General features: G+C 37.5%; 1 protein-coding gene across 1 annotated transcript; it reads right to left on the bottom strand.

Moving 5' to 3' along the window:
* Positions 1–35,825: 35,825 nt before the first annotated feature.
* On the bottom strand, positions 35,826–64,546 carry LOC145676587 (uncharacterized; the record flags this gene model as incomplete). The annotated part of the gene is made up of 3 exons (XM_081747421.1): positions 35,826–36,230; positions 56,253–56,392; positions 64,475–64,546. Coding segments are annotated over 3 exons (617 nt in total), but the record flags the coding sequence as incomplete, so codon positions are not given.
* Between the last annotated feature and the right edge of the window lie 7,543 nt (positions 64,547–72,089).

Raw genomic sequence — 72,089 nt, 5'->3', positions numbered from 1 at the left:
AAATTTACAAAGAAGGCTTCTTCTGAATTTTCATTACCTTTCACAAAATATTTCTTACCGTAAAAAGATCGAAATTAAAATACTATTGATGTGGTCACATACAGAATAAAATTAAATTTTTACAATTATTACTGGAAATTAATACTGTCACCCATTTCGAACAATTTAAAAACACATAGTTTTTAATATATTGAAATTTCATTTCTTATCGATAGTATGAAACGCTGTAAATAGTCGTAACATTCCATAACTGTTCTCCTAGTGAATCTGTATACAACTAAAGGTAGTTTTGTCAAGTTTACCAAAAAGTCCAAAATAACACTCTTGAAAACAGCTCTTATTTGAAAAAGGATACATAATGATCGTTTTTAGTTGTTGCAATGGTCTTCTAAGAAGATTAATAACAACAAAGGCTTCTTTTCTTATATATATATACAGGGCCGGTCCAGGATCGTCTGAGGGGGAGTGCACCAACATCCATAGGGGCCGACTTGAAAAAAATATTGGGGGGGGGGGCAAACAATGAATAAATGTATCATTATATTCAGTCGTTTTATATCAACTGCTTGATGAAGGCCCCTTCTCCCCTCCCCCCACGGACCTCTTTCCGCTGCATCCGCTCCGCTGGGAAATTCACGACCTAAGTCAAATTTGTCTCAAGGCATTAAAACAAATTCAAGTTCAAAATTTGGGAACTTCACTGGAAGTTTACACAGCACATTGATCTTCACTTTTCATATCAGTGCTGCCATAGTGTTGGTTGAAGCTTCAGTGCTCTATTAAACACAGTTTTGAAAATGATGTTTTCTATCGAATAAGAAGACTGTTCTTAATATTGAATTAAAGGCACGACAAAGTTTACGACAGAAATTCTTGCTCCTCTTTGTTAATTTTTCCTCGACTTTATTATATTGGGGGAAAGGGCGAGGACCCTACCTTTAAATATTGAAGGGGCCAAAAGTGTTCTGCCCCCCAAAGTCGGCGCCTATGCCAATATTTACCAAAATAACCAATCACACTGAAACTCTTCAAAGTGACAGGCGACAATATTCTTTACCCCAGAGAACTGATCCATAGAACGTGGGAGGGGGGAGTATTTTAAAGAGGGTCTCAAGTCTTATGCAGGAAAAAATGTTCTCTCCTCGTGGTTTCTGTTTTCTTCCCTACTTGAGAAATGTTATATTATTTTGCTTGGTGAATACTTTCCCTTCAACCTTTAGAAAATCGACTTAAACTCTTTTTTTTTTTTTTTTCAAAGCTCTGTCCAAACGGAAACACGATAGAAGAAAGTTTCGGAAAGTGTTGCTATTTTCACTGGTAGCTTCTCATTTTAGATACGGTATATTTAAAACGAAGGGGGGTTGCACGTGCACTTTTGCACCCCCCTAAATCAGGCCCTGTATATATATATATATATAATGATTAATAAGATGAGTGTAGGGGGCGCCGAATTCTACTTCGCCCCGGGCGCCGAAATCTCTAGCTACGGCTCTGCCTACTACTACACGGAAAACTAAAACATCCCACGTGGGTAACCGCCTGAAATGACGTCATCAATATGGCGGCCACGCAACTACGACTACTTATACTTATGCGGTAATATTTCATCACAGAACTGAGATACAAATTTCGTTCTAGTGCCAAATTAAAGATAAGGCATTGTATAAGTGATTTCAGTTAATATCGTTCTTACGTGTTGCCACCATTTTTAAATATGGCGGTTATTATCTTAAAAATTAAATTTCTCCGTTTCATTTTATTTGTTTTAAAGTAGATTACTATGAAACTATCAGATATACGGAAAAACACTTCGAAGTAAACGTGATAGATTGGAGTCTCACCTTTCTAAAGATACCAATATTATTTCCGTATCTTAATAATTAAGCGGACTACTTCATTTTCTGTAGCGCAAGGTGTTGAATTTTTAGCATTTACGTTACGCTGAACATGTGAGAATACTTAAACAAAAACAAACTATTTGCTGAGCAAAACAATATATTCACACAAAAACCTACATACGTGTTACAGTTTCGCCAACTAACATTTTGGCTTCATCAGACACTATGAGATACATGAGAAACGTGCAGTCTTACATACACACAAGAGCTGAGATATCTTGCTTCTGATTGGCTCCTGGCAGCAGTCAATCCCTTCAAGTATTCTAATTTGTATTCCCCTATACCGAGGCTTCCAATCTGTTGTAAATTCCACACACACATAAAAAGGACAATCTTAGCAAAACTAATCTAAACTAACAAATAAATGACATAAATAACTAAATAATTATATAAATATATATAAATACACATAAATAAATAAATATATGAATAAACAGATAAACATACAATTACGCATACGCTTAATAAGACGACAGACACATACAGTATATACACATATACTATACAACCACATCTATTTATAAATATACCATTACATATATACATATACACACATACGTATATAGAGATAACTAATATGGACTAATAAATACATAAACACGTGTGAGACAATCAATATATATACAACAATCATAATAGATATGTGTATTAAAATCTTATACTTTAAGCTTTTTTAACAACCTATTCCACTGTTGGTCGATGATCAGTCCTGAGTTCCAGTTCATAGCTTTATTACTCTCCATTTCTATAAACCGTGCCTCCTTCCATTTCCTAACTATGCTTCTTTCTTCCTGGCCTAGAATTTTTACTTCATTCCAATTAACTGAATGTCCCGTGTCCCTTACGTGTTTGTAGACCGCATTTTTGTTCCTTTCTAGCCTAACGTCATCCTTATGTTGTCTTATACGCTCTCTTAGTCTCTTTCCAGTTTCCCCAATATAACACATATCACACTCACTACACTGAATTTTATAAATCACTCCTTTTTTCTCCATCATTACCCCTTGTTGTTCTTCTGTCTTCTTCCTTCTTTTTTCCCTTATTACTTCCAGAAGCCTCTTGCTCCCTTTTCTTAAGTCGATATGACCCCCATCTTCTTAAGCATTCTTTTAATGATTTCTGTTTCTTCTCCCAAACTTTCTATCCCTCACCACATTTTTCTTCTTTCTTCTATTCCTCCTTCACTTTGCTCTCCTTCTCGGCTTCTTTCTTCTTTTTCTTCGTTTTTCTTCTCCCATCTCCTTCTGTATTTTAGCCTCTTTCTATCGTATTCATTATTCACCAGCTGCTTATGGAATGACTGTATATTCTGTTCCGCATTGTCTCTTTCACTGGTTATTTGCTTTATTCTATTCTCCATGTTAATGATGAAATTCCTCTTGGTCGAGTCATCTACATCACTTCATCACTTCTTGGAAAGGTAAACCGACGTCGATTCATTCATTCATTCATTCATGTATCTCATAGTGTTTGGAGAAGCCAAAATGTTAGTTGGCGAAACTGTGACACGTATGTAGTTTTTTATGTAAATATATTGTTTTGCTCAGCAAATAGTTTGTTTTTGTTTAAGTATATACAAAGCAAAGCTTCTACTTATGGAAAATATTACAGATGTGAGAATATTTTTACAATGTTTTCCAAACGTTTTTCCGCCTTTCAAACTTTTAACAGATTTTCTTTAAACTGCTGAGACTTCTGAGAGAATCGTCAAAAATAGCACATGAGCAACCACCTGAAATGACGTCATCAATATGTCGACCATGCGAATACATTCATTTATGCTTATACGAAATATCTCATCACAGAACTGAGATATGAACGTCGTTATCGTCCCAAGTTAAAGGTACATGACTCAAATTATTTCTGTTAATTTCGTTTTTATGTGTTACTGCCAATTTTAAATATGTCGGATATTATCTTTAGCACTTAGATTACGCTAAACATATGCAAATATTTTTAAAGACGAAAAACTTTTGGAATGCTAATTGGCATTTCAATAATTCACAAATGTTGAAAGACAATATGCAATCTATTGTTGTCGGTTCACTTTGTACACGCGCCGTCCAAACCCCACCGTGGCCGGTCCCAACCAGTGCTAGGATTTAGGATTTAGATTTCTGGGCTTTGGGCATCTTAGATCATTTAGCCCTTCACGATTTGAGGGATGACGTCCATCGCCGAGCACACTATCCGGGGAAAAGGGAAGGAAGAAAGGATTGGGGAAGGAAGGAAGCGGCCTAGGACCTATAAGTTAGGTACCACCCCAGCATTTGCATAGTATAAATTAGGAAAACCCAGGTAAACCTCATTCAGGGTAGCTGGCTTGAAAAGCGTGTTACAGTTTTCGACCGAGTGCCCCCACCGGGAATCGAACCCGGGACCAGAAGCACCGAAGGCGAGATCATTAGTGATTACGCTACACGGCGCCACCCAACTCGTGCTGAGAGAGGGGGAATGACCCCTTCATTACACACCTGTTACCGCATGCCTTGTGGTGGGCTGGATGCTTTGAGGGGGAGATAGGTTTGAGTGGGCTTGGAATCATGTTACTATCTCGAATGTTCAGCACCCCGAGCAGCTCTTCCTCATAGACTGTTCCAACAAGCTCGTCTATAACCTACCGGAGGAGGTGAGGCTTGTCTATCCTCCGAAATGACCAACTAACTCGTGCCATTAGATTCGAGAGAGTACGTGTAACCTCATCACGTTCTCAGTGAGGTAGGTAGCTTCTGCTGCCTCCCCTAACGGCAGAGATGAAGTTTTCGGCTGTCCTCCGAAATGGGCAACTAAGCCGTGCCCTCGAGTCCAGGAGATAAGGCTACGTGGTACTCCAGCACGTATGAAAGAGTGAGTAGTTGGTTTGCCCAGGGGGACGGGTCCAATGCCCTACCGGAAGTATGGTGTAGGTACTGCCCTCAAAGAGCGTTTCGCACGTGCTCTGGAGTCCGGGATGGGATACCTAGTATCCTAACGGACATTTGTATCTTAGGGGCGCTGAGGAACTGGGACTGTTCATCCCAGGTTTTGTTGACCTTACTAAGTGCAGGGTCTACGACCCTACCAGGGTAGCCGCCGCTCCCGAATGGCCATTGGCTTTAAAGGTAGATAGTTTACGTCAGCCGTTGGGTCTGAAGCTCTACTGTAATTAGAGGAAATTTCGTATTGCTTGAACGACCCTACCGAGGGAGGATGTGGTGGTCCCTCCCAGTGGTGGCCTACACGTACCATTGGGTCCAGAATGTAGTTTTTTTACGACGTGTACATGGTACCTAGACATGTAAAAGATAGGTAGCCACGTATTACTTGGGTTACCCTACCAGGGAAAACACGGCTTCCAAAGGACAATGTCTGTATTGAACACACGGTCTACATCAGTCATTGATCCTGGTAATGTACAGTGTACCTCTGCCGTAATTAGAGGTAGCCCTGTATTGCTTGGACGATCCTACCGGGAGGGGAGTGTCAGATTCCTGCCTGCAGGGGGATTGAACTTCGACTGGGGAAAAGTGCCTATCCCAGATATCTGGGTAATGGTTTCTGATCCCAACGAAAGGGAGGCAACTTTGTAGGATGTGGTGGCACCAAATTCAAATGGTGACTTAACAGATAGACATTTCCATTAATTTTGGAATATGGTACTAGTGCCGTGTTGAACTTTTTGATAATTTGGAAGTCGCTACTTTTCTTCAAATAACATATCTAATTTAAAAGTTTTATTTCCATCGTATCCCTAATGCGAGAAAGCAGAGGAAAGTATTTGTCACAAATAGGTTCAATTCTTGCTTTCAATTCACTCACATTTGAAATTTCTTCCAGTTTTACGGGCACTAAAAAATTTAAAGCGTACCATTGAATGAATCTTTGCTAAAGCAGTCCTGAATATCGCCATTAACAAAATTTAGTACAGGAATGTACATAGATTTTTCCCAATAAGACGTATTATTATCTTCTTCATTATGAGAAACATTGGGGATAGTTTGGCCGGTTGACTTGTTTCTCAGTCAATCGTGGAATGTGAAGAGGGATATCCAGGATTTCCATGATTTTTAAAATCTTTTTGCATGTTCAAAGATAATAGAGAAAAACTGTTAACAGTTGTCTCTCTTCTCCTCCAGAACTTCAATTGCATGTGCTATTTTCTCCTGTGTCGCGTACACATCTATTTTTCTTCCTGTAAGTATTTACTGAGCACAACAGTAGTGTTCAGGATATCACTTAAACTGACAATTGTAATTATACATTCACAGTTAGCAATCGAACGTAATAAACAGTTTGCCTTAGCTGTTTAGAAGCATTGTCTTGCCAACGGGACACACATGGAAGAGATTCGATTATCTTCGGTAAATCCTCCTGGAATTTCTAAATAGAATCGTGCCTCTTGATCTAACGTCGATCGGGTTTCACAATAACTTCGTAGTGAGTATCCTAGCACATTTTGAAAGACATAATTGCGTTTTGAAGACATGCGGAAGAAGGCTACAACTTCTTGAACACAACCAACAACGTTCCTTACACTCTGAACCTTGCTGTATTTTAAGATAGAGAGATTCAGTACATGAGTTTTACATACACCAAGGCAGCAATTAACTGCTTTCTTTCCATATATGAAGCCGCGCCTCGCATATCAGCTATGTTTACACTACAACCGTCACATCCAATTCCTACACAATTGTTCATGTTAAGTCCCAGATTTTTTCATGAGTTCTAAAAGTATGTCTCAAAATTTCACCCGTTATAATAGGTTCACTTTTCACTTCAGAGTTCGGGTAATTAGTTTTCTGAATATCAAGGAAACCAACAAAGTAGTTTCCTATAGATACATCATGAACATAAAGAAATGACAGACTCAGTTGCGAAATGTGGCGTACTGTAAGACTTTGTTCCAACAACTCTTTGTTTAATCACTTCTAAAACCTCTTCGTCGCAACAACGAATAATTCATTAGCTGAAGTTTTACAAATGTAAATAGCATTTGATTTAGTTGATTCTAAATGATTACTTAATTGAACATCACCGCTATCAACCCGGATACGCAACAAAGCTCTGAAGATTCCATCATTTTTTACAGGATCTTCACTTGTTTGAAGTATTCTGTCATAATCCCTGTCGTCTCAAGCGAACATTTTGACGATCATGCAGTAAAATAGTTTTTAGTATGGGCACAAGTCGGGATCTATTTTCCAAAACACGTGCCTTTCTACTGTCGTTCAAGCAATTTATGATACTTTGGTCCGGATTTTCGAAACTAGTCATAAATGATTTAGTCTGTTTCAGCTTTTTTATGGTAAATAGTTGTGGCATGCTTCTCCAAGTCCCCGTCCTTGCCACAAAGTTTTGCTAATTTTTGTAAGGTTTCAACAACTAACTTCTTTAAAAGAACTATTTGTTGACCACCATGTAACGTTTGATTGCAAAATAGCACAAGATTTGCAAAACACTCCATGCGTGGTCTTAGAGAACACAAGCCAAGGGTACGTCTCAAAGTGACTTAAATTTACGCTTCTTTGTTCTTGACGACCGCGTTTTAGATGTATAGATACCGGAAATTGATGCCTTACTTTAGGAACTCAGGGATTTCTCAGAATTTCGTATTTCACGAGATCACTTAATGCAGATATATTCCCAATGTAAGTACCAATATCGAGAGACTGAAGTTGAAATATGGAGTCTATGACGACATTAACGTGTGACGTCGAGGATACGCAATAGGCGGTTCCTCAAGAATAGGAGGTGAAACACAGATTTCATTAACTGATGTTACCTGCGAAGAATTGTAATTTTCTGTTTTTTTCTTCTTAATTACAAGACGATTTATCATACGTCAATGAATATCACTTAACACAAACACGAAATATACGGGCGGCGGTGGCTCACTGTTGCGTGGAATCCTTAAACTGAAGCAACTGAAAAGAAAGCACTTCTTCGCGTGCTACACAGGCCCAAGATTAACCATAGGGTCTACGATAAGCAAACAAGACGTGTAATATTCAAAATCAATAAGCTACAAGTCACATTAAACTTTTCAATAAGAAGTAAAACGCATAGATGAGCAGAAATATAGTTTTACTGAAGTTACCGCTCATGCGTTTCTGCGCGCTTAACGTTTGATAAGAAAACCCAATTTTGTTGTGACTCCAAGCGGAGAGTAATAAAATGTTTACTTGATAATCGCTACTATATTGTTGACGGCAACTTAATACTTTCTGAAAATACAAAGGTAATTAAGAAAGTTATATCGCTTTTTGTGGAGGTCTGTGTTCAATTGGCCCTCACACCGCGAATTGAATGTGAATAGAGTTAAAGCGAAGGTTAGTCATTGGTGTGGGTATATTCAACATTGTACCTGATTTTGGCAGTTCAGTTACACCCTGAACTTGCGTAAAACGGACCTCCACAGAGTGTCATAGGGGCGTGAGTTCAAATCGGGGTCAAATACCGCTGCAGCGGAACGGAAGATATACCAGGCCTTTGGTGAGGGTGTCGTGACTACGAGGACAGTGCAGCGGTGGTTTAACAAGTTTAAGAATGGTGACGAAACACTCCAAGACGCACCACGTACCGGGAGACGAACGCATGTACAAAACGAAAATCTTCAGGCAGCAATTGAGGCGAATAGTGGCTAGACATGTGGGGAACTGGGACTACAATTCAGTGTGAGTGGAGAAACCATTCGGGAGCACCTCCATCAACTTGGGAAGCACTACAAACTGAGTCGATGGGTCTAACATGATTTTACTCTGGGCAGAAGGTTACGCAAGGAGACACCTGTATTACTTTGCTGTCTCGTCTGAGGAAGGATCAATTTGTGGACAGAGTGTTGACATGTGATGAGAAACACGTCCTGTACGAAGCTCCACGCCGCCGTTGTCATTGGTTACCATCCAATGAACCAGTTCAAAAACACTGCACTGCCCCAGAAGAAAATCCTCCTGTGTATTTGATGGACTACTTACGGTATCGTGCATCGGGAACTACTTCCAGCTGATCAGAGCGTCATTGCAACTGTGCACTGTCAGCAGTTGAGCCGAGTTCATCAAAAACTCAAAACTTTGGAGCCAGCTCATTTGAATCGCAAAGAAGTCCTCCTGTTACAGGACAACGGTAAGCCCCACGTGGCTAGGATGACCTGGAGACCATTCTATGCCGTGGATGGGACACACTATTGCAACTTCCATACTTCCTGAACATTGCACCGTCCGATTATCACCTATTCCATTCCTTAGAAAATCACCTTAGAGGACGCCAGTTCAAATCCCTAGTAGAGATGCAAAATGCACTTGATACCTTGTTCGCTTCAGGGCCCATCGAGTTCTACCCCGATGGAATCCATGGCTTTCTAAAACGTTGGCAGAAAGTCGTCGATGCTAGTAGGAAATTTTAATCTTCCAGGTACGTCTTAGGTGACATATCGATGTTCGAAGGTGGTGAGTGAAAATGCGACAAAACGTTCTTGGTTACTTTTATAATATCTTTCGGCATCATAATTATGTCTTTAACAATATTTCACGAACAAAGTACATGCGGTGTTTATGAGCCTATTGAATGCAGTTAATATGAAGTTCCAGAATTCATTTCGTTTACCGCTTCTTCTCATAAAGATAAAAAGTTATTCACTTTTCATTACAGCCTTTCCTTAAATGCACAATCACAATCAGGCATTACGAAATTTACCAAAGATGCGTAAGCTATAGTGGGTAAAGTTCTAGCTTCGCATTCAGGAGATCCTGGGCTCAAATCCGACAGTCTTTACTGAGGTTTTTCATGGTTTTCATTAAGTTAACCACTCGAATACTGCGATGAAATCTTTAAACAAAGACCCTGGTCGACCGAATCCTTATGAATACGGCACTCATGAAAGCTAAGTTGTTCTACAGAAGAGAATCCAGGATTACGATGAACTGGGAACACATCCGTAATCTCGATTGAGTGGGAGAAGGAACACTCAGAATCTTCCTTTTAAGCAGTGTTTTATTCAGTCCCCTCGATATTGGCGAGGAATCTGATGTTCTACGGAAGTCCATTAAAAATGTGGAAAGGAACCATAGAAGGAACCTTATGTAACTCATACCTTTATATACTGTGTGCAAAGAAACCGTCTATATACTTTCAGAAATCTTACTTTTGTTTTTCACTGCTACACATTAATTTTTAACTATTGAAATATAAAGCTTCTCCATTAATAAGAATTATTACTAATAATATTTTGATCAGATTAAGATTCATATTTATTCAATTATTAAAATATTAAGACTAATCTAAAAGGTTCTTACCTTTTCATGAACTAAATTCTTAGACAAACATTTTTAATAAACGAACATATTTTACATTTGAAGTTTTAAAAGAATACAGTGCAATTCTTCTTGGGGATGTACTATATAAGATTTCTATAATATTTCTTATATGGAAAAGTTCCAGTTCACGAGAACTTCCACGGATATTAATACAAGTAAACTTAAGTAATGTGGTGTAAGTTATTGTCTTAATTTAGTACAAATTCGTGCCACACTTCAGAATGATCTTTCAACTTCGCAGGTACCTATAGGGCACACACTTAATACGGCAGCTATATGTAGTGTAGGAAAACCGTCCCCAATATCATCCACTTGAAGTTTACATAAAATATCAGTCAACTTCATATGCTTCTTCTCCATGTATACTTCTTTAAAATTGAATGAAAACACTTATATTCAGTTACGCACTCTTCAAAATTCAAATAAAAATCACGCAAAGATTTGAGTTCTTGTATTGCATTATCCATAGGAAAAATCTCACCACAATTGAACACTTGGGAAGATAAACGAATTTTGCCAACGGCATTTCCAATCTTCTATCAAAATTTTCTAGCAACGCTATCACATACGGCCGCACAACTTCATTAAGGAGCTTATTATAGTCTTCAAAATCTGCCTCTAGAAATGCGCATAGACTTTGTTCCATCACTGTTTTGTGATACTTTTCAAATGCGTCCAATAAGTGGATGAATCACTCATAATATCCTTCAAACGAGAAGTTTCAACGTGTCTACTGACAATTTCATCAGTAATAACTTTATTATTTAAAGGAATATAACACTCCATCTATTACACGTCAAAAAACTCAAATACACCACATTATAACCCAATCAACACACTGATTTTTTTTCTGTCTTTGCTCCATACTGATTCATATTGCTTAGTGTTCAGCCTCTCATATAAAAGCGAATTTTGCAGCAAATTTTAGCAGTCATTTTCTCGAAATGACACCGGAAGTGAAAAATATAAAATGGTACAATGGAAAACAAATGCGGAATATGAAAATGGACATCAACTGAAAACTCGCAAACTGGAAAAACATAAACTGCACATTACATTTGAAACCATATATATATACAGTGCGTTCCACGAATAACACTAAGGTCCACCTCCTGAAGAAACCAAGGCAGATAGAAACATGAAACCTTTTGGAACCTTCAAGGACATAAAAGGCAACATCATGCTGAGAAGGAGAATCCCCCACAAGGGGGGCTAAAGGGGGATTACCGGGGGTAACTCAAAAATTTTAAATAGCAATCCCCATCGTGTCGTACCTCGTTTGAAATGTAATCACGAGTAAAGACCACTTGTGGAAATTGTAAGTCGCTAGCATGTCCGTAGCCAACATGGCGGCCAGCCGTAAAGGACGGTCGAAGAAACATTGCAAACCTGTAAGCAGAGAGTAACATAGTATGATTTGGAACATGCCTCATTAATGCAGGAGATGCTCGAAGTGCGCACCGCCCACTTCCTGGCAGTAATGTAAACGTTGGACGAACTGCTCTCGAAACGCGGGTAAAAGTCATTACCGGTATAGAATGACAGGCATCAACTATGCGTTGGCGCAACTCCGCAATGCTGTTCGGCTGCGTGCGGATCACTATACTCTTCAAATAGCCCCAGAGAAAAAAGTCGGGTGGAGCAAGGTCTGGCGAACGGGCTGGCCATTCAATGGTGCCGCGACGACCAATCCATCGTCGCGGAAACTCACTATCTAAATAGTCACGTACAAGGCGGTGAAAATGGCAGGACAGCCGTCATGCTGAAAAACGGGCGGAATCTCTCCAAATTCTTGCGAATTCTCTTCCATTGCCTCGACAATCAACGGTGCAATAAAGTCTTGCAGCAGCGCCAGGTACTTCTCACCCGTTAATATTCCATCGATGAAGAGGGGCCTGATTATGTGATTACCTAAGATACCCGCCCAGACATTCAGCGACTCTGGGTGTTGAGTGTTGCCTTCACGAAATACATGGAGGGTTTGTGTCACACCAATATCGGCAGTTATGCCTATTGACCTTGCTATTCAGTAGAACGTACTCTCATCGCTGAAACACACGTTTGTCAGCACAATGGTCCCAAGTGCCAATGCCTCACACATCCGCTCACAAAACTCGATACGCATATCGGGATCATGTTCACTTAACTCCTGGACCATATGTAGTTTGTATGGATGGAAGGTATGTTTTTTTAAGATTCTGTATGTCGTTGTGCGTGACACACCACACGTTTGAGCCACAGTGTTATGGACGTGTTGAGGATGCACATTCAGCTCCGCCAACACTTGTATCTGTGTTTCTTCCGTAGCAACACTAGGGCTTCGAGGCTTTGGGGCATTGGTCACACTGCCTGTCGTAAAGAATTTGATTAATAAATGGCGTACAGAAGAAACACTAATTGGGTTGCGCACATTTTGTTCATTGAACAACCGTGCTGTTGCACTGTACGAACGATTCGTAGCGCCAAAGAGTAACACAATTTCAATTCTCTGTTCAAGAGACCACATTATGTATGCAATGTAGAATGGTCAAACGCACCAGCACAAACACACGTCTACGTCCTTCAGATCTACTATTCCGGGTTGTAATGTAGCGCCTGTTGGTCGGGAAAGCACATCTGATAGTGGTCCACGAGTAAACAGAGTAGCTTTGCTAAAGTACGTGTGTCCAACACCAAAGCGCCACCACGGGCAACTCGTCGTCGTGAACTACATCTCCTTGTCCGTAAGAGTAGCAGTTCGACAGTAGATGGTAAAGTGTTAGTACACGTGCGGTCCGGAGTTCGAGCCTCGGAGGGTTCAGATTTTTCAATAATATTAGTGTACTCTCTTTTCTATCGGTTTCAGTTCAATTTGCATGTTTTGTATTTGCAATACTGTTATAGTGTTAGTTGTGTGGATTGTGTATTGTGCATTCGTTCCGAACTAGACCTACGTTAGACTTTAGAGTTTGTTGTGGACACGGTCTGGTCTCTATACACGATTACTTTTCCAGCGAGGTACCACACGATGGGGGTTGCTATTCAAAATTTTAGAGTTATCCCAGTAACCCCCTTTAGCCCCTCTTGTGGGGGATTCTCCTTCTCAGCATAATGTTGCCTTTTAAGTTCCTTGAAGGTTCCAAAAGGTTTCATGTTTCTATCTGCCTTCGTTTCTTCTGGAGACGAGCTTTAGTGTTATTCGTTGAACGCACTTCGGCCGTCCTTTACGGATGGCCGCCATGTTGGCTACGGACATGCTAGCGACTTACAATTTTCACAAGTGGTCTTTACTCGTGATTACCTTTCAAACGAGGTACCACACGATGGGGGTTGCTATTTAAAATTTTTGAGTTACCCCCAGTATCCCCCTTTAGCCCCCCTTGTGGGGGATTCTCCTTCTCAGCATAATATTGCCTTTTGTGTCCCTTGAAGGTTCCAAAAGGTTTCATGTTTCTATCTGCCTTGGTTTCTTCAGGAGGTGGACCTTAGTGTTATTCGTGGAACGTACTATACATGGCTATATCTTCAAAAAAAAGTTTTTTTGGGGGAAATTCTATATAACTTTGGGGGTGGCAATGACGACGCCAGCTTTAAGTTCTTAGGGGGGCAAAGGAGGAGCAGATACATTTTCGGAGGGGGAGCTGCTATTTGCCATACCAAAAATGACATTTATTACGTTTGACTTATTTTACATTACATTGTGTATTTTGTTACTGTTTTTATATTAGACGTATATGGTTATAAATTAAACTTATTTCAAGTGAAATGTGTAACTAACAAATAAGTAACGTCTGCACATTAAATACTTTTCAATGAAACTTTTGAAGCTTAAACATAAATTAAATTACTTTCGCGTACGCTACAAGCAACATATTCTTCTAGTACTATATGAGTAGTAGTCCCCGACGTATATCTAGTCGAGTCAGCAAAAATTTTTGTGACGTCATAGGTCAAAGGTCAATGACCTTGGCCCGGGGTCAATGACCTACGGGTACCTAGGACCACCCCCTCTAAATTTTGGCATGGGTACAATGGCCCACCCCCTAAATTTTGGCAGGGGTACATAGGACCACCCCCCTTAAATTTTGGAAATTGCCAAATCTAAAAATTTGATATGGTAGCCTAGGACCATAGTATGTACCTCTATCAGTATTGGGTGTCTATGTCGTTCCCTTTCATGGGTAAAAAATTGCCAAAAAGTCAAATTTCGGGGTTTTTGACCTAATTTATCCCCTTTGATGAGGTAATATTACCCTATATAGTTATATGGGCGTATACAGGGGTCCATTACCTATCATAAGACATGAGTATATTTGTGCACTCCTTTAAAAATTTGGGAGGGGTACCTTGGCCCACCCCTTAAATTTTGGAAATTGCCCAATTTAAACATTTGGTATTATAGTACAGGACCCTAATATGTATTATGATAAATTTGGGTGGTCCACCTCGTTCCCTTTTAGGGGTACCAAATTGCCAAAATATAAACGTAAGCAATACGTAGTACCACGTGTTTGGTTTTGACCTAATTTATCCCCCTGGATGAGGTCCTATTACCTTATATGTTTATATGAGCGTATACAGGAGTCTATTACCTTTCATAAGACATGGGTATATTGGTGCACCCCTTTTAAAATTTGGGAGGGGTACCTTGGCCCACCCCTTCATTTTTAGAAATTGCCCAATTTAAACATTGGGTATTATAGGATAGGACACTAATATGTATTATGATAAATTTGGATGGTCCACCTCGTTCCCTTTTAGGGGTACCAAATTGCCAAAATATAAACGTAAGCAATACGTAGTACCACGTGTTTGGTTTTGACCTAAGTTATTCCCTTGGATGAGGTCCTATTACCTTATATGTTTATATGAGCGTATACAGGAGTATATTACCTTTCATAAGACATGGGTATATTGGTGCACCCCTTTAAAAATTTGGGAGGGGTACCTTGGCCCACCCCTTCATTTTTAGAAATTGCCCAATTTAAACATTTGGTATAATAGTATAGAACCCTAGTATGTATCACTATAAATTTGGGTGGTCCACCTCGTTCCCTTTCATGGGTACAAAATAACCAAATTTTAGTACAACCACGTGTTTGGTCTTTTGACCTAATTTATCGCCTTTGATGAGGTGTTATTATCCTATATGGTTATATGGGCGTATACATGGGGTTCATTACCTTTCATAAAACATGGGTATATTAATGCACCCCGGGAGGGGTACCTTGGCCCACCCCTTAAATTTTGGAAATTGCCCAATTTAAACATTTGGTATAATAGTATAGGACCATAATATATATTACTATAACCTCGTTCCCTTTTAGGGGTACAAAATTGCCAAAATATAAACGAAAGCAATACGTTGTATCACGTGTTTCGTTTTTTACCTAACTTATTTCATTGGATGAGGTCCTATTATCTTATATCGTTATATGGTCACGTATGGGGATTCATTTCCTATCACAAGACATAGGTACATTTGTGCACCCGTCTGCACGAACCATTCACCGTGCATTTTCATCGTGTGGATATTCCACGTGGCTATGGCGGTTTGCGTTCCCATGGAGGGTTCAACCTCCTCCTTAAATAACCCTTTTTTGGTATCATGATATTGTACTGAAGTTTACATTAAATATTATCGTTCTCTTTGACAGATAAGATGATTCTTACCTTGATGGAGATCCTGTCCTTGAATTAGTAGCCTATGTCTCTGGAAGTAACAATGGTGAAAGAGGGGTGTCGCTTGTAGATTTCTTATATCACATTGTTGTGAGTTTAAGCGATTTATTGCTCAGTAAGCGCTTCATTAATGGAAACAGTGTTGCCAGATTTTTCTTACCTAAACTGCTCCGATTCTTTTTGAAACGGTTCCGCAGAGTACAAGAAATTTTAAACTAAAAATTTTTCGAACTAAAAAATTTCAAAACTAAAAAAATTTTAAACAAAAATTTTCAAACAAAAAATTTTGAAACAAAAAAGTTTCAAACAAAAAATTTTCGAACCCAAAAAAAATTTCGAACTAAAAAATTTTGAAACAAAAAAGTTTCAAACAAAAAATTTTCGAACCAAAAAAAAATAATTTCGAACAAAAAAAATTGAAACAAAATTTTGTCGAACTAAAACATTTTTAAAAACAAAAGTTTCGAACTAAAGATGTAAATCACATCTAAAAATTTTCAAATCAAACTTTTTATCGAACTAAACTTTTAAAATTTTCGAACTAGAAATTTAAACCAAGTTTAAGAAAAATCCTAAGAAATGTTTCTCCAGGAATCGAACTCAGGTCTTTCAAACCAAAGATGTGTATGCTAACCGCTTAAATGAATTCGGTTTTAATCGATCTTGGTGGGTTTCGAACCATGGTCCTTGAAAAGGATACACATATACTTTAAGAAAATAAATCTGACAGTGTAACGCTTCTCAAATCAAACTTTTTATCGAACTAAACTTTTAAAATTTTCGAACTAGAAATTGAAACCAAGTTTTAGAAAAATCCTAAGAAATGTTTCTCCAGGAATCGAACTCAGGTCTTTCAAACCAAAGATGTGTATGCTAACCGCTTAAATGAATTCGGTTTTAATCGTGCTTGGTGGGTTTCGAACCATGGTCTTGAAAAGGATACACATATACTTTAAGAAAATAAATCTGACAGTGTAACGTGGATTAAAATAAAATGCTGATAGACTTCTTTGTGTGACGACATAGAAGCACATATGATTGAAAAAAATGCAAACGTCAGCGGATCGCATTACTTTTGTTTTACTACGAACGTGTCAGCATGATTCATGAAAAAAGCAAACATTGACATTCACGTATGGAATATGATGAAAATGAAATGTCGTCACAGTTACGGCAAGTAGTGACATGATCCTGGCAGAAGGGAATTGGCATCGGAATTGCGATACTAGATGTTGTAACTATTGAGAAACTTGAATGACGTCACGATCGATTGTTACACATCGTTTTGGTTCGTGATTCATGACAAAAGCAGCGAGCGTTTTGATTGGTTCGTTGTGATGTCATTTTATAAATTTCCTCGTTTCTGATTGGCTGACGGTGACATCGTTTTCGCAGCGACCTAAATAAAAATCTAAATTTCATTTTTCAAATCCTACATCGCTCTCAACTGTGAAGTGAAGAAGATCTGCTTTTTTAGAAGTGTCTTTATTTAAGAAGCTTTACTGCACCGACTTTTTGTTCATTGAATTTGAGGTAAGTTCAGTGAGATTTTATTTTTCACACAAGATTCCAAAATCATTTTTATTTTATATTTGTGGGCGGATCACGAATACAGTGTTTTACTTTTAGTACGAAATATTTAGACTATGAAGAAATTAGTGGAATGGGAAAGTGGGAGTACGAATCAGGAACCCCCACACATTAGAAGTAAGCACGAGAAAATGATATGGTTTAGCGTCCCTTCAGCGAGCACCCGTCGGGAATTGAACCATGGCCAGAAAAATGTGTATGCTTAGTTTTGAAAAGAATGCATTACAAAATTTCAGAAACTATGCCTGAGAATAATATGGTTCGATTCCCTTTGAAACCATTAGCGGCCCCTTCAGCTTAACGTGATATTCGAGCAATCACCCGGGATTGAACCAAGGCCAGAGGTGTGTACGTCAACCATTTAGCTTAGTTTTGAAAAGAATGTATGATAACGCATGAGAATATTAAATTTCAGAAAAGGCTTGACAACGCTCCGATGTGGGAAAGCAAACCCCACCGAGGATTGAACCAGAGCCTTCCACGTTAGAAAGCATGTACGCTAACCACTTAGCCACGAGTGCATGAATATGTGGTTAAAAGATTTACGCTATACAGATTTTGTTTTGACAATTACGTATGTATAACGTTAATGTTCGGTGAATCTCTTCAACTTGCAAACGCATCATTTAAAGGTCGTTGTGAGTAGAAAAAAAAATGCTTACGCATGCTTTATCACATCTCAGTACTGTTGAAACATTCATTCATTTCATGCATTCTTTTTTTATCACTATAGAATGGTAGGTCAGTTACATGCTGATGTAATGCTCTCGAGTTTGACAGCAATAAAACACTCATTTCAGTAACATAATTATTTAAAAAAAAAAAAAAAACTTTGATTTCTAGTACATATGCTTTCATAATGAGATTCTGAACGTCACCGCCAGGAATCAAACTCAGGACCTTTACATGAATTGCTTAGTTAAGAATTTATCATGAATGTTATGATTTCCCGAACTAAGCGGTTAGCATACGTACCTTTGGCGTGGGAGACCAGGGTTCGATTCCCGGCGGGGAGCTCATGTGGTTCGGATTACACGTTAATCAGTAGGTCCGCGTCTCATATAGCCTCTCTGCTGAAAGGGACGCTAAACTAAAAAATCAAAAAATCAACTCAAATTCACGCTGCTCAATTCCTTTTTTCCCATTACATATTTGTTTTACCGTACCTGTTTGTTTGTTTTCATTTTTTAATCATGGTCCAATCGGATTTTACTGTTCGCAATGAAATCACTCGTCATTATAGACGATTTATGTACGTTTATGTATTATGAGGTGTGCACGTCAACCATTTAGCTTAGTTTTGAAAAGAATGTATAATAACGCGTGAGAATATTAAGTTACAGAAAAGGCTTGACATGCCCCGACGTGGAAAGCAAACCCACCGAGGCTTGAACCAGGACCTTCCACGTCCGAACCATGTACGCTAACCGCTTAGTCACAATAATAATAAAAAAAATACGCTATACAGATTTTGTTTCGACAATTACGTATGTGTATCTTTAATGCTTGATGAATCTCTTCAACTTGCAAAGGCATCATTTAAAGGTCGTTGTGAGTGGGGAAAAAAAAAAATGCTTACGCGTGCTTTGTCACATCTCAGCACTGATGAAACATTCATTCATTTCATGCATTCTTTTTATCACTATAGAATGGTAGGTCAGTTAAATGCTGATGTAATGCTCTCGAGTTTGACAGCAATAAAACACTCATTTCAGTAACATAATTATTTAAAAAAAAAAACTTTGATTTCTAGTACATATGCTTTCATAATGAGATTCTGAACGCCACCGCCAGGAATCAAACTTAGGACCTTTACATGAATTGCTTAGTTAAGAATTTATCATGAATGTTATGATTTCCTGTTTATCAGATGATTAAGATTTTTCTTTCTTCTTTTCTTTTGTAGTAAATTCACGCTGCTCAATTCCTTTTTTCCCTTACACATTTATCGCAATTGTACCTGTTTGTTTGTTTTCTCCTTTTATTAACATGGCCGAATCGGGTTTTACTGTTCGCAATGAAATCACTCGTCATTATAGACGATTTAACATTGAGGGCAGAATGCTCGAAATTCAATTCAACGCACCGCCCGTAGGAACCGATATCATACAGTATGTACATAACAGTTTCCAATCAATGCTGGACCATTTGTTAGCCAATGTCGACGATGAGGCGATGGTTGGTTTATCAGTAATATCACCACGCAACACGAATAAACCGTTTTGGGTGAGTTTTCGCCAAGCACGAAACTTAACACTGGAAACGATGTGGGCCTCGTTCGAAAGAGTGTTACAAAGTAACAATGCATTTCTCCTGCACGAACCATTCACTGTTCATTTTCATCGTGTGGATATTCCAAGAGGATACGGATATGGAGATCGTTTAGCCCAAGGAATACTTCAAAACGAAGAATTGTTACGTTGCAAACGAGGGATTGTACGTGTACAAAATCAAGATTCAAGGTGCCTGGCGTACGCCCTTGTTATTGCTATTGGCCTGAAAAAATACAAGAATGTAGATGTGAAACGACATAAGCAGTATAAAAATCAATCGAAATGTATTGTGGACGATGAAGTTGATGCGTTATGTTCAAATGCAGGAGTCAATTTGGATCATGGTGCCAGTGTAAATGAAATTCGACAATTCCAGGCATACCTCAAAGAATATAAAATTACTGTGTATACTAGTTTCACAGGCCGTGACATCATGTACGAGGGGCCCAACGATGAAAATCGCACTCCCATAAATTTGATTTGTTTGGCTGGCCATTTTGACATCATCCAATCCTTAACTGCTTGTTTTGCAACCAAGTTCTACTGTGAAGCGTGCCATAAAAAGTATAGTAAACGCAATGAACATGTAAAAAATTGTCCTGTTACGTGCTCCAAATGTCTACAGAGACCACTATGCGACAAGAACCAAACGCCGATATTATGCAACGACTGCAATCGCCAATTTTACGGCGAAGAATGTTTTAACAATCATCGTAATATTGTATATCATCAAGGGGAACCTGTATGCAAAATGGTGCAGCAATGTACTAGATGTTACAGAGTATATTCTTTTGTGCATACAGGACAACGACTTCATGAATGTAATGAGATCTTTTGCAATGTTTGTAAGAAGATTGTTCCAGGATCCCATCAATGTTTTATGCTTCCTGATCGCCAATGCTTGAAACCTGGTGTTCCTTCACTCATGCACGCAAAGAAAGCCTTGTTGATATTCTATGATATAGAATCTATGCAGGACACGAATATTGGCGATAATACGTATGTACACATTCCAAATTTATTGGTTGCACAACAAGTATGTTACGCATGTGTTGAAAACGATAATATCCAGCAGTCTTGCAGCACGTGTGGTCAGCGCCAGCATATTTTCCGAGGAGAGGATCCAGTTTATAATTTTCTCCAGTACTTGCGGGAACGTCGTCCCAATATAAATAGGATTTTCTGTGTCGCGCACAACGCTAAGGGATACGATGGACATTTTATCCTAAAGACCATGGTAGAACAATGCCAATGGAGACCTGACGTCATATTAAATGGGACCAAGATACTGAGTTTAACGTTGAATAATCTGACGTTCATTGACTCGTTGAACTTCCTACCTATGGCATTAAGTAAATTGTCAAAAGCGTTCAATTTACCCGCAACCAAAGGCTACTTCCCGCATTTCTTCAACACCAAGGAGAATCAATCGTATATTGGACCACTTCCAGAAACAAAGTATTATGGTGCAGATGAAATGGCCGTCGAAGACAGAAACAAGTTCATGCATTGGTACAACGATCATCGTAATGATACGTTTGATTTTCAGAAAGAAATTATCAAGTATTGTATTCAAGATGTCAATGTACTGCGACAAGCATGCGTTTCGTTTATGACGTCATTTGAAACAGAAACCAAAGTGAATCCCTTCTTGGAGACGATCACGATTGCCAGTGCTTCCAATTTAGTATTCCGCCGGAATTTCCTCAAACCCAACACCATAGGAATTCTACCGGCACATGGCTATCGATGGAGAAGTACCCAATCGATCGCTGCAATGCAATGGCTGGCCTACATTGAAAAAACCGAAGAAAAACAAATCTTACATGCGGCCCGACAAAAAGAAGTGTTTATTGCGGGATTCCATGTTGATGGCTACTACCAAGATCCTGAGACGTTAGAGGAGCACGTCTACGAGCATGCCGGCTGCTTTTACCACGGGTGTAAAGTATGTTTTACTACAGGCCGTAATCAGCCCATCTACAGCAATCCAGAAGACACCATGGAATTCCGTTATGAACGAACGCAACGCAAAAATGCAAGACTGCGTGAATTGGGGTACATTGTACATGAAATGTGGGAGTGCGAATTTAATCAGTTCTTAAAACAAAATCCTGCAATGGCGACGTATCTGAAAAATCACCCGTACATGAACCGCAGACCATTAAATCCAAGAGATAGCTTTTTTGGAGGAAGGACCAATTGCGTGAAATTGTACCACCAAGTCGATGAAAAAGCAGGAGAAGTAATAAAATATTACGATATTGTCTCGCTTTATCCTTACATCAATAAGTGTGCTAAATACCCTGTAGGCCATCCACGAATTTATCTACAGGGTGATGAAAATATACCACCAATAAATAAAGTCAATGGTCTAATCAAAATGACGATATTACCAAGTCGCCATCTTTATCATGGTCTCCTGCCTTACCGATGTAACAAGAAACTACTGTTTCCACTGTGTGCTGCGTGTGCCGAAGAAATGAACCCAGACCCTACAGCAACGTGTACACACAACGATCAGGAGCGGTGCCTCACTGGAACATGGGTATCATATGAAATCCAGAAAGCAATAGAATTAGGATATCAACCAGTGGAAATTTTTGAAATTTGGGACTATGACATTGAACAATATGATCCCATCACGAAAACAGGTGGCTTGTTCACGGAATATATCAATACATTTTTAAAATCAAAAATGGAAGCGTCTGGCTGGCCCAGTTCCTGTGTGACCGAAGAAGACAAATCAAAATTCATACAAACCGTCCTGGAGCGTGAAGGTATTGCATTGGATCCGACCAAAATTGAAAATAATCCTGCACGAAGAAGTTTATCTAAGCTTTGTGGGAACTCATTATGGGGAAAGCTTTGCCAAAGATCAAACTTTAGCCAGACCACAATTATTGATCGGCCAGAAGAATTTTATGAAAAACTCACTTCCCCCGACATTAAACTCCATCAAATTGTACCCATCAATGATACGATGTTGTATGCGTTCTGGGAGTACAATGAACATGTGCCTGTTCAAAACCGAAACACCAATGTCGTGTTAGGTGCATTTACAACATGTCAGGCACGTCTGGAACTGTACAAGTACCTGGAAATGTTGCAGGAACGTGTTTTATATTTCGACACGGATTCTGTAATATTTACGGAGAAGCCCGGGGAGCCAACCATTGAACCTTCAACGTACTTGGGATGCTTATCGAATGAGATGGAATCTTACGGACCACGAGCATACATCAAGACATTTGTCAGTGGAGGACCAAAAAATTACAGCCTAGAAATATACAATCCGGATACCAACGTCACCAGTTACATATGCAAAATTAGAGGATTTACATTAAATTACAATGCAGGACAACAATTAAATTTCAACACGCTAAAAGAAATGATTACAAATCAATGCCGTGGACAAGTCACCATCACTATCCCCCATAAGATATGCAGGACCAAAGACCATACCATCGTCACACGCAAAGAAGAAAAAATGTACAGTATCCAGTACACAAAACGTCGATTTAAAGAATTCAATTCCTATGATACGGTTCCGTACGGGTACGTTAAAAAACAGAAGATGGAACTGGAAAAAGAAGATGAAGAAGAAAAAACTGTAAATACCCAATAAGGCCGCCATTTCTTTTTTCCTTTTCCTTTTCTTCTTTCCCTTCCTTAACCACAAAGCAGCAACACCAAGAAGAAAATGAAGTACCCACAAGAGTTCATAAACCATCAACACCACCATCAGTGGAAGAAATGCAGTCATCTCGTACCGAAGGAGGAACCTTTACCATAAAGCAGCAACACCAAGAAAAATGCAGTACCCAGAAGAGTTCATAAACATCCATCAGTGAAAAAAAATGCAGTCATCCTGTACCCGAGGAGGAAGATGAACCTAAACAGATCCATCATTTACGAGTAAGTTTTATTTCTCTCTTATCAATATTGACTCATTTTTATTGTTTCAGAAAAAAAAAAAGAAATTCATAAAGTAATCCGTCGTTTCTTCTTTTTCTTTACAGGATACGTCTACAACATTCGAAGATGATGACGCGTCCAACATATTCATTAATTAGATCCTGTATTTATTATGTTAATAAACTTGTATGAGAAGAGCACATACCTTTCGTTAAAATACAACAAGTTGAAAAAAAATATGTTTTATTATTTCTTGAAACCCTGAACACTTGTTTTCAAATCATGGTAATCTTGAAAATTTAAGGTGGAAAATATATCCAAGATTTGGTTTAAATGATTTTGTTCGAAAAATTAATTAAAGAATTTTTTAGTGTCCAAAATTTGGTTTTAATTTAGTTCGAAAAAAAATTGATTTGAAAACTTTCAAATGTGGTTTACAACTTTAGTTCGAAACTTGTTTTTAAAAATTGGGTCGAAAATTTTTTGTTTAAATTTTTTTTCGTTCGAAAAATTTTTGTTTAATTTTTTAGTTTGAAATTTATTTGTAATTTTTGTTTCGAAATTTTTTTGTTCGAAAATTTTTTGTTTGAAACTTTTTTGTTTCAAAATTTTTTAGTTCGAAAATTTTTGTTTAAAATTTTTTTTAGTTTTGAAATTTTTTTAGTTCGAAAAATTTTTTAGTTTAAAATTTCTTGTACTCTGCGGAACCGTTTCGAAAAGAATCGGAGCAGTTTAAGTAAGAAAAATCTGGCAACACTGTTTCCATTAATGAAGAGCTTACTGAGCAATAAATCGCTTAAACTCACAACAATGTGTTATAAGAAATCTACAAGCGACACCTCTCTTTCACCATTGTTACTTCCAGAGACATAGGCTACTAATTCAAGGACAGGATCTCCATCAAGGTAAGAATCATCTTATCTGTCAAAGAGAACGATAATATTTAATGTAAACTTCAGTACAATATCATGATACCAAAAAAGGGTTATTTAAGGAGGAGGTTGAACCCTCCATGGGAACTTTAAGGATAACCATAAAAGGGAACAAAATTCTAAAATCCAGGGTGATCACCGACATATCGCTCTATATTTCACTCATGGGGTGTGTGGCGGGTCTAAGATCATGTGACCTCTGTCGGCCAATCAGAATCGAGGTACCAAAACACTCATCTTACTCGTAAAAAGGGAACGAATTTCAAAAGTCACAGGGCTTAAGATCACGTGACCTCTATCATCGTGGTACCAAAGGATTCATCTTACCCGTAAAAGGGAACGAATTTCAAATATCGCATGGTCTAAAATCACGTGACCTCTATCAGCCAATCATAAACACTCATCTTACCCGTAAAAGGAAACGAATTTCAAATATCGTAGGGTCTAAAATCACGTGACAGCTATCAACCAATCAGAAACACACATCTTACCCGTAAAAGGAAACGAACATTAAAAATCCCGGGTGAGGGATTTTCCCCGCGGGTGACTCATGACGTCATACCACGTGACCTGGAAAGTTTGAATTTCCCGCGTGGGCGGGGCCTAACGTCACGTGACCTCTCTCAGCCAATCAGAATCGAGGTACCAAAGCATTCATCTTAGCCGTAAAAGGGAACGAATTTTCAAATATCCCTGGGTCTAAGATCATGTGACAGCTGTCAACCAATCAAAACACACATCTTACCCGTAAAAGGGAACAATTTTCAAAAATCCTAGTCATAAAAGAGAATGAGGGATTTCCCCGCAGGGTGACTCATGACGTCATACCACGTGACCTGAAAATTTGAATTTCCCGCATGGGCGGGGCCTAACGTCACGTGACCTCTCTCAGCCAATCAGAATCGAGAAAATTTTTGCTGACTCGGCTAGCCATAACGGGGGGACTACTACTATATGCTACGTATCTCTCTCTCTCTCTCTCTCTCTCTCTCTCTCTCTATATATATATATATATATATATATATATATATATATATATATATATATATATATATATATATATAAAGAGAGAGAGAGAGAGAGAGAATTTACGAGAAGCTGCTGGAAATGTCGTAGTCCAATCCAGAAGGAATGTAGGTACTAGGTAGAAAAATGAAACCATAGTTTAGAAAAACATCTCTGTATGTACAAACACTAATTTTCATGTTAATAATGAAATTCTTATTGTTTCTCAGGCCTCTGAAGTGATTATGTGTGCCCAAACAGCCAATTTCACGAACATCCAGATCCTAACTGTTATAACATTTTTGTTCCACCAAGGAAAGTCACCGAAGTAAATTAATTAGGAAATCAGTGAAACACCACGGGACTCTCCTCCGTTATATACAGTGGTGAAGAAGTATGTGGCTTAGTATAAACGTGGCGATTTCTCAACAAATTATGCTTTACATCCAGGATGATTAAAAGCAATGACTCTTCCCGAAATCATGGATGCAATTTGCGACATTATTCTTGAAAATTGCAACATTTCAGCCAGTGGTGGATATAGCCCGGGGCCGGAGGGCCTAGGCCACCCCAGTTTTTGAGTGACAAAGATAACTTAAGCTATTATTTATATAGTTTTTAAAGTGTATAGTAAATTCACGATATACTTATTATAGTCTGAGGTCTGGTTGCACCCCGCTTTCTTAGTTTTTACCTTCTCAGCAAAACTTGCGTCAGAGATTCTGGGCATTTCTTTGAAACTCGTCGGTAGCATAATTCAGAATGGTTTGGATATGCGCAAGTTCTCGGCATAATGGGTTCCCAAAATATCTGTCAGGAGAATGAAACAGTGGCAGCATTAAGAGTAGTCTTCTTCCAATTTGACTGTAATGCTGATCGATTTCGCTCACGAATAGTAACCATAGATGAAATATCAATGTACCACTATAATCCTGAAACGAAACAACAGTCAATGGAATAGTAGCACTCATTTCTCCCTCGCCCCAAGAAGTTCAAGACACAGAAGTAGGTTGAGAAACTGTTTGCAACATTCTTCTAGGATAAGTATGGAGTCGTACTCATAGACTACGTCCGCAACGGTCAGATATTTAATCCAGAATCTCTACATTACTTACAAAAGTGAAAGAAAAATTCAAAGATCAACGCCACGAAAAATGAAAACAAAGGAATTCTGTTCCTTCAGAAGAATACTCCTATCCATCAAGCCCCTGCGAACACAACTGACTTTGCATAATCTAGGATTTCAATGTCTAGATCATCATTCTTATTCCGCAGATTTAGCTCGGTCTAACTATTAACTGTACTTATTACCCAAACTTAAATAACACTTGAAAGGACGCCATTTTAGATCTGCTAGGGGTAGTGCTACGAACAGTGGTGTGAGGAAATCTTCAGATTTTTAAAACTTTTTTTTAACTTTTCTGCAAAAACTGGAGCATTGTACAAATTAGTATATTGACTCTCGGGGTAAGTGTAGAAGAAGTAAAACTTCACCATTCCACGTTCACTTCTTCTGGGTTGGGCTACGATTTTTTCAGCAGTTCCTAGTCAATATGGTAGACGTCACGTCAGTACTTTGAAATTAAATAAGTAAGGTAGCACTAGTATATACCAATTACTAACGAAAGATCAGCACTCTGACACTACGTTTTATTGAGAATCAATTTAATTCCATAAATTTATTATCATCATCAGCAGGAAGGGAAAACAACTATTTTTATCACCTTCAAAAAATTAAGCCCTGATAGTTACAACTAAGCTGTTATAAGCACATCCTCTGAATATTGAAAGCCGAGAATAATGTTTCAGAAAATAGAAGTATAGAACCTTTAAATAAAACAAAATATGAAACATGAAAACTTCAAACCTGGATAAATACAAACAAGTTACGTAACTGGTTTTACCTTTCTGTTGTTTCCAATCAAAGTTGATCCAATGAGAAGAAAACAAGTCGACCAAATCTAGTACTGTCGCTAGGCAGGATAATTAAAAATCATAAGAAAGAAGTATAACTAAAATTTACCTCAAAAGGCGCAAAATTAGAAAACAGAAATAAACGTGTATACCCGGACGCTCAAAGATGAAAGCTTGAGGACTAATCTCTTACATAGTAAATACATGGAAAGTAGACATGGAAAGTAGTCAATGAGATTGGTTATGATACTAATATAAAATACTACATGTAGAATGTTTAAAGATTGTAGGAGTCTGAGGGGGGCAGTCTAGGTGCCAGTCAGGGTGCCAGAAGTAGCTACTGGGGGCGCTCGCCCCCTTGCCACCTCTGGCGTCGCCACTGGGGGTGGGAATTTCCCCTCCTAAGATGCTTGGATAAAACACTGTTTTAATTGTCCGGTATACATTTTAATCTTCAAGGAGGGCGCGTTGCCTTTTGAATCCACTACTGTAACGTGTGTGAACTTAGCAGGACCACTTTTGAAAATTATAAACATTTGCACACCACACGTTTGTACTGCGTTTGTACCGGTTTGTACCGTAAAAATTTTCGTTTGTACCGGTCTCAAATTCGAAAAAATCGAAAAATAAAGTGGCCCTGCTAAGTTCACGTGAACTTAGCAGAACCACTGATAAATTTCTACAAATTTGATGATTTTTCTGTACAAATCGTTTGTACTGCGTTTGTACCGGATTGTACCGTAAAAGTTTGTACAAGTCTCAAATTTGAAAAAACGAAAAATAAAGTGGTCCTGCTGAGTTCACGTGAACTGAGCTGGACCCCTGATAAATTTCAACAAATTTGATTATTTTTCTCTACGAATCGTTTGTACTGCATTTGTACCGGATTGTACCGTAAAACGTTTCGTTTGTACCGGTCTCAAATTCGAAAAAAAATGAAAAATAAAGTGGTCCTGCTAAGTTCACGTGAACATAGCAGGACCAGAATTCAATTTTCTGCAGATCTTAAGATTTCTCTGTTTTTATCGTTTGTTATACATTGTACCGGATTGTACCGTAAAACCTTTCGTTTGTACCGGTCTCAAATTCGAAAAAATCGAAAAATAATGTGGTCCTGCTAAGTTAACGTAAACTTAGCAGGACCACTGATGAATTTCTACAAATTTGATGATTTTTCTGTACAAATCGTTTGTACTGCGCTTGTACCAGATTGTGCCGTAAAACGTTTCGTTTGTACCGGTCTCAAATTCGAAAAAATAAAAAAAATAAAATGATCCTGCTAAGTTCACGTGAACATAGCAGGATCAAAATACAATTTTTTGCAGATCTTAAGATTTCTCTGTTTGAATCGTTTGTTGTACGTTTGTACCGGATTGTACCGTAAAACCTTTCGTTTGTACCTGTCTCAAATTCGAAAAAATCGAAAAATAAAGTGGCCCTGCTAAGTTCACGTAAACTTAGCAGAACCACTGATAAATTTCTACAAATTTGATGATTTTTCGGTACGAATCGTTTGTACTGCGTTTGTACCGGATTGTACCGTAAAAGTTTGTACAAGTCTCAAATTTGAAAAAACGAAAAATAAAGTGGTCCTGCTGAGTTCACGTGAACTGAGCTGGACCCCTGATAAATTTCAACAAATGTGATGATTTTTCTGTACGAATCGTTTGTACTGCTTTTGTGCCGGATTGTACCGTAAAAATTTTCGTTTGTACCGGTCTCAAATTCGAGAAAATCGAAAAACAAAGTGGTCCCGCTGAGTTCACGTGAACTTAGCAGGACCACTGATAAATTTCTACAAATTTGATAATTTCTCTGTACGAATCGTTTGTACTGCGTTTTTACCGGATTGTACCGTACAAATTTTCGTTTGTACCGGTCTCAAATTCAAAAAAATCGAAAAACAAAGGGGTCCTGCTACGTTAACGTGAACTTATCAGGACCAGAATACAAATTTCTAGAAATCTGAATATTTTTTCTTAACAAATCGTTTGTAGTGCGTTTGTACCGGATTGTACCGTAAAAAGTTTCGTTTGTGTCGGCGTCAAATTCAAAAATTCGGAAAGTAAAGTGTTCTGCTAAGACAAAATGAGACACTCGTGTAATAGTTTTTGGAACAATTTTCAATTTATTCTATTGCATTATCTGTTGCTAAAACGCTAGAAGTCAAACTATGGTACTAATTTAATGATTAATTAATAATGTGTCGCTCGCGATTGAGCCAAATCTTTTGACTATTTTTTTGGATGAGCGAGTGAGTCGTCTCTGACTAGGAATGATCGACGTAAGGGCGCCCATGTTGTGGTTTCCAAGGGGGGGCAAGTACAAGCGACGTTTCAAATATAGTTTCAAATTTTGCTGTGACTTATGTAAAAATTCTATTGGGTTTTCGATATTCCCAAGTACAATTTCCTCTTAGAGGGGAAAGCGCCCCACCTTCCCTCCCTGATGGGCGCCCTTGGATCGACGATTCTTTATGAGTTGTGTTTCTTTGTGATTCGTGTATTTTCAGGAGTCGTAGTTTTTAAGGAGACGTGGTTCTTCTAGAGTCATGGTCTTTGGCAGTCAGGTTTCTTTAAGAGTACGGTTTTGAAGGAGACACGGTAGTTTGGGAATGGCAATGTTTGTAGCATATGAATCTCGCACAGCCAGTAACAATATTAAGTATATTTTGGAGTTTTTATTCTTTATACTGGTACCTCCAACCTATACCTTATATTGTTTCTGACTGTATTTTGCTCATTCGCGAATCGCCTCTCGCTTCTCGTTCTTCGTTGGTCCAATCAGTTTATGTTTTGGAAAGGTGATTTCACTGATTCGTGCGCCTTTTCAGCAGTGTAGCCAGATTGGGCTACACAAGCGGATTGCGCAATTTTTGATCCCAAAAGTTCCTACCAAAATTTCAAATTGGGCGACCCGTTACGTTTTCGGCTACTTGCAATTATATGCCAGTTTAACTCAAAAGAGTACTTTACCTTCTTATTTTTATATTTGAAATCACAAATTTATATTATACAATAAAAATTTTGTTTGTTTAGTATCCTATTTACAATGAACAATAGTTTTACTGAAACTAACACGTTTGATACTAGCTCAATTCTTGTTTTAGTAGACTTTAACCTCAAGATCTTACAACACCAGTCTTTTGTTGACTTTGTGCTGTAGCAGTATCACTGACCGTGTTCCTGTCTCAGTTAATGCCCAACCTAATGCCCAACCTCACGTGAACTTAGCAGGACCATTTTATTTTCCGATTTTTTTCGAATTTGAGACCGGTACAAATGATTTTTTTATGGTACAATCCGGGTGGAGCAAGTTACCCCTCCCAAATTTTAAGGGTGTACTAATATACCTATGTCTTATGTAAGAAAATGAACCCCTATACATGCCCATATAATCATATAAGGTAATGGACCTCATCAAAGAGGATAAATTGGGCCAAAAACCGAACACGTGGTACAACGTATTGCTTACGTTTATATTTTGACAATTTTTTACCCATGAAAGAGAACGAGGTGGACCATCTAAATTTATAATGATATATATTAGGGTCCTATACTATTATACCAAATGTTTAAATTCGGGAATTTTCAAATATTAAGGGATGGGCCAACGTACGCCTCCCAAAATTTTAAAGGGGTGAATCAATGTACTCATGTCTTATGTAATAGAATGAACCCCCATATTCACCCATATAACTATATAAGGTAATTAGACCTCATCAATGGGGATAAATTAGGTCAAAAACCTCCGAAATTTGATTATTTGGCAATTTTTTACCTATAAAAGGGAACCAGGTGGACCCCCAATACTGATAAAAGTACATACCCTGGTCCTAGTCTACCATATCCAATTTTTTGATTTGGCAGTTTCCAAAATTTAAGGGGAGTATTTCTATGTACCTGCCAAACTTTAGGGGGTGAACCAAGGTACCCCTGCCAAAATCTAGAGGGGATGGTCTCAGGTATCCATAAGTCATTGAGCCTGGGCCAAGGGCATTTACTTTTGACCTATGACGTCACAAAAAATTTTGCTGACTCGAATAGATATACGTCGGGCATACTACTGTGGGCCTGGCCTGATCTCAATTTTGGCGCCCCCCAAGTGGCGCCTGGCGTCCGCCCAAATGTTGTCCCCTTGGCATATGGGCGCCCAGTTCAATGACCTTGGGATACCTAGGATCACCCCCTTAAATTTTGGAAATTGCCAAATCTAAAAATTTGATATGGTAGCCAAGGAACATAGTATGTACCTCTATCAGTATTGGAGGTCCAGCTCGCTCCTTTTATGGGAAAAAATTGCCAAAAATTCAAATTTCGGAGGTTTTTTGATCTAATTTATCCACTCTTATGAGGTCTTATTACCTTATATAATTATATTGGCCATATACAGAGGTCCATTCCCTTTTATAAGCATGGGTACATTGGTGCACCCGCTTAAAATTTTTTGAGGGGTACCTTGGTTCACCCCTTAACACTTTCAATCCGACTGTAGTTCCAGAACGACACGCTGTAAACTTACGTTAAATCCGAGCGTCGTTCGGGAACGACACGACCATTTAAAATTTAAAATACCAAATAAAAAATTAATTCTGTACACTGTTTTGTTAGCGAAAGTAATTCTGGGTGTTTTGTGAATAATCTACTGACAACCCTGGTCTAGGAATGCCTTTCATTCATCGTAGGGAGAGAAATAAAGCATTCGGTAAAGTCTGATAAAGTGGAAAAATATCTATCAAATGGGCCTGTTGCTGCGTGGGACACAAAACCTGCAAGTACATGATACTTTTTTTTCTGAGAGACCGCTATTTCTACTTTCATGTCCCAAAATTGCAAAAGTTTCGAATAAAAACTTCGGCAGATACGATTTTTTAAAATAACCTTTATTTTGTGCCGGACACAGGGCTTTAATAATTTAAATACCCCCTCGGATCGAAAGTGTTAAATTTTGGAAATTGTCCAATTTAAACATTTAGTATAATAGTATAAGACTCTAATATATATCACTATAAATTTGAATGGTCAACCGCGTTCCCTTTCATGGGTAAAAAGTTGTCAAAATATAAACGTAAGCAATACGTTGTACCACGTGTTTCGTTTTTTGGCCCAATTTATCCCCTTTGATGAGAACCTATTACATTATATGGTTATATGGGCATGTATAGGGGTCCATTCCCTATCATATGACATAGGTATATTGGTGCAACACTTTAAAAATTTTGGAGCGGTACCTTCACCCACTCCTTCAATTTTGAAAGTAGTCTAATATAAGCATTTTGTATCATAGTACAGGACTTCAATATACATCACTATAAATTTGGGTGGCCTATCTCGTTCCCTTTCATGGGTACAAAATTGCCAAATCTTAATACAACCACGCGTTCGGTTATTGACTCAAGCTATCCTCTACGACATGTCAGGTGGAAATGTTGAACAAAGTTCACGGCATTTAAAAATGTTTTCAACTTTCAAACTAAAAAAATTCAAACCAAAATTTTCATTAAATAAATTGAAACGAAAACTTTCAAACAAAATTTTCAAATCATAATTTTCAAAACCAAAATTTTAAAATAAGATTTTGAAACGAAAAAATTTTCAAAATAAAAGTTATCAAACAAAAATTTTGAAACAATTTTTTTTCAAACAAAATTTTGAAACAAAATTTTAAAACAAAAATTTCAAAACAAAAATTTACACTTATAAATTTTAACTAAAATAATTTTACGGTTAACCGTCAAACTTTTTTAACTATTCGATTAACAAATAAACGGTTTTGATCATATTCATCAGTGAGTGCAAAACGTTGAACGAAAATGTTCAAACCAAGATTTTTAAACAGTAATTGATAAATGTTGTAACATACCAGGTATCATGTATTGCCTTTAGACTATGAGTCATAAGATTCAATAAGGTTACCTATCAGGTTTCTAAAGCTCGAGGTAAAATTCAACCAATCAGATAACTTTCCACCCATAATCTTAGACTATGAGTTATGACTAAAATCCAAAGTATTGTTTCATATGAATCAGGTATTGAACATTCAAACTTCGCGCCTCATACTAAAATTTGTTTATCACAATTCCCAAATTTAAAGAATGGTCCTACATACCTCACTCGATATACTAAGTCTTAGAATTAACCATATAATTATATGTTGTAGTTAGCTCTCAATGAGGTCAAGAACCTCCGGCAATTGTTCACGTTAGAATGAAATAAGCTGTGGTCTAGAAACGTGTTATTTGATAACTCCCAAACTTAAGAAGTACCAAAACAAATTTTGAAAAGGAACATCAAAGGAAATGAATCCTTGTACACTACCATATATTCGTACCTCATCAAGGTGAGTTCCTCCCACGTGGTACAACGTATTGCTTACGTTTATATTTTGGCAATTTTTATACATGAAAGGGAACGAGATGGACCCCCAATATTGATAGAGATACATACCCTGATTCTAGGCTACCATAACAAACTTTTAGATTTGTCAATTTCCAAAATTGAAGGGGGGTGTTCTCTTTACCCCTGCCAAAATTTGGCGGGTGGAACAAGGTACTCCTGCCAAAATCTAGAGGGGGTGGTCCTAGGTACTCCTAGGTCATTGACCCTGGTCTAAGGGCATTTGTCTTTGACCTATGGCGTCACAAAGCTCGGGGTCAAATCCAAAGTGAGACAGGGTCAGGGCCTTACTACCCACAACGTCGGAAGAGCCTTCTTCATTATTGTGCGCGTGTACGTTGTATCCCTGACCAACCTTGTCGACCCTGTCTCCGTGTTGGTCAGATTTACGAGCGCTATGCAACACGTCCTCGCGCCACACGTCCATTGTATATCCATGCGTGTGAGATATTTCTTGCTGACACGTGTGAGGATTTCGTGTGGCTCTGTTTCTCATTGCTCCGGTTTTGTGCTTTCTCTCCGTGTCTCCTCCGTACGCCCCGATTTGATTGCGCTTGTCTTCGCATTCTAAACTGGGCACCTGTTTCCAGGTATACCAGCAGGAGTTTGTAGTATTGTTAGAACAGTACCCCGATGTTAATGTGTTTTATACGGATGGTTCCAAGGATGGGAATTCTGTTGGCTGCGCCTTTGTTACCGACGAAGGCAGCTCAGAATTCAGTTTATATCGCCTGAGTTCCATTTTTACTGTCGAATTACATGTCGTTCATTTTGCTCTTGACCATGCTTTCACGCTTTCGGTACGTCGCGTGCTGGTTTGCACCGACTCGAAGAACGTTATCGTTAGCCTACAGAATGTCTTTAGCAGAAATACCCTTGTTCAAGACATTCTTGTGAGATGCCATCAGCTACGACAACAGGACGGTGTCGTCGTTGTTTGTTGGGTGCCGGGTCAAGTCGGCATTCGGAGAAATGAACGCGCAGACACAGCTGCCAAAAACGCCGCCTTGGCCACTGTTGCCTTGGAGCACAGTCTTCCTTGCTCTGATCTCTATAGCCATTTTAATACCTTGATGCGATCTTACTGGTAAGCGGATTGAGACCAGGCCACTGAAAATAAACTTTACATTGTCAAGCCAATTTCAGGGGAATGGAAGACGACATCGCAGACTAATCATCAAGATGAAGTGCTCCTGACGCGTTTGCGTATAGGCCACTCTCATCTGACGCACAGCTGTTTGCTGCGGAGATTGCACCGTCCGTATTGTGAAGTGTGTATTGTACCTCTGAGTATTCAGCACATTCTTGTTGAATGTCCTGATTACTCAGATCTCAGAGAACGTCTCGGACTGCCTTGTCTACTTACCAGTGCCTTGGGGGATGATGATGATGCTAGTGTTCGCCTGGTACTTATGTTCATTCGTGATTGTGGGGTTTCTCAGGTTCTCTGAGGTGTTTGTTTGTTGTTACTCTTTTATCGCTGCTAAATTATTTTATGTTCTCTGCCTTTTTCTTTTGGATATATTGTTATTGTTATATATTTTATCTACATATTTTCGTGTAGCAGCGCTTTGTTCTTTTGAAATATATTCCTTTTAATCTGTTCTTGTTTTAATCTTGCAGTCCTGAACATCCATATTTATCGTGACGGGGACATATAGCCTAGATGCTGGCGTCCCCATTAACCCCTCCCCATTCATTCATTACAGGTAACGAACCCCAGCTTGAACCTATTGATTTAACACGTTTAAGGGAAAGTAGTTATCTCTGCTTCATACAAAGCATTTAGTGAGTTCTTTTTCTTAACCTTTTATTCAGAGATACGAAACACGCTTTTTTAGTTTGAAAAGGTTTGTCGGAAACCTTAATTTTGTGCTCATCCTTCTAAGTACAGACATAGAAATATAGGAGATTTATGACGATAGATAATTTATGATCGTTAAGAGTGCTACAAGTTTATTACTATTAATTGTATTAGTAAAATACAGAGAACTATTACTGAACAATCGAAATCATTTGTTGCTGGACATCCATTTGCAGTCTCCTTGCTTGAGCTTTTATCCTCAGCGGCATTTGTATTTTTAGTGCGTAGTCCGGGATTCGATGTGGGTACTACAACGCTAAACTTCCGGTTGAAACTAGTATCTGGTTCATAAATTGGTGTTGGGATCTTGTAATTGCCAATATCTGCGCCATTATAAGTGTCAATGTGTGGTGACAGCGGTCCAAACTTAGCTTCCGTCATTCCAATTACTCCGGGACTTTTGCTTCCATCAGTATGGTCTATCTTGTAAGTTATCACCTTGCATCCAGTGTCACGGCCTGTCCGTTTTACAGTAACAATGATGTCATCCTAAGTGAAAAAGAAAAACAGCGTTAAACATATATTTCCGTATCACGTCGTTTAGAATTATGTCCAAATTCGGACCCTCCCTGAAAGTACAATGTCAAATATTTTAACGTTTTTGAAATGAAGATTGTAATGAATAATATGTAAGTTTACCATCTCTGATCCCATGGAAAACATCAAACTTATACTAGTACCGAGTAATAAGTTCGCATACCTACTTATAGTTACAATAATAGACCCTACAATTTAAATTTTTACGCAGTAGGGGAGGAGGTCGACATTTCACATTCAACTGCTCATGAAAATAGAATTTCAAATATTGTTCACCCACAAAAATAAATAAAATAAAAAATAATAAGTAAAATAAAATAAAATAACTTCTGAAATAATCTACATTCTGAGCAAGTGAAATCTCTGAAGGAAATTTTTCGTAAAAGCGGTGATTCTCCAGGAAGTAGCTACCTACCTTCACTCTTTCATAGATTGATCACATTATGATTCCTGAGAGGCTCTTTGGGCATTATCAATAGACGATTATAATCAATAATTATTTTAGGCGATGGATAATTGGTAATCAATTAACTATTTTTTCGAACTTATTTTCTTTTCACATACTCGATATTTTGCACAAAACCACATTGATTTGTTTCTTGTCTATTAGTAATTATAGAAATACTCAATCTTAACATTTTAAAAGAAACATAAAATGAATGTTTTTTTTTCATTCTCAAATCCTTCAACAGTTTCAGTTTCAACAAATTGCTAAGTCTTAAAGAGTAGCGTTGCCACGAGACGAGACGAGACGAGATTTCAGGCTTTCTCGTCTCGTCTCGTGCAAATCATGTCTCGTCTCGAAAAAATCTGCTCGTCCCGTCTCGTGTCTCGTCTCGAGAGGTTCTGTCTCGTCTCGTAAAAAATATAGCAGCATACCATGGGAACGAAAGTAAAATGTAGGAGACTGCACCATGCTAATCAAAATACATCTAAGTTATTACCCAGAACATACAAGACAAGAAATGTCACGGTGGCTACACCGTGAAGCATTCACCTCCAGTGTGTGTGGTAGTCGGTTCGATCTCGGTTAGTGCCATGTGAGCTATGTGGTGAACAAACATCGCGTGTGTGTGTTTTCTCGAAGTTGTCTTGTATCCTATCACTTTCTTCATTGCACTAATTTTTCCATCATCATCAATTCGGAGTGGGCCAAAGTTGCCTAAAGGTCTTAAAAATAAATTCAAATAAGCTCACAACGTAAGGACAAATAGTTTACAAGATAATATATCTCTGCTGTTAGTTGTCTAAGGCTTCTCGACCCTGGCTTTTTTTTTTTTTTTTTTTTTTTTTACATTTTGAAACTGAAATTTGTTTCACCAGTTTCAATACACGAATATATAGTAAATTGCTCATAGGTACGTGGAAGATGAAAACACTAATGTCAAATAATGTTTACACGACAAGCAAAGTTCGATGTAAAGGTGTCACCATACAAGGGCGCCTGGGTTCTGGTTTCCAAGGGGGGGGGCAAGTATAAGCGACGTTTCAAATATACTTTCAAATTTTGCTGCAACTAATATAAAAATTCGATTGTTTCCGATATTCCAAAGTACAATTTCCTCTAAGGGGGCCAGCGCCCCACCTTGCCCTCCCTGATGGGCGCCCTTGCCCGACACTACCGTATACTATCAGCCCACTTGCTTTATAGTTTCGGTATATATATATATATATATATATATATATATATATATATAATATAGATAGATAGATAGATAGATAGATAGATAGATGTGTGTGTGTGTACACTTTGATTTCGTATACTCCAGCCTTTAGGTTTCACAGTGTTAACCCATACCAATCCAAAAACTAATTTCCATTTTAGCATGTTTAGATTTGTTGCAATTATTATTTTTTTAAAGCTTGGAACCAAATAATTTTATTGAGTAATGGAAATTATTTGATTGAAATTTTATAGGTTACTGCACAGTAAGCTCTACTTAAAGTGCCATTGTAATGGGAGCTGAACGACACATCGGAGGAAAGAATGCTTGGGGCCAGTCTACACCTCCATGGTACAAATCTGTTCCCATACCCGCGGGGTGTGTGCCCCTATATTGTGGTTGCCCCGTTTATGTAACAAACTCATGACAGTACACCCAGATTAGCTAGTGGTCTAAAACAATGATTTTCGGGTGGCCATTTTGGATTAAAGTTTCTTATATTGTTGTGATCTATTCGTAATCATACAAGGTACACCTTCATGCCAAGCCGATCGGTGTGCGGCGATAGACTATCGGCTTGAATTCCCCGTGTTGAGTCCCGGAAGGGTCATGTGTATGGATTTTAACAGCATTTGTTTCTCCGTATTGTCAGGGGGCGAAATCGTACGGAATAAAAAGATTTCAGTCTGAATAATTTGGAGAGAATATCCTCGCCAGGTTATTTTCATGGGAGTAAGGAATTAGTAAAAATATAGGATATACATTTTATAGCAGGGTTAAAAATATGGTTTGGGTATCCTATTTCTTTTCTGTTAATTATGTTCTTCAATGTTCGAATTTTGATCATTCTCATGATATTTTCTGCTTTCAACGGAGTTCCATGAATATTATACCAAATGTTCTTTATACTTATTAAGTTCAGAAGGTTTTATCCGTCTGTAAGAAACCATTTTTGAAGATAATTCAGGTCCTAATGAATATTATTCACTAGGAAAGGGAAGTATTCCCCTCCTCTCAATATGGAAGCAGAGGGCAATTTCGCACTCTGGTCAGATCAAACATTTCCGCGTAACAAAAGGAAGCCCCCCTGTAAAACCTCTTCACTTCCAGTGTTATTGTTACTACCATAAATTTGCTGAAAGGAAACAATTTGAAGGGTTCGTCGACAATATCTTTGCTTTCTTTGTTTTTCTCCCGGCTTCCAAACGAAGAGGTGAATTTTACGACATGACTGCTGTAAGCGGGCGATCGGTAAAATGGTAAAAGTGTTCTTTTATGTGTATGTGTATGTGTGTGTATGTGTGTGTGTGTGGGAGAGAGAGAGAGAGAGAGAGAGAAGATAACATTTTAGTTTCAAGATGACGTACTTCAATTGCCGTTTTCGGTTCATTTAGCCAAAAGAATACCGCCGCGCCACCAGAGAATAAAAACAAGTGTAGCCTGTTCTCCTTTGCCACCTCAGCCAGAACTTTCAACTACAGCCTGTGATGAGTGTAGACCTTACCCAATTTTCAAAGTGAATAGCTCGTGGTGGTAGTTCGGTCTCTTGACCTTGTAAAAATCTTCCCTGTCTTTGTTTTGTTTGTCATCATTCCAGCCAGAAATGAAAAAAAATGAGAATTCCTCACTTTACAGCAAGGAAAGTTGGGGACAAGAGATTAAGGATGATATTCCTGGAAGCTCATGTATCACGATTGTCTCATTCAATAGACAGAGGACACTTTTCTATGAAGGCTTTTCAACATGTTTTCTCACAAAGGGGATTTCCCTTTTATAATCTATAGGACCACTGGCAATTTCAATCTTGGCCATTCCCGCCAGCGTTTTCACTTTCGAGACACGAGACGAAACGAGACATTTCACGAGACGTCCCGTCTCGTCTCGTGTCTCGTCTGAAAGGGTTCTGTCTCGTCTCGTTGCACACAATTAAAGAGTTGAGTTGGTTTTGAGCTTAACGTCCTGTTCAGCAGCAAGGCTATATGAGACTTCGACCTACTTATTAAGGTGGAATCCGAACTACATGAGCTCCCGCCGGGAATCGAACCTGGGTCTTCCACGCCAAAGGCGCGTACGCTAATAAGTCTTAAAGAAACTACATTCATGGTTTATCATAGGATAGCCCTGTAAGTATAAACAATACTTCGTAGATCGACATATGAAAAATGAAATTTTCGGCAATACTATTTTCTGAAAAATCGACATAATCATAATCACCATGATAAATCACCATTGTTGGGAGGTCACTTGTCGGAACTCGGAGATTTCCATGCACCACGATCTTCACTTACATTTTTTTTTGTTTTAATATTGTTCATTAACTGTACCGTGTTTCATCCTCTTTTTTTTTTTTTTTAACTTGCCACTATACCCTCTAGCACATCCATCATGATAAGATTCCTCCTCAGCCATGTTAAACCAGATTCTCTTTCTCTTTTCAATTACATATAAAATTATTCTTTTCTCTCCTACTATTTCTAACACTTTCTCTTTCTTGTACCAATCGACGAAGCTAATTCTCCAAACTCTTTTCCACACCCACACTTCGAATGCTTCCAGTCGTTTTTCTTCATTTTGCGCAATGTCTACGCTTCTGCCCCATAGAGGGCAATATTCCATATAAAACATTTTTCTTAACTCTTTGTTTAAGAACCCAGCAAATAGGCTACTTTTTCCTGTTCTATTCTGCCCTCATATTTGTATATTTGACAATGGCCTCTTCGTTCCAATCACCATAGTTTTTGCCTAACATATATTTTCATACCGTATTCTTCCCAGCCCTTCAAGTTTTCTAACCCTTTAATAATTTTATTTTCAGACTGCACAATAAACGTCATATTATCTGCACTGCAAACTGTGTATACCTTATCATTCTACCTCCCACCAAAATAACCTCTTCCTTATGTAGGCTCTTTTCTAAATAGATATTAAATAACGTCGACGAGAGACAACTCTGTCAAATTCCCCTCTTAACTCTCCTCTGGGCCGCGGTGGCTTAGTGGTAGAGCGTTCACCTCTGGTGCTTGGGGTCCCGGGTTCGATCTCAGCCCCCGCCAAGTGAACTTTGTGGTGGACAAACACCGTGTGCGTGGGTTTAGTCGGAGTTTCCCCGTTTCCTTCCACTTTCTTCATTCCACCATTTCATTCATTACTCATCATCACCGTCTCCTTTAGCCTAACCGGCATAACCGCGAGACGTAAAACTCGAACATTTCAGTTTCGCACGGCTTTCTACCGAAAAGCTCAAGTCTCTCAAACTTAAGTACTCTTCTTTCCTGTGCAGTCAAATGTATGAATAACAATACTCAATTAGATGTTATCTACTTTGATCTCTCGAAGGCCTTTGATTCTGTCAGTCACATTCATCTTCTTCATAAACTCTCCAATAGATTTAATGTACATGGCAAATTTCTCTCTCTAATCACAAGCTACTTGAAGGACCGTAAACAGAGAGTTGTTCTTTCAGGGGCGACTTCTAACCCCCAACCCGTGATCTCAGGGGTGCCTCAGGGGAGTGTACTTGGGCCTCTACTGTTTGTCCTGTATATGGACGATCTCTGCACGCACTTATCAGCTCAACCTAGTGGCCTTCTGTTTTTTGCTGACGATTGTAAGTTATACAGAGAAATATCGTGTCTCCATGACACAATTGCTCTACAGGATGACATAAATTACCTTACAGGCTGGTGTGAAATGTGGCACTTGAAACTCAACAGTAAGAAATGTGACAGTATTACTTTTACTTTGAAAAAGTCTCCTGTTCCCTCCACATACCATATCAACGATTCCCCTATCACACATTCTGCTAGTCATAACGATCTTGGTGTCATCTTTGATTCAAAACTCACCTTCTCTGACCACATCTCCTCAATACTAAAGAATTCAATGCGCATGTTGGGACTTCTTTATCGATTCACCGAACACCGCACTGTTTCTTCATTAGCAACTTTTTATAAGACTTTAATAGCGCCCAAGATCGAATACTGCTCTCCCATATGGGCCATGGCAGCACCTACACATCTCTCTAGACTTGATTCTGTTCTCAATTTCTTCATTGCTATAGTCCGATTTCGTGTTCCTGCACTTCGAATATTATCTAAGAAGGAGCTCTTGCGACATCTTAATATTCAGACTCCTGAAGTACGCAGAATTATCTCTGACCTGAAATATCTACATAAAATAGTCAATGGAACCTTAAGATCGGAAATATTACTTCAGGAACTATCCTTACGTGTCCCTTCCCGCATCACTCGGAATACCCACCTATTCAATCTTGCCCGTCCTAGGTTGGCTGTTATACAGAGGTTTCTTTTTTATAGAATACCAAACAGTTATAATCAAGTAACAACTGATGTGGACAGTTTTTCGAGCTACCCAGTGTTTGAAAGAGCAATTAAAGGAGCTTTGACGGAATAGTTTTACTTTTACACTTTTTTTTCTATGTTGTTGTTATTGTTGTCTTGTTTTTTTTTCTTTCTTTTGTTAGCATGTCCCTGTGTAAAATGGCAAAGTTATGCTGTATCTGGGATATTGTTCAATAAATAAATAAAAATTTCATTTCATTTTTCAACTTTCCTCTGTCATTTCTTTCCCTATTCTGAACTCAGTTGTTGGTTCATATACGAGTTCCTTATGAGTCTTTGACCTTACCGTTCCAATCCATCTTTCTCTAGAACTCCAACTAACAATTCCCATTCACCTGGTCGAAAGCCTTTTCTAGGTCAATAAATACAACATACACATTTTTTCCCCATTTTCTATGCATATTTCACCGACAGAGACACAGGAAACCTTGTCTACCTGCCGTATACTTTGTCTACACTGAGAAAAAAAGTGTAGGTGACGTACTTAAAAAGATAGGTTACATGCATAATTCCTGTAGTTCTTAGACTTAACGTACAGCAGACGTATAACTGAAAACGCATGTTTTATAATACTTTCTGTATAAGTGTTCAATCTATACGTACGTTCCGTATGAAACAATGTAGGTGGTCAGGATCTCACCTTCGACAGCTATATGTTATATTCGTCCATTTGTATGTAACACAAGTATATGCATGTTATGCACGGGAAACTGTTAGATGTCAGACATCCTGCAACGGCATGATGTAACATCTAAGGGCAGTGCCTATGTAGCATACGGATAACGTATGCTCCGTACTGATTTCTATAGTAAGCAAGAGGATACCTTATATTTGTACAATATACCGCTGTCCGGAGAACGGATTTTTCTCTGTGTACCGTCTTGTGAATATGCATTACTTAGCTTTACGCTATTGTTAACACTTTCCTGCCTATAGTACACCTCGACTGAGCTATCCTCGTCTGTAATCAATGTGCGACCAAACTTATCTGATTAGCTATTATGTCCACTTTTTTTTTCCTTTTGAGGAAGAAACCAGTTACAATTATTTGCATATACCCAAAGTGTAATAGAACCAAACGTAGGCGCGTTTTTACTGATCTATGCTAAATGCTGGTCTTTTTTTTTGTCTATTTGTCACATAATATCTTTCCTTTCATTAAGAAAAAGGATGCTATGACAAAACATAGCGTATAGTTATCTCTATTTTGAGGTTGAAATCGATCACAGATAAAGCAATAAATACACCCTAGTAGCAGAGACAACTTCCAAACTGCTTGCTGTAAGCTTGCATTGCAAGTTGGCCAAGCTTGCATTCAGCTTGATTGGGAAACGTCCAAGCATGTCGCAAGCTGAATTACAGTAACGAAGTTACATGGGAGCAACCTTGCATTTAGTGTTCCATTCAATCTTGACGCAAGCGTATTACAAGTCAAGGCAAGTCAATACCCAATCAACGGCCAGTGATGCTATGACGCTCTGAGAAGCGTCTAAAGCATCGTTTGCAAGTATAACAAAAGGCAGATTATATGAAAGTATGCGTTTCAAGTGGAAGCGTAGAAAGCCAACAGCCAAGCACGTGCCAACTAGCCGACAGCTTCCTCGCTAGTAGGGTAATTATATATATATATATATAACTTTCGTAAAGTTATCTAATTCTCATGTTTTGTTTGGATCTTCAAGCATCACTGCTATTGCTTAAAGTCGAAATTGGTCCAAGAATAATGGATGAATAAAATCGAAAAAAAAAAACATGTTTTATAATTCTTCCATCATTCATTTGCCTTAATCATTGCTTCCCTTAACCTAAAGGACATAAACGTGTGACGTTAAACTCAAAAGTTTCATAGATGTAATCAGTCAGGCATAAAGACAGAGAATTTCCTTCCTCTTTACACCATAAATTCACACGGTGGTGCACAACAACTTTTTTAAAGAGTTTTAAGTTTGCGCCTTTAATGCTACATCTTAGTGATGATGAACGGGATACACTATTAATTTGGAATCCGAAGTACGACGGGGCTTTAATCTGATCCAGCTGGCGGATGCATAGACAAAAATGCAAGGTAAACTCTCACAATGTAGACCACACTTTCTTGCCCCTCCCCCGAAGAAAAATCGATACTAAGATTAGTTACAAAACGACGCGACACGAGATTAAATCCTGCTTAATGAAGTACCTCACTGTTGTCTCGTAAGACTTCCTAGCTGTATTACAAGACCACAAGTTCAAGAAAGATTTTTTTTTTTCAGATTTCATGAGAGATTTTCCTGTACACTTAAGAATCATCCTGTCTGCCTGAGAATGAAATTGATCAAGAAAAATCCACTTCCTCAGGTCCAGAGAAACACATTCCCTAATATACACATCCCTGTAATTCGTAAAATAAGTTTGATGGATTTTATAGATGGATTTTCAGTACATTTTTCTTTTTGGTCGTCATCCCGTTTAAAGGGAAACGCCCTTTCTTCGGGTTAGAGGAGTAAGGATTATCAGGAGAGGATGATTTATTTGTTGAGGTGTTTGGGTAGTTTTCTTTAATCACTAGTTTTTTACTTTTTTATATATTTTTTTATTATTTTATTTCGGAATATGGCCAAGGATTTGGAAGGTTCTTTCGGCCAGAGCCTATGTTCGGTACCATTCCGGCATTTGCCTGGTGTGACTAAAGGAAACCCTGGAAGACCTTAGTCAGAATGGCCGGCCAGAGCAGAGATGTGCCTGCTCGACCTTTTGGTATAGGAATGTTTGGGTGTTCGGTATCCTGGTATAGGTTCATGCATAAACCGGGTAGATGTCGGAAGATCGCTGTTGAGGTCTATAGATGTTTAGAATTTCAGGGTCTATGGTAGCGGTATCTTGGGAAAGATGGCGTAAAGTCATGTAATGTTGGAGAGGTGAATCCTGATGGATTGGCGGCGCGTCATGGTTTGCATCATATTGGATGATGTCTAGGATGATCATGAGATGGGCAGTTTCGGTTCTATTGTTGATGTATTTTTGGCAAAGGGTTTCAAGGTGTAACAGGATGGGAGGGAAATCTATCCGGTCGTAAAGCTCTCTCGTTGGGCTGGGCAGGCTTATTCGGTATGCGAGGTAGAGTGCGTGCCTTTGTAGGATGGCTAGTTTCTGGTAGAACTTGTGGTTTGCTGAGATCCATACAGTATGACCATAGGTGAGAACAGGTCTTAAGAAGGCTTTGTAGGTGTTGGTGGTTATATGTGCATTGAGTCCCCAGGTTTACAACGAGATACTTTGTATCGGTTGATAATTACTTGTATCTTGGGCAGAAAGTGCTTCTACACAAGCACTATACTTGATATAATGTTAATTAAAAAAATAACAAAAGAAGAATGTGTTTAATATATGTAAGAAATATACATTATTGCCTAGTTGGTTGCTATGTAGTTGTTTATGGATACCTAATCAACATGTATGATTGCAAGACAGTTTTGTGTGGATATACGTTCGAAGAGAATCAACGAATAAATTATTTAATACTCATCATCGACTTGTAATTTCAGTAGAAAAGGTGAGAATACTAGTGGATATAATTACGGAAGATATTTTAAGGTGTGAACAATTACTGTCACTAAAGATTTACTTATATTATTAGCCGAACCAGGGTTAACGACTACCTTTGGTGAGTCGTTGTAAAATTTTTGGTTTACCTCACCCGGAAATCTTGTAAATTCATATCCTGAAGTTTAAAGTAAGGGTGAATTTACCTCAGTAAGAAGGTTTATGAATACGAACACAACTATTCTTAGAAGTGGCAGAGTAATCACAAGAACAAGCATGATTGGTGAGGCAATGGAGAAAGAAACTGTTGACAGTGGTAACAACGAACAAAATACAGCTCCTATTGCACCCGAAATGTTGACATTAGAAGACAAAATCTTAATGGCTTTACAGGGACAAGAACAACGACTGGAACAAAATTTAGCCCAGATGTCGGAAGAATTAAAGCAAACGGTTCAGGAGAAATCCGAGGAATCCAGTAAACAGTATGAGGAATCAAGTAGACGGTTGGAGCAAATAGACCAAAAATCAGAAGAGACGAAACAATCTGTTATCCAGGCGGTGAGAGACATCACATTACGGTTTGATGAAAAGCTAAAAAGAGTATCTGAAGATTGCCAGGATAATTACAACCATGTAATCCAAGAAGTCAATTGTGTAAAAAAGGATTTGGAAGTAATAGAATCTTCTGTACGTCAACAAAAGATTCAGGTCACAGATAATTCTAACCAAATACGTGCAAATACTCAATTGATATCTACTTTACAAGAGGAAGTTAGGACATTACAGATTAAGGACAACGCATATCACAACAACATGGTTAATGATCGTTTGGAGTTCCCTTGTTCACAAGAGATGACCTCGCATTCACCCGTAGCAGAACAACGTGGACCTTATGTTACCTCTTCTTCAAGTAATCCATCCAATGAGGACATTATTTTGGAAAGAATTCATCCAAGGAATACAGATGGGCGGAAAAGAGATGGTGGAACTACACATCACGCAGTAGGTAGGAATTGTCACTCAACACGAACACGAAATGGTGAAAGGAAGGTAAAGTTAAGTGTAAAGATGAGCGAAATACGTGCAATGAGTAAGTTTAGTGGTAAATGTAATGAAAATGCTACCTCTTTCCTAGAAAAATTTCAGGATGAGTGCAATATAATGTGTATAGATAAATCGCAATATATGAAACTAATCCCTCATTTATTACTCCCACCATGTTCTTTATGGTTTAAAGCAGTACGAGATCACGTCAATACATATGATGAATTCAAAGCAGCGCTGATTGCAAATTACGAAAATGACTTTTTGCTTGCAAACAGAGATGCCACGATTAGAAACCAACCTTTTAATCCTCGTTTGCACAAATCTGTTGTTGATTTTGTTGTAAATACATATAACGAATTAAAAGTCGTAAATCCACTGCAATCGGAATCTAGAATAATTGCATCAATTCGAAATTTACTACCGTTTAAACTACAACAGATTCTGTTTTCTACCCAGTGTATGAGTTTTAATCACCTATTAATGCTTGTCCAATGTTATGAAACTCAATACCATGCTCAGAATCATCAAGCAGGATTAGGCAAAATTAAAAACAATTCAGATCACCTTGTACCTGTTCGGAATCTAAATATCCGCAATGCAGATAATACGGAATATAACTTAATTCGATCAAATTCAAACAATCCGAACGAGCAAAATAGGCAAAGATATGTTGGGAATCCACCTAACCTAATTAATCGTGGCAATCCTTATGTTAGACCATATAACCAAAATAGATTCAAAAATAGACGAGATACATGGCGAAATTCCAGGAATACAGTAAACTACATGGATAGACGTAATCGTAATTCAAGAGATGGCACTTCGCATCAAAATCAAGATAATGACACAATTCCTGTACAGAACAACAATACGGGACATAATCATGATTGTGCGGTACAATGTACTTTATTGGAACCATACACGAGTATGAATTTAAACTAACTGCAGCTGATGTGGTAGGGGTTAAACCCATATCAGCTATAGATTCTCATGAACGTTTATCTTCAAATTTATGCGATAATGTCAAACTCACATCAGCTATTGATTCTTATGAACATTTATCTTCAAACTTACATGTTCATGTTAATGATGAAAACGACCTTTTACATGACGTATCTGTAAATAATTATTCGGAAATAGCAGTTAATAGATGTTGAACGCTAAAACGGGTACGTCAATTGGACTTCGTAATATAGATGAGTTGAAGGTTTGGAGACCTACTCAGTATACAAGAGAAAAATGGATACGTTTAGTGAAAAGATTAGTTGCGCCTGACATTCTTGCTCAAATTAATAAGAATGAAGGAGACTAAAAGAAAAAAATAAAAGGGTGTCTTCTGTTTGTGTAAAAATAGATTTATTTTCTTCCTTTTGTTCGTCCGAACGTAGGTTACGTTTAATTTTTGATTTTTACTTAATTTAATTTTCTTTAATTCTCATTAACCAATGATAATTTTCAAATGATTTTTTTTATTCTGTCTTGTTAATGTGAAGAATTATAATTTGATTCATAATTGATTAAACACAAAGGTTATTTACATTATATTGATCTGTGTTGAAACTTTGTTGTCAAAGATCATGTTAAGTATAAGGTTCATTCTATTAAGCTAATTATCCGACGACTGTCTTCATGCGCTACCTTATATGGTACTCGAATAAGATTCTTTTGTATCATAACGCCTTATTGATACGATGTATACTGTAAAATATCATCTAAAGTAATTACTATATAATGCGCCCTGGAGAGATCAAACATTGTTAACATCACCGTTTTTAATAATGATTGAAACTATTGATTATTGTGATTTATGTTTTAAAATGTAATTGCCTCTTACGATTTTGACTTCGCACCCTTCATTGATTATATTAGTAAGCGACGACGTTTTTATAATAAAAGATAAATATTAATGAAATAAAAGACTTATTATAAATGTATTTATATGAAGGAAACTTAATAAAGTTATATACGAGGGTCGATCAAAATGTAAAGGACATAATTAATGTAATATCATTATTATAAACGGACCAGTGGTTCTTAAATATAAAAGCCAAGCTCCCTTGTAACTTTTATATTCAGTCCCATCGTCGGATCCATACAGTATGACCATAGGTGAGAACAGGTCTTAAGAAGGCTTTGTAGGTGTTGGTGGTTATATGTGCATTGAGTCCCCAGGTTTACAACGAGATACTTTGTATCGGTTGATAATTACTTGTATCTTGGGCAGAAAGTGCTTCTACACAAGCACTATACTTGATATAATGTTAATTAAAAAAAATAACAAAAGAAGAATGTGTTTAATATATGTAAGAAATATACATTATTGCCTAGTTGGTTGCTATGTAGTTGTTTATGGATACCTAATCAACATGTATGATTGCAAGACAGTTTTGTGTGGATATACGTTCGAAGAGAATCAACGAATAAATTATTTAATACTCATCATCGACTTGTAATTTCAGTAGAAAAGGTGAGAATACTAGTGGATATAATTACGGAAGATATTTTAAGGTGTGAACAATTACTGTCACTAAAGATTTACTTATATTATTAGCCGAACCAGGGTTAACGACTACCTTTGCTGAGTCGTTGTAGGTTGTGCCATATAATCGCTTTAAAAGGTTAAGTCGGTTTCGGGCTTTTGAGGTTATGGTTTGCAGGTGTGGATTCCAGGTTAGCTTTGAGTCGTAGGTGATCCCAAGATAGGTGAGTGTGTTTGTTGGAGGGATTGGTGTATCGTCGACGGTGATATCTAGGAGTCGGAGATTTCTCCGGATCTTGCTACGTGTCTTAGGGGGTAGGAATACTAAAGCTTGTGTTTTGGTAGGATTGGTCTTTAGGCGCCAAGTGAAGCACCACCGGGTAAAGGTATCGATGCTGGTCTGTAGTGTTTTGTTTATCTGTTGAATGGAGTTAGCTGTTGCGAGAAAGGCTGTGTCGTCTGCGAATTGGGAAAGGTTTAGGTTATTTGGGAATTCCGGGAGATCGGCAGCATACAGTATGTAAAGGAGAGGTGATAGTGCAGAGCCTTGCGGGACTCCACAATGGAGGAAAATAGGGTGTGAGAAGGCTTCATTGATGGTAACATATGCTATTCTGTCGGTTAGGAAGGAATGTATGAGCGGAATGTAATTGTGTGGTAGGAAGAAATTGTGGAATTTGTGAATCAGTCCGGCGTGTCAGACTTTGTCGAACGCTCTTTCTAGGTCGAATGTTACAAGGCATGTGGGTTTTGATTGGTTAAACTGATTGTAAATTGCTGTGCTAAGACGTAGGAGCTGATCTAGGATGCTGTAGTTGGGTCGGAAGCCTGCTTGCTCTCGTGGCAAGAGATTGTGTATAGATAGATGGGTATGTAAGCGTTGGAACAAAATGCGTTCCAGTATTTTGTTGAAGGTAGATGTGAGTTGGATGGGTCGATAGGATTGGGGGTCTTGGGGAGGTTTTTTTGGTTTCAGGAATACTAGAACTTTGGAGACTTTCCACTCAATTGGAAAGTATCCAGTTCTGAGCATGAAGTTATATATTGCACAGAGGAGAGAGTACATGGAAGGGGGTGATTCTTTGATATGGCGGTAGGGTATGGAGTCAAGTCCTGGTGCGGTGTTTTTCTTTCGGGTAATGATGTTATGAATTTCGTTTGGTAATATAGGAGCTGTGAGAGGATCTTGTTCATTGGCGGTATGATAATTGTTCGGGATTAGAGTAGGTGAGTATGGATCGGATCTTTGGTTGATGATTCGGGATAGATTGCAGGGTAAGGTGTGTTCAGGAAGGGGTGTATATACATCTTGCAGGTGATCTGCGAATATGTTAGCTTTCTCGGTGTCTGTGATTGGAGCTTGGTTATTAACAATGATAGGATATGGTGAATGGTTATTTTTGCCTGTAAGTTGGTTGAAGCGCTTCCAGTATTTGGTGGGGTGAGCTTCTGTGGAGAGTTTGTTGCATGTGAGTATCCATTGTCTGCGTTTGTAGGCTATTATGTAATTATGGACTATTCGTAGGTATTGTCGGTGGAGGCGAAGAGTTTTAAGGTTTCGGGTCAATAGGTATTCTCTGTAGGCACGGCGAGAGGCTGTGACTAGGGGTAGGTAATTTGGGGGTAGTTTGGGTTTATGAGAAGTGATATTTTGAATTGGAATATGTTGATCTGCTGCTGTTTGAAGGATATCTGTGAGAGGTTGGACGGTTTGTAAAAGTTCTTCGGAATTTGTAGGAGGTGTAATATTTGCAATGGAGTGATCTATTTCTTGTCGGTATGAATTCCAGTCAGCATTGTGGTAGGCGTATATTTTTCTCTTGGTTGGATTTATCAGGGGAAGGTGGTTAGGAAATTCAAGCATAACTTTTATAGGAACGTGGTCGCTGCCAACTGAGTCCAGGACCTCGAGAGTTATATGTTGAGAAGGCGTTGAGGAGGTTATAACTATGTCAGGAGATGTATTGCTAATTGGTCTGGTGAGTTTTGGTAGTACATGGAATTCTCCATTGGTTTGTTGGTCTATAAAGGTAAGGAAGTCCTGTTTATCGGCTTGGGTTCTGCTGTGGAAGTAAATATCTGCCATGATTATGTAATGTCTATTGTTCCTATCAATGCGTGTGAAGAAATCAGTGCGGATCTGGTGTCCAGGGCGGATGTAAATTGCTCCTATTGCGATACTACGGTGTTTTAGATGTAATATTTCTATGTTGTATTCTGGTAGAGATAGTTGGGGAGAAAGTATGATTTTTCGGTGTGGTATGTAGTTTTTAATGCCTATCAATGTTCCGCCATGGATACTGTTTCTGTGATGGCCATCGTGTCTGTTTATGTTGTATTTTGGTATGCAGCAAGATATCTGGGGAGCCAAGTAGGTTTCATTTAGGGCGAAGGCAGTTATTTTGTTTTCCTGCAGTAGCTGGGTATACATGATTTGGTGAGTAGGTAGAGATTGTTGGGGGAAAAGTATGATTTTTCGGTGTGGTATGTAGTTTTTAATGCCTATCAATGTTCCGCCATGGATTCTGTTTCTGTGAGGGCCATCGTGTCTGTTTATGTTGTATTTTGGTATGTAGCAAGATACCTGGGGAGCCAAGTAGGTTTCATTTAGGGCGAAGGCAGTTATTTTGTTTTCCTGCAGTAGCTGGGTATACATGATTTGGTGAGTAGGTAGAGATCGGATATTGAGGAATAGAAAGTTGTATGTTGAGAGAGCTTGAGGTCTTGCCATCATTTAGAATGTCTCGGTACAATGGATTTCAAAGTGTGCATTCGGGCTGCTGTAGGTGGCATGAAGCTGGAGGTTGTACATGCTTTGGCGCAGAGGATGATTTGGGTCAGAATGTGGTCCCTGTGGAAAAAATTGATGTTTTCGAGTGCAACAGTCATGAAGGGGAGCAGATCTTCGACTGTCACGGGGTCTTTCAGAGAGTTGCTTGGAGGAGTGGGAATGTCTATAGGGCGGAGTGGTACCACTAATTCGGGGTTGGCTGGATCGGGAGCAGGTTTACCTTGACAGCGGTAACTGTATGTGGGGTGTTTTTCTCCACAGGTGTTACATTCTGGTGGATCTTTTGAGGTTGGGACAGTTTTTTGTTGGATGATCTTACGCGCAATAGCCACATTTGGTTTGGTTGATGCAGGATGAGGAGGTGTGGTCGTTGCAAATCTGGCAGTTTTCGCATCGTACAGGTAGAGGTGCTGGAGCTTTGGAAGGTTCGACTTTATGTCGGCGTCTATAGATGTAGGCGCCGTTGGCAAGAAGATGATCAATGACATCTTGTTAGTTTATTAGGATACGGACAAAGTAGGTAGGTAGGTCCTCGGTCGTTTTTCATGCGAAGACATTTCTTCACTTCGAGTCCTTCTTGACGAAGCTCGTCATGAATTTCATAATCGGAGATATCGGGATCTACGCCGCGTATAACGACGGATAGAAGTGGAGGCCTTCTGGGAGGTGGAGGAGAGTTTGGGGAGCTAGGATTTAAAAGTTTCAGATTTGCTTTCGGTCCAAATATTTCAAATGTGGCCTTATTGCGAATGTGGATGTGGAAATTTGGATTTTGAGATTTCAGAATGAAGCCATTGTTGGTTTTGATAATTGATGAAGTCCGGCCCTTGGAACATACTTTGAATTTTGGAGGAAGATTTCTTTCTCGGACTTGTATTTTGGGTCATAGACGGTTAGTAGGAAATTGTGAACAGAAGTTGGAGTGGATGATGTATTGCTGGGAGTAGCAGAGGTGGATGGGTTCGGAGAAGCGGTATCAATGGGTATTGAAGTTTGATGAAGCGATTGGTCGGTAGTCTTAGCCTTTTTGATGGTAGCGGTTGGAATGGTAGTGTCCTGTGGTGATGTTGGTCTAGGTTGCTTAGAGCGTGTGACACTGGAGTACTGCTTTGGTCCCCCCTTAACACCTTTAGGAGGTTGGTTGGACGGGTTGACCCACTGGGGAAGGCCCTTGTGCATCTTTGGATGGGTGTAGGTTTTTAGGTAGAAAGTTAGCCGTTCGGATACTAATTTAGGTGGGTTGACACGTCACACAGTCAAGCGTCGATACTTTCTGCGCTTCACTAGCTCAGTCTCGCAGAAAGTACACACCGCCTGGCAACAGTGTGGCAACCAGGATTGAGAACTACATTCCATCTGTCGAATTATAAACTATATTTTTTTGAGGAAAATATTTTATTTTTATTTAATATAGAGTCTCTTTTCCTTTGGGGCTTAAGAATTTCCTTATTGCTTGAGTCTGATATATGTCAGTGACAAGGGAGTAAAAAATCAAATGGAAACTGCATTTAGTTTTCCACATGGGGTCACGGTAGCTCAGTGATAGAACGCTTACCTGCGGTGTGTGGGGTTCCTGATTCAATCCCGGGCCAAGTAAATTATGGCGGAGAACATCGTGTGCATGGAATGTCTCGGAGTATTCCTGTTTCCTTACACATTATCATTCCACCAATTCTTCTATTATCATTCAATCGTTGGGAAGTTAAACTGAAAGATTTCATTTCATTTTTACCACATAACCCCTTTCTACTGTTAAATTTATTCCAGAGCTCAAATAATACCTGCAAGGCTATGAAATTAACGGATTCGTGGTCACTATGTCTAAACTATTCTAGGACAGCCTCTTTCACTTCCTCATCGCAGTAGAAACATTCACCTCTGTGGATAATTTTGGTGGGATCCAAAGAGGTGGAAATTACTTGGCTTTAAGTTAACACGGTTTTTCAATTCAGTACATACTTCAAGTCTTTGGTGCTGCTCAAAACCAGGAAAAGCTGTTTTGGAATCCAGCGTGGACTCACTTCTCGAAACAGAAAATGATCATTAATTATTGCCTTTCTGTTCCTAACAAAGGATTATACTTTTTGCAATTTCACGATAGATTTTGTTATGATTGTCAATGATGAAATGTTCAGCGCGCTGATTTTCCAAGACTGGAATCCGCCGCGACTGAGATCGTCAGCGTACGGCCATTTTTGAAGCACTTGAACCATTCAAATATCTTACTGGAGTTTAATATCTCACCAACGTATTGTGACGAAAGTCTTCTGTAAATTTTAGCTGTTTCTATGCTTTCCTTCACTAAAAAGTTCATTACCACAAGCTTTTCTGTTCACACGTTCATAATGTTGTTCGCGATCTTGAACATCGGTGTTCGGACCGGCCCGCAAAATAAGTGCCGCCTACTATTAACAGGACATAGCTGCCAATTCCTACTACATGCACTACCTCCAGACTGGGATTCGATTTTAAGCTTGTTAAAAAAAAAGTTCCGGAACGACTTTAACACTTCCTGTAAAAATATATCTCTTGGAAACACTTTTAACCTCATCGCTCCGGCGCTCTTTAAGTGAGAGAGCATGTGCCACTGTTGCCAACCTCGGAGAACAAAATTATCGATTTTTGTCTTTAAAATTATCGTATATTACACAAAATTATCGTATATTCATTATGAACGTGATAATTGTAGAAACAAATATAATACTATTAATAACAACAATAAAATATAATAAACTTACCTAGTAATCTTTAGTTTTGAACTCCAATTCGATGTCACTATCTTTATAATTTTTCTTATCCTTATTTGTACCGCCGTATGTGTTTGACTTATTCATTGACCCGGTCATTAATTCATTGGGTTCAAATTCCACATAGCTCTGTATATACTGGGCAGTGGGCATTATATCACTAACTGCACTTTACTGAAACTTGTTTCTTAACTGTGTTTTTATTAAGTTCATTTTTCAAAATACGCACTCAAAATCAGCACTAGTATATGGCAAACCTAACGTATCTAATACAACCCTTCCCCAATTCTAAAAATTCGTGATATCCATGGGAGTCTTTAGCATTTTTGGTAAAAGTTAAAAATTCGTGAACTTTCTTAGATCACAGATCTTCCGGAACCATCGCGTAAGTTAATGCTGTCCACTGATCGTCTATCACTTGTATATCATGATTGTTTTTCGGGGTAACTCTCTGTACAGCTTTCAGTTATGGAACAAATGTTGGTGACCTTGCAACACTTTTTGATAATGCTACTTCAGGTGTTAGCCAATGTAAACTTTGCAAAACAGTATTTCCAAAATCATATCTATATATATTTTACTCACAGCAACAGATTTTAAGGAACTGCTGCACCTTGCAGTAGAAATATGTTACTTTCGATTTTTCTGTAGTATTTCCATCTTATTGGCTTATTTTAGCGATCTAAAAACCTCAGCATGTGTGTTTTATAATTCTTTAATGCATACCTTCAATTTATTTGCACATTCAAAAACTGCAAAAAGTGAACATTCTAAAATTATCGTACATTCAGCTATTATTGCAAGGGCATTATCGTATATCATATTAAGGCTTAAATTATCGTATATCACGATAAATTTTCGTATGGGTGGCATTCAGTGTATTTGATGTATCCAATATCAGGGGCGCATCCAGGGAAGCGATCGGGGCGATCGCCCCCTCCAGAATAGGATATATTTTTATTTTAAAAATAGAACTTATCCTAAGAATTTTCTTCTTTGTATTATAAATGTAAAATAAAACCTATGACTTCGTACGACCGCCCCCCAAAATGTTCAGCCTGGATCCGCCCCTGACCAACATACTGATTTGAAACATTCCAGGGATAGCATACCAATATGCGTTATATTTATATTCTTAGAATAAAGTTAATTTCTTCTTTTTTCTTAAAAAATATTCTTTTCTTCCTTATCCTAATAGTTTTAGGTTTCAACAATAAACTGTACACTACGGCATTGCTTTCCTTTGGACACAGTTTCCCATTTTCCAATACAATCGTACAGCCAATCAAATTTTAGAAAACATGCAATTGTTTGAGTTAGGTACTAATCTAATATAGCTATGGATAATCTCTATACTTACTCCTTTTCTAGCTCTTTGAACATTAAAGTTCTCCCCATCGTCGTAGACCTTTTCCTTGAAACACCTGACTCTTTTTATTTCTGTAAAAGCTGTTGGTTTTTTGGTCACTTCACCAAACCAAGGAAGACCATGGTTCAAACCTGGAAAATCTTTTATACACAACAGTTTAATACTTTCAAATATGATTAACACCCAGTTGTTACAGCTTTATTTAAATTCTAAAGTGCACTACAATAAATGAATAATCAGTAATTTGGACATTTTCAGAAAAGACTTTTAGTCATTGTTTAACATGTCCGAAAATGACCTTGAGTGTTACATCAGTGAGCAAAAAATATGTAGAATGGCTCCTAACAATGGTCAATAGGAACTGCCCTTAGTATGTTTAATATGCACTTGAACTATGAACTTCAGATGTGTTTAGTGAATATTCTGGGCTAGGAATGACATAATGCTTGCCTAATTTACATGTTACCAATTATACGTTTACAATTTGTTTCTGCCAATAAATATATTGGATATCAGAAGTTGAGACATAGTTTGAATACTCTCAGGATATTCCTATTAACCACTGTTAGAAGGCATTCTAGACATTTTTTGTTCATTGCTGAACCAGTTAAGAACATTTGTAGCACATTATTATTGAGAAAATTCTACGGAGAGAAAGTGTACAAAAAGATCGTATTTGGATGGTGAAAGAAGAATATCAGAATTAAATTATGTTGGACATTGGATTGTGGTACATATGTTCTCTTTTTACTTATAGCATAAACTCTAGAAATTTGTTCCCACTGGGCAAGTATTGTTCTAATTCTACATGCTCCTATATTTGAATTTTGCCTATTTGTTTACTATATTTGCGGATAGTCGTTTTGTGAAAACTTGAATTAAAAGATGTAATATTTATTCGTTATTGGTCACGGCTTTTATTCTGTTCTATATTAAATTACATTGTTATTCTCGTTTTATTAAAAAAAATGATCCTTTTGCTTTGAAATCTCAATCTCTTTCAAAAGAGGCAGTTCTCACGTGTGAATTGAACATGCGCCCCCAGGTTGCTGTCAAATTCGTCCCCAGGTGTTGACCTAGAAGAAAAAACACCGTGCCGAAGTCTGGTAAGAGCTCCGTCAGTTGTGATGTGAATGACCCGTCCGTCCTTCATATCAAGGATCACTACCGGTGACAAAACTTGAGTGCATGGGTACGATCCTGAGATAAAGGTACAGTCGTCACATCGGAAGAGTACATCACTTCCACGATCGAAAATGTGAGACAGGTCCGCTGCTCGACCAAGTGCATGCTCATCGTCTTTTTCGACATTCGCGGAATTGTGCATCATGAATTCGTCCCCAATGGCCACACCACCAATAATAGATAGTTATACTGCCGGATTTAAGACGTCTGAGGGAGAACATTAGGCGAAAACGACCGGATCTGTGGTGTACGAAACAATGGCTGCTTCACGAAGAAAATATACCCAGTTACCGTGCTCTCCTCACACTTGAGTTTATTACGAGAAACTAAACTTCCGCGCTCACCCTACTAGCCAGATTTGATTCCTGCGGACTTCCAGCACAAAGGTCGCCGTTTCAACAGCATTGCGGACATTCAGCCCGAACTGCAGAAGGTATTTCGAAAAGAAGACTTGGAGAACATATTCCAGGAGTGGCAGGAAGGCTAAGAGTGCAGTACAAGGTGGCTTTTTGTAGGTGATAATGTGTAAACGCAAATAAATGAAGTACTTCTTTGACACAACCTCGTATATATATTTTTTTATTTATTTATTTAAAGAAGAAAATTAATATGTTGGATGTATCCAATATATTAAAGAATATACACAAAAATACATACAAAGTAGAAGTGAATCGCATCATTGCCACATTTTTCTGCACACGGAAAAGGCTACTCTGCAATGCACATGTCTTGTTCTTTGTGTTTAATGAAAATTAAGGCCATAGAAAGTCCAACACCCTTAACATAGCATATTTATCTGCACCTACCATACTTCAATTGTTCAATTTCAAAGCCAATTTATAAGTTGGGAATATTATTATTATTATTATTATTATTATTATTATTATTATTATTATTATTATTATTATTATTATTATTATTATTATTATTATTATTATTGATTCATGTACATCTTCATAGCGAATGGTTAACACATGTACTCTCTGTGCACGGGTCCAAGTTCGACCTCTGGTGTCCCCGTTTGTATAGCAGCTAGCGCGCGTGCCTTTGGTGCACGTAGTCCTGGCTTCAGTTCCTGGTAGATCAGAGAAATTTAATTTTCAGAATCATTCTGTTTCATTGGTTAGTCGTCTCCTTTAGCTTAGAAAGCATAATAGTGGGAGATTACAATAAATAAAAAAAAAATTGCATTTATGATCCCTGGTAAGGTGTTTTCCTCGAATACAAACTTAACCAGTGACTCAGATCTTACTTTAAATAGGAGGTCCTATGCAGCATCGGGACGTTAAACTCCAATTAACCAACTATCTTGTTTTACAAACACTACTATCAGAAATAAGTTTGGTGTTATCCATTGCCAATATTTGAAAATGTTTATGACATAATAGTAGTAGTTGTTCGTAAATTGCACCCGTGCTCTTTATTTGATTCTCAATAAGTATCAATTTTAGCTAATGAAGGCATGTCTTTCCTTTTCCGTATCTAGGATATCCACTGTTGTAACCTTTGTCTATATTTTGAATGTCCTGAAAGTTTCCCATCAGTTCAACATTGCTGTATACTCCAGGGCCATTGAAATTAATTGGATTAAAATCTGCTGTGCTTGAATGTTCATGTCCACTTCTATGCCTAAAACTTTGTTTACTCGCAAATAGGTAACCGCCTCCATATTTCCGATAAATATTTCCAAAAATTTCTTGTTGGAAACCTGCAACTTCAAATTACAAATGTTAATAAAATTTGTTTACCGTTGGTTAGGAATAATATGCCTAATCTCATACAATGTGAGAACATAATAGCACACATACAGGAGTAAAAGTGAGGGGGAACGCGGGGCACGGCAATTTCTCCACTTCAAAAAATATCTATGGCGTCCCACTACTCCTAAAAAAATTACGAAGTTTAACATAGTCACGGAGGACGGCGTGACGTCATACGTCTCCCTACCTTTTAAGATCCACTTTAACCCCTGTGCACATAGGTCATACGTGGCATTTGGAAAAATATGCAATCTCACGTAACGAGAGAACAGAATAGGACAAATAAATTACGGGTCTGGCAGTCGGAAAAATATGTAAATTTCACATAATGAGAAAGCAGAACAGCACACATAACTCATAGATGTGGTGGTTGGGGAAAATATGTAAATCTCGCATAATAAGAGAACAAAACAGCACATAGAAATCATAGGAAGGTGGTTGGAAAAACTTGCAAATCTCACACAATGAGAAAACAGAACAGCACGTATTAATATTATAAATGTGGCAGTTGGAAAAATATTTGCAAATATCACTAAACGAGAGAAGAGAACAGCACACATAAATCACAAATGTATCAGTTGGGAAATAATACAAATATCATGTAGCGAGAGACCAGAACAATACTAAATCACAGATGCAAACATCACGCAAGAGAGAAGAAAATAGAGAAGTTAGTGGCATCTACTGACATCTCGTAGGTACACCTTCATACTACTAACATAACAGACATCCGTCCGCTCGTTCTGTGGGCCTAGCCTGTGAAGTAGTCAAATTTACCAGCTGCTCCACCGCGGTTAAGATAACGCATAGTGACTGAATTTTCACCGGCGGAAAGAAGCGAGTCGTACTGTAATTCATTGTCGTTTATAAGAAGTTCACAATAAGAAAAATGAGTAGGTGGATAGTAAAAGCAACCATTGAGGATGAATTTTGGAATGGTCAACCAGCAGTGTTCTTTTCAGATGAACCTTTCGGGGATTTGACGTGCATGGGTGGGGATTGATCAGAATTACTCAGAGGCAGACCAAAGGCCAATAGGGATCAGAGACAAAGATCAATGAGACTTGAGATTTTCCTCCCTCCATACAAAATTAAGTTATTTTTTGTCTTTCATTCGACATGTAACACGTAATGTTATAATGGAACCGGGTTCATTTTAGTTTTGAACTTATCCTAGAATCTCCGAAACAACCTACACGACATTGGTGCTACTGTTTTGAAACAAGTGTGAATAGTGTGAAACTCCAGCAGACTTTCAAACTATGAACAATTGCTTTTCCCTAATAGCACAAGTTCTTTCAGAGTAAAATTGTTACTGGTTGCTAAGTTCACATGCTATTATATGTTTGTTCCAAAACTTATCTTCGCTAAATATATCCCAAAACCTCGTACACTTCTTTCTAATATTTAACTTGCGTTCCATAAAATATATTAAAAGCATAGCTTCTCAGATAGAAATATTCAAAAATAAGCTTAAAAATCACAAATTACACTTAATTTATTTCGAAAACATAATCGATGAATATCATTTGAAGCATGTTTTGTGACTAATAATTTCTATCCCGTATTCATTGTTTTATGTCCTAACGTCTACGAGGATCTATAATTTTAAATGAATATATCATTGAAATTATTATTAACTTTTTAACTTAGTCATAATAATTTTAAAATAAATAACCTAATATTTAAAATCTAACAAAGAATGGAGTTTTTATTTAATTACGAGGCTGTATTCAGGAAGAGATAAAACATTACAATTCCTCGGTTTTTTTTCTGGATATGCCAAACTTGCCCTGAATACAACTGCATTAAGAGTTTCAAGGCTCTTGTTTTTATCTGCTTAAATATTGCAATACACTCCACACATTTCCATAGCTCTGCCTGGATGCTTCTTCTTATTTGTGGAAACTTAACCACGCCTTTTTAGCACCAAGGCTAATGAAACTTAGTTTTAGAGTTTAAGGTGGAAGTTAATGCTTTCTACCGGGAATTGAACACAGGACCAAGTGCATCAAAGACGGAAGCCACTAGATCAGCGAAGAGGGATTGCCTGGGTACTACTCAGGAAGATTTTATAAATTTACTGTTTAAGATATAAAATGAAATACTATATCCCAGCAATTCTAGTTAAAATGAAAGTCAATAAAAATTTATGACCAAAGATAATGAAATAAAAAAAATATTATTATTATTAAGAATTAAGTTCCAAAGTTGGTCATCCGTTTCTAGCAAAATTTTGTAAATTTACCAGAAAGAAATTAACAATTTGTTTGTTTGTGTGCTTGATAATGTATAAGGAAACCGAAAGTTGTGTTTATTTCCTTATATAAACGGTTCTAAACATAGAACTATTTAGTAAGCTTAGGGAACTACTTGGCGCAAGTTACTTCGTGGTAGGATTATGGGAATGTAATGAGCATTCCTTTTGTGGACATGCTGGTGATAATCACGAAAATCAATTAAAAGTAACTAAAAGTCATGGCTTAATAAATCTGCAAATAAATTGTAGAAAATGCAGTAAAGCTAATAGCTTTAAAAAAACGTGGAGAAAGCTATACTTTTCAATGTAACGGTAAGTAATATAACCAACATGGCGGCAAGGTACTAGAACACAGGCCCCCCTCCCATTTAGCTGTAATAAAGACAGAAAAAACGTGCCCTGCGAAGCTCTAACCCACCTTCACTAGCTAACGCTCGTTCGGTAATACTATGTGAATAAACTATTAAACTTTGGTACAGAAAGAAACCTATTACTAAGCTTCTTGCAAAAACTAGACGGACGTCCAACTTCGGAATAAATGTCATTATTAACATCGACCTCTTTAGAAAGTTATTAAAGATCAGAATAATTTTGAAAGACTTACCGACAACATTGTCAACTCCAATGGCAAATGTTACTGCTAGTAGCAGGATCTGAAAATTAAATATATTTTTTTATTCTAATAGATTGTACAATGAATATAGATGTGTCCAAATTTCAGAGTAATTACTCGTATGATTTGTAATTCAACAAAGGTCTCAAAAGTAGGAAGGTCATTGGAAAATGAATTATTTTGGTATTTCTTAGGGTTAAGTCTATCAATGTCTCTTATCAGTACAATCAGTTACTTAAACTAGCTTGTCACTTATATTATCAAACAATACAGACTCTTTCTCTCAATTCTTCCATATTTAATTCCCATAACAGCTTCCGACTACTTGTACTCAATTCAAACAGTAATAACCATGAAATCTCGACTGTCACACAAACGAATCCTATTCTATTTTATTCTTTCATAAACTATGTCAGTTAGCTACACTATAACCACTTAGAATTTAAAGAATATTGTACAGGTCGTCCGGAAGTGGGTATACCCCTAATTGGTGTTTTCTGACGGTTCTAGATTTTGCCTACATTTATTTGGTAACATTACTTTGGCATTGTCTGGTAACATTGCTTGACATTGTCTGGCAACATTGCTATCCATGTTCGTTTGTTTCTTTGCTTGGTAGCAGTTAATTGCAGTGAAGTTGGAGTACCCCTTAAATTTTGGAAATTGCCAAATCTAAAAATTTGGTGTGGTAGCCTAGGACCATAGTATGTACCTCTATCAGTATTGGGTGTCTATGTCGTTCCCTTTCATGGGTAAAAAATTGCCAAAAATTCAAATTTCGGGGGTTTTTGACCTAATTTATCCCCTTTGATGAGGTATTATTACCCTATATAGTTATATGGGCGTATACAGGGGTTCATTCCCTTTCATAACATATGGGTATATTAATGCACCCCTTGAAAAATTTGGGAGGGGTATCATGGCCCACCCCTTAAATTTTGAAAATTGCCAAATCTAAAAATTGTGTGTGGTAGCCTAGGACCATAGTATGTACCTCTATCAGTATTGGGTGTCTATGTCGTTCCCTTTTATGGGTATAAAATTGCCAAAAAGTCAAATTTCGGGGGTTTTTGACCTAATTTATCCCCTTGGATGAGTTGTTATTACCTTATATAGTTATATGGTCGTATACAGGGGTCCATTACCTTTCATAAGACATGGGTATATTAATGCACCCATTGAAAAAATTTGGGAGGGTTACCTTGGCCCACCCCTTAAATTTTGGAAATTGCCCAATTTAAACATTGGGTATAATAGTACAGGACCCTAATATGTATTATGATAAATTTGGATGGTCCACCTGGCCCACCCCTTAAATTTTGGAAATTGCCCAATTTAAACATTTGGTATAATAGTATAGGAACCTAATACATATTACTGTTACTTCGTTCCTTTCAACGTGGGAGACCAGGGTTCGATTCCCGGAAGGCGCTCATGCGGTTCGGATTGTTATTCCTTTGATGAGATGGACTAACACTGTTGCAAATGAAATCTTTAGTTTACGTCCCACGATTAGGCTAAAGGAGACGGTGACTATGAGAAAGGAATGAAAGTGTGGGAGGAAACTGGAGCATAATGTTGCTTACCACAAAATTACTTCGAACCAGGGACCTCATACAGCAGAGGTGAACGCTCTACCACTGAGCCACCACCTTCCTTACTGGTGCGAATGAAGTAGAGGTATTTGGTTTGAGGTAATGTGATTGTTTGACGTCGGGGTGACCCTATTTCACTTTTGGGACCCCCACATGGACCATAATGAATGAGTTAGAGATGCTTTGGCCGGGATTGCATTACCTATTGAAATTTTTGCTTATGTTTACTCAGGGGGCAGGGATCACTCAGGACACATAAGATCACCTTGATCCACGTGACGAGGGGGCCTCGTTCCATTTGATGAGTATAAAAATATCAATTTCGGAAGGTTTTTTTTAAACTTATCCTATTATTTTTCACGAGACATTTTCGTTATATAATAGAGTACAATGGTTTACTTTTTGGGAGTTATCGTTTCCTTTGGAGCTTATTACGTTATATGGAGACGTATTTAAATTATTTCCTTAAATTTGATAAGTACTTTGTGATCCATTTTGTTCCGCTTCAGGGGTGAACCTTGCAATCGTCCCGAGTTCGATTCTTGGAAATGTTGAATTTAATGTCCCCACCGATGATGAGAAATGAGAAAACATCATAAACTTACTTGCTTGCGGATTGAAACAGAGATCTCACACATCAGAAATAAGAGCTGAGTCACCATGGCCCATTGAGAAGTTCAGTTTGTTGATTACTATGTCATGGTCCCGAGTTCGATTTTTTTGTGATAGTTTAAGAAATGTTGAGTTTAACGTCCCCTTGAAACGATGATGAAAAATGATAGGAGGAAACATGAACTTACTTCGTTGTGGAACCTCACTCGTTAGAGACAAGCGCTGAGCCACCGTGTCCCATTTGGTGTGAACAATTTTACCTATGAAAAGAAACATGGACATGTTATGTTACATTAAACATTTTTTCTGCTCGTTGTTACGCATACGAATTGTTGTGAACTTGCAGAATCTACTTTTACGAAGAGTATAATGTCAGTTCGTTTATTGAATATCTCTAAGAGGTGTAAAGGAGGAACGATTTCGGGTCTGGTTAATAACATTAATTTATATCGTTTTTGTTCGCAGATTAAATAAAAATGATGAAAAAAAAAAGCTTCTTCGTGCATTGGCTTATAATCATATGTTTAGAAGCAAACGTCAGCTATATTGTGTTACATGTGCTTACGTATTCGTTGTCAGTATCATTGCATATTGAACATATACAGTATTTAATTGCCAATGGTTTACTTTGAAAGGATATATTTATTTTGAGATGAATAAAAGGGATGGGATGATGTGATTTTGGACCTCTCGTTTCCGTTCATGGATTAAATAAAAAGATGACTCTTTGCTTAAATCTGATTAGTTCATTGTTCGAGCGATTTTTAAACGCTCTGCGTTTGTTGATCAGTAAGCGCTTCATTGATGAAAACAATGTTGCCAGATTTTGAAAATCTAAACTGCTCCGATTCTTTTTCGAAACGGTTCCGCTGAGTGCAAGAATTTTCAAAACTAAAAAATTTTGAAAACTAAAAATTTCAAACTAAAAAATTTAAACTTTTCAAAAAATTTTTCGAACTAAAAAATTTCAAATAAAAAAATTTAAAACAAAAATTTTCAAACTAAAAGATTTCAAATAAAATTTTGAAACAAATTTTGAAAATCTAAAAATTTTAAAACTAAAAATAAAATCAAACTTTCTGGAACGAAATTTTTTTAAACTTAAAATTTTCGAACTCGAACCGAATTTGAAAACTAAAAACTTTTCGAACCAAATTTTCAAACAATTTTTTTTTTCGAACTCAGAAAGTTTCAAACTTAAAATTTGCAAATCAAAATTTCAAACTAAAAAGTTTTCGATCTAAAATTTTGAACTAAAAAATTCGAACTCAAAGTTCTCACTAAAAATTTTCGAACTCAGAAAGTTTTAAAATCAAAATTTGAAACTCAAGTTTCGAATTAAAAATATTTTTGAACTACAATTATCAAACTCAAACTTTTCGAAAATCTTAACAGAGATTGAAAGTGATCACTCGTTTCGCGAGCCGTAACTTTTAGTAATGTAACATAGTTTACGGTTTAAGATTTATATTGTCTTGAGAACGATTGAGTTCGTTTATGTAATGAACCCGTTGGCCAGCCATACCCTGATTTCACATCGTAGCTCATGAAAGCAATCTTGTTGTAGTTGTGTAGCCGTGACCATTTTTTCTAAACATATAGCCTGTACGATCACCAGGAATGAAATACTACTTAGTTTAGCGACCATTAAGATGTGATTTAATAAATATTAGCCACATTAACACTTGAACTTGTATGAAACGAATAACAGCTTACTGATCAAAGCACAGAACGAAAAATGCTAAGATGGACAGAATTTCATTCATGTGACGTCAAGCACGGAAGTATTTCCTTACCTCTCACTCCTCTCACTTGAAGGTCAAGGTGCTAATCAGCATTTTCCAGGTTGAATGCATTACAATAAAAAAAATCTTTCCTTAACCCCATTTGAGATTTCAGTGGCTAAGTCCAGGTTCGATTTTTGGCGTTATTATTACGGGTTTAAGTACACAACCCACAGAAGTACGTTCAAGTCTTATACAGCCTAAGGACATAAACGCTTTTCATCTTATACGTAAAATAGAAACAAATATTTGGTGTTTATAGCTACATTTATGATGATTCGAATTTCACTTTGAACTGTAGGTCCACGTCCTATACAGCCTCGATATTGTTAAGTCAACATAAAACATTTATGGTTGTTCAGATTTTATCGTTCACGTCTTATGCAGTCTAGGAACACAAGATTTACGTCCTCGGTACTGTCAAGAGAACAAAAAAAAAAAAAAAAAAAAAAACACTCGTGGTAATTCAGAGAAATGAAATTAAATCTTTGAGTTTTACGTCTTACAGTTATGTTAACTAGGCTAAAGAAGACGATGATGATGAGAAATAAATGTAATGATGGATTAAATATAGTGGGGAGAACCCTGAGAAAACTCACGCACACTGCTTTTTGTTCACTACAAAGCAACTTGGCGTTAGCTAAGATCGAACCAGCGACCTTACACACCTCTGTCATTGAGTTATCACGACGTAAAACAGATAATGATACACTTAACATGAAACAAGCAAGGTCACTGAGTTGAGGAAGCTCATTTTGCAGGCCTCAGCTTTTTCTCGAGGAGTAAATACCACAACAATAATTTAAAAAACCATTCATGAAAAAGACTGTTGTTTAGACTAACATCATGCACACACACACACACACACACACACACACACACACACACACACACACACACACACACACACACACGTACAGACCATTCATTGATATGAATCAAGCAAAAAAGTCGATCAGCTGAAAGGATTAGTTACAAGTTTCAGTATATCCTTTAAGTTATTTCTGATTACTGTTCAACATTAGGTCATTGTTGTGTAGAGAGAATCAAGTTCATAACTTCGTAATAGAAATAAACATTAACATTTAAAGTAAATCGTGATTTATTTATAAATAAACTGTATATTTTATAAATGAAACAAATAAAGGTACCCACTTAAAATTCAGAAAACACCCAGATTTAGAAAGCACTAACACAGTACACTGTATTATAATACATTACACTATATTTAAGACACTTAATTTCATTCACTTGTACATTATGAGTTTTCTTTACAGTTTGTGCTAATTTCTTGAAGCAGATGGATGTTGCTTAAAATTTAGTCTATGAGTGCCATTAACGAGGCCTTCGTAATATAATGTCACATCACTAGCGTTAAAAAACTTTAATAACTCTTCTTGCTGCGACGTATCTTCTGGGAAGAATCGTTTAGGTAAAATGATGTTTACATTTCTTTCCATGTGTAGTAAGAAACGTTCTCCAAACTTTGTTTTTATCTTTTCAGCATACAAAATCATATATGGTATGTGTGTCTCCAGATCACCAATTTTCGTAAATTTTAATGTATTCTTGCTATTTAAAAACTGTAAACATGAAGCCATTTTGATACTTGTATGTATGGTTATTGATGTAGCTGTTGATGATGATGCTTTTGTAATGCTTTAAAGTTGTTTGAAGTAAGTATTTATATTAAATCATAGGCATATTCATTTACTTAATGAATTGGATAAACTTAATTTCACAATGTATGACATCATTCTTAATCAATAAATCGTAAACTTGACAAATATATTACTGACGCATTAAGTTTATTTCCTCACAACTGAACTTTGATATGGATAATGTAAGTGACTATTATTTATGTCATCACTATATCAGATAAAAATATTGAAATTTGTTTGTCAGTACAATAAGAAATTCCTTTTATATGATTAAATCAATAAATATGCTAACTTCTTAACAAAGTAACTCATGTTTATAGGTAATCATTAATGAAAATTTCGTTTTCGTTTATTAAGGATTTTTAAGCATAGCATTCACATATTTTAATTTGTCATAATTACAATAATGTTGATTTACACATAAATTGGTTGTAAGCACATATTTTGTTAGGACAGATAATGAATTCTTTAATTATGAGCTATTTACTAAAATATGCTAATTTGTACGAAATGTATGCATTAAAATGAAATATTGGCAAATATTTCTTAATCTAATATTTGAGTGTTACTGTTAAACGAAACTTTAATTTCGTAAAAGTATAAATCAGCATTAACATATAAGAAGCTTATACGATACTCATTATTCAACACATAGCTTGAAACTTCAAAAGGATGTTTTATATAAAATTTCAACGATAATCAGCATTTAGATCTGCTCAATACACAGTTTATTAAATTAATACAAAGGAAATACAGGATCCAATTACATGATTATAGAAAGCAAATTAATCATAAGCAGTGAACATGTCATCTTATTTTCTTACCTTTAATGATAAAATTTCAAGAATGCCTGAAATTAGCATGATAGTCGAATAATCAGCTATTTGTTGTTTCATCTAAATTTAACATACGACACCGGATATTAGGTAAAATTAATTTTAATTAACTTATCTTTTAGTGTAATTTCATTTACAATATGTCGTGCCATGTGTATGATACGTGTGTTTTAATCGCAAAAGCTAGTGAAAACGTAAGAGTGAAAAAATTTAAGAAGCATCGTTTTTTTAACTTCGAACAATTAATACCAAAGTGTGCACAAGGAAAAACAATTGTATATCACAGTTTTGATAGGAAATTAAAAAAAAAACGAGGTCCTGAAAGAATTTTAATTGGAAACAACGGTCATTACTATTACACTAGTGACCATTATAAAACATTCCATCTTCTGTATCCAACAAAACATTGTGTATTTTGTCATCAAAAATGTTATATGTTCAAAAAGTTTGAAAACGAAATTAGAAAATAAGTAAGTATCCTAATTAAAATTTTTATTTATTTACTTTTAACATAACATTCGAAATAAAAAAAAAGTTATTTTATTATGTTCTATGAGAATATAATATACTTTATAAGATTTTTTTTTCAAATTGAAAAGTTTGTTTTCAAAAATTCGGTTTGAAATCTTGAGTTTGAATTGTTTTTGAAATATTTAGTTTGAAAAAAATTTTTCGTTTCAAATCATTTGAAAATTTTAGTTCCAAAAAAAAAATTTTTCGTTTAGAAAAGTTTAAATTTTTTAGTTTGAAATTTTTAGTTGTCAAAATTTTTTAGTTTTGAAAATTCTTGCACTCAGCGGAACCGTTTCGAAAAAGAATCGGAGCAGTTTAGATTTTCAAAATCTGGCAACATTGTTTTCATCAATGAAGCGCTTACTGATCAACAAACGCAGAGCGTTTAAAAATCGCTCGAACAATGAACTAATCAGATTTAAGCAAAGAGTCATCTTTTTATTTAATCCATGAACGGAAACGAGAGGTCCAAAATCACATCATCCCATCCCTTTTATTCATCTCAAAATAAATATATCCTTTCAAAGTAAACCATTGGCAATTAAATACTGTATATGTTCAATATGCAATGATACTGACAACGAATACGTAAGCACATGTAACACAATATAGCTGACGTTTGCTTCTAAACATATGATTATAAGCCAATGCACGAAGAAGCGTTTTTTTTCATCATTTTTATTTAATCTGCGAACAAAAACGATATAAATTAATGTTATTAACCAGACCCGAAATCGTTCCTCCTTTACACCTCTTAGAGATATTCAATAAACGAACTGACATTATACTCTTCGTAAAAGTAGATTCTGCAAGTTCACAACAATTCGTATGCGTAACAACGAGCAGAAAAAATGTTTAATGTAACATAACATGTCCATGTTTCTTTTCATAGGTAAAATTGTTCACACCAAATGGGACACGGTGGCTCAGCGCTTGTCTCTAACGAGTGAGGTTCCACAACGAAGTAAGTTCATGTTTCCTCCTATCATTTTTCATCATCGTTTCAAGGGGACGTTAAACTCAACATTTCTTAAACTATCACAAAAAATCGAACTCGGGACCATGACATAGTAATCAACAAACTGAACTTCTCAATGGGCCATGGTGACTCAGCTCTTATTTCTGATGTGTGAGATCTCTGTTTCAATCCGCAAGCAAGTAAGTTTATGATGTTTTCTCATTTCTCATCATCGGTGGGGACATTAAATTCAACATTTCCAAGAATCGAACTCGGGACGATTGCAAGGTTCACCCCTGAAGCGGAACAAAATGGATCACAAAGTACTTATCAAATTTAAGGAAATAATTTAAATACGTCTCCATATAACGTAATAAGCTCCAAAGGAAACGATAACTCCCAAAAAGTAAACCATTGTACTCTATTATATAACGAAAATGTCTCGTGAAAAATAATAGGATAAGTTAAAAAAAAACCTTCCGAAATTGATATTTTTATACTCATCAAATGGAACGAGGCCCCCTCGTCACGTGGATCAAGGTGATCTTATGTGTCCTGAGTGATCCCTGCCCCCTGAGTAAACATAAGCAAAAATTTCAATAGGTAATGCAATCCCGGCCAAAGCATCTCTAACTCATTCATTATGGTCCATGTGGGGGTCCCAAAAGTGAAATAGGGTCACCCCGACGTCAAACAATCACATTACCTCAAACCAAATACCTCTACTTCATTCGCACCAGTAAGGAAGGTGGTGGCTCAGTGGTAGAGCGTTCACCTCTGCTGTATGAGGTCCCTGGTTCGAAGTAATTTTGTGGTAAGCAACATTATGCTCCAGTTTCCTCCCACACTTTCATTCCTTTCTCATAGTCACCGTCTCCTTTAGCCTAATCGTGGGACGTAAACTAAAGATTTCATTTGCAACAGTGTTAGTCCATCTCATCAAAGGAATAACAATCCGAACCGCATGAGCGCCTTCCGGGAATCGAACCCTGGTCTCCCACGTTGAAAGGAACGAAGTAACAGTAATATGTATTAGGTTCCTATACTATTATACCAAATGTTTAAATTGGGCAATTTCCAAAATTTAAGGGGTGGGCCAGGTGGACCATCCAAATTTATCATAATACATATTATTGTCCTGTACTATTATACCCAATGTTTAAATTGGGCAATTTCCAAAATTTAAGGGGTGGGCCAAGGTAACCCTCCCAAATTTTTTCAATGGGTGCATTAATATACCCATGTCTTATGAAAGGTAATGGACCCCTGTATACGACCATATAACTATATAAGGTAATAACAACTCATCCAAGGGGATAAATTAGGTCAAAAACCCCCGAAATTTGACTTTTTGGCAATTTTTTACCCATAAAAGGGAACGACATAGACACCCAATACTGATAGAGGTACATACTATGGTCCTAGGCTACCACACACAATTTTTAGATTTGGCAATTTTCAAAATTTAAGGGGTGGGCCATGATACCCCTCCCAAATTTTTCAAGGGGTGCATTAATATACCCATATGTTATGAAAGGGAATGGACCCCTGTATACGCCCATATAACTATATAGGGTAATAATACCTCATCAAAGGGGATAAATTAGGTCAAAAACCCCCGAAATTTGAATTTTTGGCAATTTTTTACCCATGAAAGGGAACGACATAGACACCCAATACTGATAGAGGTACATACTATGGTCCTAGGCTACCACACCAAATTTTTAGATTTGGCAATTTCCAAAATTTAAGGGGTGGTCCTATGTACCCCTGCCAAAATCTAGAGGGGAGGTCCTAAGTACCCCTAGGTCATTGACACTGGCCAGGGACCATGGGTCCTGGGGGGTGGTCCTATGTACCCCTGCCAAATTTTAGGGGGTGGTCCTAGGTACCCCTAGGTCATTGACCCCGGCCAGGGACCATGGGTCCTGAGGCAGGGACCCAGGGGCCAAGAAGTTTCCTAAAGTAACGCAATTACTACTTCCATATAGCATTGAACAAAGATTAGTTATTGCGGTTTATCTTCACGAAAGGCGTTACGCAGGTGACAC

The sequence above is a fragment of the Thermobia domestica genome, unplaced genomic scaffold (genome assembly GCF_964235325.1).
Source record: "Thermobia domestica unplaced genomic scaffold, izTheDome1.hap1.1 HAP1_SCAFFOLD_232, whole genome shotgun sequence".
In the NCBI taxonomy this organism is placed as follows: Eukaryota; Metazoa; Arthropoda; class Insecta; order Zygentoma; family Lepismatidae; genus Thermobia; species Thermobia domestica.
Note: the sequence above shows the minus strand (reverse complement) of the source record. Positions and strands in the feature narration are given on the sequence as shown.